We start from the raw sequence: 60,239 nt of genomic DNA, 5'->3' as shown, positions 1-60,239 counted from the left end.
TTATTCAAACTTGTGTATATGAGTAATATTTACTTGCTAAATTGAAGGCAATCGGTTTCCATGGTTTCACCAAGTAAGATTAACTTGCTGTTCAAGTAACTGTTACTACATATTCCAGATATGAGGAATTGGTTGATTAGTTACCTCAACTTCAGAACATGAGTTTTATGAATGAAAACTAAAGTACACTTCACTTGCAATACCTAGGTAGGTTAAAGAGGAATTTGCTGTAGTGTTAATACACTACACTAAGGAATTGCTTGTAAGCTCAGTTTTAGAATCCCAGTCCACTTTAGTCTGATTTTTCAAGGCAATCGGTTTCCATGGTTTTTTTAAGTAAGGTTTACTTATTGAATTTTACAGTGATTGATGTATGGGCAATAGGTATCAAATCTAGTGAATAAATTGTAAAATATGAAATATAGCTCATATAAATTACATGTATGAAAAATGGCCATTTTCCACGATAGAATTTGGCATGCAGGGTGTCATATGAAAGCTCAAAGACTGTATCGGGATGAGGTGTAATATTTCAGGGCAAATGATGTGTGGGCAATAGGTATTAAGTATGGTAAAATATGAAATATAGCTCATGTAAATTAAATCTATGAAATATGTCCATTTTCCACAACGAAATTGGCCATGCATGGTGTCATATAAAAGCTCAGAGACTGCAGTATCGGGATGTGGTGTAATATTTCACGGCAAATTATGTTTGGGCCATAGGTATCAAATCTAGTGCATAAATTGTGGAATATGAAATATAGCTCATGTAAATTAAATCTATGAAAAAGGGCCATTTTCCACGATGGAATTTGGCATGCAGGGTGTAGGAACGCTGTGAGACATTAGTATCGGGATAGGGTGTAATGTTTCACGGCAAATGATGTGTGGGCAATAGGCATCAAATCTAGTGCATCATTTGTCAAATATGAAATATAGCTCATGTAACTTAAATGTAAGGAAAATGGCAATTTTCCACGACGAAATTTGGCATGCAGGGTGTCATAGGAACGCTGTGAGATGGTAGTATCGGGATGTGGTGTAATATTTTACGGCAAATGATGTTTGGGCAATAGGCATCAAATCTAGTGCATACATTTGTGGAATATGAAAAACAGCTCATGTAATTTCAATTGTAATAAAAGGGTGAATTTCCACGACGAAATTGGCCACGCATGGTGTCAAATGAAAGCTCAGAGACTGTAGTTTCGGGATGTGGTGTAATATTTCACGGCAAATGATGTGTGGGCAATAGGTATCAAATTTAGTGCATAAATTGTAAAATATGAAATATAGCTCATTTAACTTTAAATGTAAGGAAAATGGCCATTTTCCACGATGGAATTTGGCATGCAAGGTGTCATATGAAAGCTCAGAGACTGTAGTTTCGGGATAGGGTGTAATATTTCACGGCAAATGATGTGTGGGCAATAGGCATCAAATCTAGTGCATAATTTGTCAAATATGAAATATAGCTCATGTAAATTAAATCTATGAAAAAGGGTCATTTTCCACGATGGAATTTGGCATGCAGGGTGTCATAGGAACGCTGTGAGACGGTAGTATCGGGATAGGGTGTAATATTTCACGGCAAATGATGTGTGGGCAATAGGCATCAAATCTAGTGCATAATTTGTCAAATATGAAATATAGCTCATGTAACTTAAATGTAAGGAAAATGGCCATTTTCCACGACGAAATTTGGCATGCAGGGTGTCATAGGAACGATGTGAGATGGTAGTATCGGGATGTGGTGTAATATTTTACGGCAAATGATGTTTGGGCAATAGGCATCAAATCTAGTGCATACATTTGTGGAATATGAAAAACAGCTCATGTAATTTCAATTGTAATAAAAGGGTGAATTTCCACGACGAAATTGGCCACGCATGGTGTCAAATGAAAGCTCAGAGACTGTAGTTTCGGGATGTGGTGTAATATTTCACGGCAAATGATGTGTGGGCAATAGGTATCAAATCTAGTGCATAAATTGTAAAATATGAAATATAGCTCATTTAACTTAAATGTAAGGAAAATGGCCATTTTCCACGATGGAATTTGGCATGCAAGGTGTCATATGAAAGCTCAGAGACTGTAGTTTCGGGATGTGGTGTAATATTTCACGGCAAATGATGTATGGGCCATAGGTATCAAATCTAGTGCATATACTGTGGAATATGAAATATAGTTCATGTAATTAAAATGTAAGAAAAATGGCCATTTTCCACGACGAAGTTTGGCATGCAGGGTGGCATATGAACGCTGTGAGACGGTAGTATCGGGATGTGGTGTAATATTTTACGGCAAATGTTGTGTGGGCAATAGGTATCAAGTCCAGTGCATACATTGTGGAATATGAAAAACAGCTCATGTAATTTCAATTGTAATAAAAGGGTGAATTTCCACGACGAAATTGGCCATGCATTGTGTCAAATGAAAGCTCAGAGACTGTAGTTTCGGGATGTGGTGTAATATTTCACGGCAAATGATGTGTGGGCAATAGGCATCAAATCAAGTGCACAAATGGTAATATATGAAATATAGCTCATGTAAAGTAAATCTATAAAATATGGCCATTTTCCACAACGAAATTTGGCATGCAGGGTGTCATATGAAAGCTCAGAGACTGCAGTATTGAGATGTGGTGTAATATTTCACGGCAAATGATGTATGGGCTATAGGTATCAAATCTAGTGCATAAATTGTGGAATATGAAATATAGCTCATGTAAATTAAATCTATGAAATATGGCCATTTTCCACGACGAAATTGGCCATGCATGGTGTCAAATGAAAGCACAGAGACTGTAGTTTCGGGATGTGGTGTAATATTTCACGGCAAATGATGTATGGGCTATAGGTATCAAATCTAGTGCATAAATTGTGGAATATGAAATATAGCTCATGTAAATTAAATCTATGAAATATGGCCATTTTCCACGACGAAATTGGCCATGCATGGTGTCAAATGAAAACACAGAGACTGTAGTTTCGGGATGTGGTGTAATATTTCACGGCAAATGATGTATGGACCATAGGTATCATATCTAGTGCATATACTGTGGAATATGAAATATAGTCATTTAAATGTAAAAAAATGGGCATTTTCCACGACGAAATTTGGCATGCTGGGTGTCATATGAACGCTGTGAGACGGTAGTATCGGGATGTGGTGTAATATCTCACGGCAAATCATGTGTGAGCAATGGGTATCAAATCTAGTGCATAAATTGTAAAATATGAAATATAGCTCATGTAAAGAAAGAACAGAAAAGCCCCCCCAAAACAAGTGCAATATGAACCGATTTATTTGACAGAAAGCATGTTGTATCATTTACTTAAAGATTGGTCGACAATGGAGTCACCAGAAAAAAGGCTTTTATTCGTCTGTGAGGAGTAGCCTATGTTCGTCTGCTACTAGGCAAATGCCAGTGTCATCGCGTATTTGCAGTCAGCGCTGCCCCCTGTCGGTAGAAAATTGCAATATTTAAGGTGGAATCGAAACTTAACTACACCGCATTCTGAATGTGCGGCCAACTTCAGCTTCGTCAGTATTAGTCCGTTTCGCAATTACAAGCTCGTGCATTGGGCAGCTAAACAATACAACAAAGTAGCCAACTTTATTTACGCCTAACAACAGCCTATATAATTTGGTCAACTTTATACAGCCCTAACAAGGCTAAAGTTCTGTAATCGATGCCCCCGTGTCATTCTCTGTCCTGCGCAAACATAATGTGTGCGTTCCAAGTAGCCTAGTGCGTAATTCTTCTTCATACAATTGAACAAATGCATTTGGTTATTTTAGAGAAAAATATAAACAGCCTGTCATGCAGTGTATGGGCTACAGTGCAGAGTTGGGAAGTTAGGCCAACTTGGAGTGAATATACAAACAGGGGGAATTCTTTCTCTACTCGTATACTGTAGCTATAGCCTGGTAGGCCGATACACACAGTGCGTGCGGCCGTACACTACAGGTGCCACTGAATCATGCTCTCGACAACCACGCTGTCATGTTAAATAGTCTCACTGTCGCCTTCAAGCAAGCAAAACGATGCTTTGAAAACATCTGATTCGCTGGAAGGGCAAGGGGTAGCAACAGGACAACAGTACAGAGACTGACAAGTCCGATGGTAGAGCTAATGTTATGAGATTGTTAAAATACGGGATATTTACGGGAAAATATTAAAACGAGAAGACAGCGGGAAAAAAGTGAAAATACGTGAAAAACCCGGAAAGAACGGGAGGGTTGACAGCTATGGCATGAATTAGTTTTTCTGCATCTTGTTGGGTTAAAAAGGGCCGCACTTTGGCAATGTTTCTCAGGTGGAAATAGGCTGTCTGAGTAACTTTACTGATATAGGGCTTAAAACGTAACTCTGCATCTAAGATGACACCGAGGCTTGTTACTTTTGGTTTGACCTGATGCGCCAAGTTCCCAAGATTACTAAGAACAATGTCTCGCTTTGGTTTTGGTCCAACCAAAAGTAGCTCTGTTTTGTCATAATTTAGTTTCAAAAATGTTTTGCTCATCCACTGATTAATGGAGGTTAGGCATGCAGTGAGGGAGCAAAGGCCATCTGGGTTAGTTGGCTCCACAGAAATATACAATTGGGTATCATCTGCGTAGCTGTGGAAGTTAACATTATGCTGACTTATGATGTTTCCCAACGGAAGCATATACAGTGATGGCCAAAAGTGTTGGCACCCATGCTAAAGTTGACTGAAAAGAGGAATTCTTCCTTAAAATACAGGGGTCATAAGTATTGACACCCCTATGTTAAATTCCCATAGAGACAGGCAGATTTTTATTTTTAAAGGCCAGTTATTTCATGGATCCAGAATACTGTGCATCCTGATAAAGTTACCTTGGCCTTTGGAATTAAAATAGCCCCACATCATCACATACCCTTCACCATACCTAGAGATTGGCATGGGTGTTATTTCAGTTAGCCTATTAGCTGGTTTGATGCTCACTGAGCTCAATGCAAATCAAACCAGCTAATAGGTAATAGATATTTCCTAATTTTTCACTTAAGGCATTAAGATCAATTTCCAAAAGATGATTTTATATTCCTCTTTTCAGTCAACTTTAGCATGGGTGCCAACACTTTTGGCCATCACTGTATAGGGAAAAGAGCAGGGGACCAAGGCAGCTCCCCTGGGCCACACCAAAAGGCAAGTCATGTTTTACAGACACATGATCTCCTAGACTGATATAAAAATCTCTGCCAGTAATGTAGGTTTGAAACCAGTTCAGAGCATTATCAGAGAGACCCACCCACTTCGCAAGGTGGTGAATTAGAATGCTATGATCAATGGTGTCAAATGCCGCACTCAAATCTAGAAGAATAAAAATTGAGACTTTGTTTGAGTCAGTAGCCAGTCTAAGATCATTGACTATTTTTGCTAGAGCCGTTTCTGTGCTGTGATTTGGAATTTTTCAAGGATACTGTTTTCGTTCAGGAAGGTATTTAACTGATTACAAACGACTTTTTCAAGTACCTTGCTCAGGAACGGTAGGTTTGATATAGGCCTGTAGTTGCTCAGATTAGGTCAAGATTCGACTTTTTAAGTAAAGGTTTCACAACAGCGGTTTTAAAAGCAGTTGGAAATATACCTGTTTCTAATGAGGTATTTATTACCTTGAGAATAAAGGGAGCTAAGCTATCATATACATTTTTGAGGAATCTAGTAGGGATTGGATCCAAAGCACATGTTGAAGAGCCGGTTTGAGCTATAATTTTACTAAGCTCAGTTTGAGTAATAGTGCTAAAGACCCTTAATTTTGGGGGGCTGTTTTTGGGTGTACTATCAAACATATTACCTGTTACCAATAGCCTCCCTTATAGAAATTACTTTGTTTTTGAAGAAGTCTGCAAATTCTTCGCATCTTAGAGAGGATGCCTGACTGAGTGTATCAAAAGGTGTTTGATGCAATAGCCTATCAATGGTGGATAGGCTCAAGGTATGTTTTCCACAAAAAATGTTGCAGAGTCTAGGGAATATTGCACTACGGTCCTTTATGTTGTTGCACATAGCGAAACAGGAAGTTAATGACTCTGTTTTAGATGTAAACCTACCAGCACTTTTAGCTGTTCATGACATGTTTGATTATTGTCATTTCACTGCTATCGTTCAGTAAAGCAAGTGAACAAGTCCATGGTAGAACTTCAGACATTACCACAAAGTAATGAAATACATGTGGCAGGGCATCTTTAAACTTTTGCAATTGATATTGTTTTCTGCCCAGGAATTCTGAGGAGCGGAGTGGACTGCAGATCAACAGAATCCGTGAAATAGCCACGGACGCTTAACTCAAAATCCGTGGTGGGCCCACGGAATCACTGAAATTTCCGTGAAACTCACACGGATTTCGATTCAATGCAAGTTAATGACACTCATATCCCGTGGCTATTTCACGGATCCCCGTTTAAACAACTGAGTGCAGATTTCGCTCAACGGACGTTGTTATCTTATTGGGAAACACACTTTTGATACATTCAGTTCGATTTTTATTGCCTTTTTTAGTGTCTGTGTAATGTTAGCCTGTCAGGCGTTGCATTCCATCCCTGTTTCAACAACTGAGTGCAGATTTCCTCTCAACGGAAGTTACATTTCCGTGAAACACACACGGATTTCGTTCCAATGCAAGTTAATGACAATATATTCCGTGGCTATTTCACGGATCCCCGTTTAACAACTGAGTGCAGATTTCGCTCAACGGATGTTGTTATCTTATTGGGAAACACACTTTTGATACAATCAGTTCGATTTTTATGTAATGTTAGCCTGTCAGGCGTTGCATTCCATCCCTGTTTCAACAACTGAGTGCAGATTTCGCTCAACGGAAGTTACATTTCCGTGAAACACACACAGATTTCGTTCCAATGCAAGTTAATGACAATAGTGTAGCGCCGAGGCTATTTGCCCCGTGTTGGACTTTCCCCTGTGTTCCCCTGTGTCTTCTGTTTTCCCGGCGTGTGCGCGTGTGTGTGTGTGTGTGCGTGCGAGAGTGTCTGTGTCTCCCTCTCCCTTCTGTGTCATAGAATGTGTCAATAAGTTCTGATGTGTTTTGATTGGGGGGAGGTGTCCGGGAGGGAATATTTAGGGGTTCGGATAGGTTAGCGATTGATAAGGGGAGGGAATAGAATAGGGGGTTCTAAGATGTCTAGTAAGTTTAGTCAGAGTAGAAGTAAATTACGTGCGAGTGGGTTGTGTTGCGTTGTGTTGTCTGCCGTTGAGAGTGAATCACGAGTGAATGAGAGCTATTTTATCAAGATCAGTTTGTTGTTTTGTAGTGGACACCTCCTGCTACCCGTACCTATAGTCTGTACATCCATTGAGAAATAAATAACCGGAGTTTGGAACGATATCCCAGCCTCCCCGTCTCCTAACTACTCTTCGGCATTACACTGGTGTCTGGAAGTGGGATCGTTACCTCTGCCGAAAATGGATGACATCGCTGGGCTGGTAAGGTCGTTCCCTTTACTTGGACAGACTAGGGACCCTGATAAGGATGTGCCCCGACATGGGCAGGACCACCGAGGTCCGGAGGGACAGAGAGCTATTGCTAGATGGTCTCACAATAACCCCTTTCTGCCATTACTACGAACCGAATGTTCATTAAGCCCTGACTCTAACGCTCGTGCCCCTGACAGTGACACTCACGTTCGTTTTCCTGTTGCTACTGGCAACGGCGAAGAGATCAACCGGAAAGTATTCAATAAAAACATCCGGTTCGCTAGTACGCCAATAGTGGCTAGCGGCGCTAGTGGTGGCTGCCCTGCGCTGGCGGAAGCTAACTGGCTAGCGGGAGAAGCTAGTCGCTACTCCGGTAGCAGCAATACTGTTTGCTTAATTGATTCACATCCCAATTGCCTTTTAAATAAAGTCGAGTCCTCTTCTACAGAAGCACTTTTTGCTCCTTCACTTCCCACACCACCCAGTTTTATGTGTCCAATACCAAACGCCTGCAACTCCCATCAGCTCCTTGATATTGAGCCCCTTAGCATGCATGCTAATTTCCCATCCGAACACACTAGCATTGCGGCAAACACTCTGCAAAAAGGCTCCGACGAGGCAACCCGTCTATTTTATACACATAGAGAGAACACCACACAGTTGCCAGACACTCGACCTTCACCCCATCAGTGTGCTCACTCCCCAGTGACTGGGCCTCACTGGGGGGTCAGTCATTCTACCGGCGGGCATGCTACAGCCACAGAGACTGGGCCGTCTGTCCCCCTGACCCCTCTGGTTGCACCTGAACCTGTGCGTAATAGAAGTTTCCTGAAGTTGGGCAGATACGATGGCCGTACCTCTTATGAAGCCTTTCGTGAAAAGTTTGAGCTAATGGCTAACTCTAATGGCTGGAGTGAAGAGGATAGAGTGGGGCAGTTGGCAGCTGCATTGGAGGGGGATGCGCTGCAGGTTTTTCTTGACGTCCGCGGCAGCCAGGTGACCCAGGCAGATGTTCTACACAGGGCATTGTCTCGTCGGTTCGGTGACACCACTCCCACTGTGTCACGCCGTCAGCAGTTCCAGGAACGTGTGCGGCAGGACAAGGAGACACTGGGTGTTTTCATGGCTGACCTACAGCACTTAGCTCAGTGCAGCTATCCATCTTTTAATGTGGAAGTGAGAGATGCCCTCACCTTGGATGCATTTATTCGTGGTCTGACACCCGAGAGGCTTAGGCAACAACTGCGGCTGCAGCAACCCACCACTCTAGAAGAGGCGCTTCAGCAGGCCCATGCCATTGAGGGGATTTTTGACGAACAGCCAGCAAGAACCGCGAACAGCTGGGGTAGCCGTCCTAGGGCCTTTGCCGTTTATCCAGGTGATGGTAGCCATCCTCCATCTGCTCGTAGGCCTACCTCTTTTGACCATGACTCTGCCGTCTGCTGGCGCTGTGGCAAGAGAGGCCACCTGCGCCGGGACTGCACCACACTGGACTCAGCTGTTGGCTCTTTACAGCAGGGAAACGGGAAGGGACCGGAGTAATGGGAGTGTCTCCTGGTCCTGTGTGCAGTGTAGAGTCTCCCGTCAGTGTTGTTTCATCTGATTGTGGCCTAGTCGAGTGCTGTCATGTATCTGCTGTTGTAAATAGTCATCCAGTTAAAGCTTTAATAGACACTGGTTCCACCGTCACTCTAGTCCACCCCAGCTTGTTAGTGAACCATGCACTACAACCCCCCAGTGTCCCTTTAACTACCGTCACCGGCGAGCATGTGCCTATGGTCGGCCAGTGTGAGGCGGAGATCCAGGTGGCTGGACAATGCTTTTTCATACGCGTCTGGGTTGCTGAACTTCCTGAGCACTGTATCCTTGGCATTGACTTCCTTCATGCTGCAGCGGCTGTCATTGACCTAGGGGCAGCATGCCTCAGACTTGGAGAGTCAAACACTGCGCCCATCTGTTTCAGCCCCTCACCCCTTCGACCACTGTTAAACTGTGTTGGCGTGCTCCATGCGGCTGAGAATTCTGACCCGCCAGCACCTGAGACCATACCCACTACCCCAGATCTTCCTGTGCCGTTTTCAGCAGCCTGCTCTGGGTCCGAGACTCCACTTCCCCTACGCCCCTTTCCTGCTGTAGTGGAACCTGAGCCTCCAGCACTGGTCACTGATCCACCAACACAGAGACACACCATCCATCAGTTGTGGGAGGACAACAGCGTAGGCCTTGATGAGTCACAAAAACAGATGCTATGGGCTGTGCTGGACCATCATCGTGCTGTTTTTGCTGCAACCCCCGGTGATGTTGGTAGGACCCCGTTGATTCAGCACAGCATTGACACTGGTGATGCAACCCCTATCCGTCAACGTGCACGTCGCTTGCCCCATTCTCGACAGCTGGCTGCAGAACAGTGTCTGGAGGAAATGAAGGCTGCTGGAGTCATCGAGCCCTCTGACAGCCCCTGGGCTTCTCCGGTTGTATTGGTCCCAAAAAAGGATGGCAGCTGGCGGTTTTGTATCGACTTTCGGCGGCTCAACGAGGTGACTGTTAAGGACTCATATCCACTACCCCGGATTGACGAGTCCCTGGATCAGGTGGGTGGGTCGAAGTGGTTCTCGTCGTTGGACCTCCGGTCTGGTTACTGGCAGGTGCCCCTCGCTGCTGATGCCAGACCAAAGACAGCGTTCACTACGGGGACAGGGTTGTGGCAGTTTAACACCATGCCATTTGGGCTTTGTAATGCGCCCGCAACATTCGAGCGGCTGATGGAGCGTGTGCTGCAGGGAATTCCCAAAGAAAGGTGTCTTGTGTATCTTGATGACCTGCTCGTACATGGCAAAGACTTTGAGTCTGCATTGCGTCATCTAGATGCAGTCATCACAAGAATAGCCCAAGCCGGCCTGAAGCTACACCCAGAGAAATGCAGTCTGATGCAACGCGCTGTCACCTTCCTTGGACACCACGTGACTGGAGAGGGGGTTGCTACGGAACACCGGAAGACCGAAGCTGTTCGTGACTGGCCAGCCCCCTGCAACCTACGACAGTTAAGGTCTTTCTTGGGTCTGGCTTCATACTACCGCCGCTTCGTTCCAAGCTTTGCCACTGTGGCTGCCCCACTCCACCAGTTGTCTCGGAGGGAACAGAAATTTCATTGGGGGCCTGAGCAACAACGTGCTTTTGACAATCTGAAGCTGGCTCTTTGTAGTGCACCAATCCTTGTGGCGCCAGACCCGAAGCTCCCTTTCATCCTGGACACGGATGCCAGCAATGTAGGCCTCGGGGCCGTCCTATCCCAGGTGACTGCAGATGGAGAGAGGGTCATCGAGTATTACAGTCGGTCCTTCAACAGAGCTGAACGCAACTACTGTGTGACCCGGAGAGAACTGTTAGCCGTTGTCGAAGCTGTTCGTCATTTCAAGCATTACCTGTGTGGCCTTCCTTTCGTGGTCCGGACTGACCATGCCTCCCTGCGTTGGCTCCTCTCTTTCCGTGAGCCAGAGGGTCAGGTTGCCCGTTGGATAGAACAGCTACAGGAGTTTCAGTTTGAGATTCAGCACCGGAAGGGAGAAAACCACCAGAATGCTGATGGGCTGTCCAGGAGGAGCTGTTCAGCTGCGTGTCCACAGTGCAGTCGTCTACCTGGTAGCGCTGAGGGTACGTTGCCTGACGTATTAGAGGATGAACTGCTAGCCATTCAGTGCCGAGCCATACTACCGGCCTCCAACATGTCCTGGGCTACCGAACAACGTAAAGATCCAGAGCTCCAGGTTGTGATCAGCTGGGTGGAGGCTGGACAGCGCCCATCCTGGGAAGATGTAGCTGCTCATGGACTCACAGTGAGGGGCCTGTGGTCCATGAGGGATGGGTTGGCCCTACATGACGGGGTGCTGAAGAGACGCTGGGTGGAGCCTGCAACAGGTTTACCTAAATGGCAGACTGTTGTCCCGATGTTTAGCTGCGGATTGGTCCTCGCAGCCATGCATGGGCAACCTGGAGTGGGTCACTTTGGGGTGAAAAAGACACTGAAGCGTGTGCGGCAACAGTTCTATTGGAGCACGTGCAGGAGGGATGTAGAGTCCTACTGCCGCCGGTGTGACGCATGCACTGCCCGTAAGGGACCCGTGGGCTGTTCCCATGCTCCACTTCAGCAGAGGAGGGTAGGCTATCCGATGGACCGTATAGCTGTGGATGTGATGGGGCCCTTACCGTTGACACCCCGGGGAAACCGTTACATCATCGTGGCTGTGGATTATTTCACCAAGTGGCCCGAGGCGTACGCTGTGTCCAATCAAGACGCATGTACTACAGCTGAGGTGCTCCTTGGAGGCATGTTTGCTCGGTTCGGAGTGCCTGCAGAACTCCATACGGATCAAGGGCGGAACTTTGAGTCCCGCACCTTTGCAGATTTTTGTCAGCGGATGGGCATTCGGAAGACTCGAACCACTGCTCTCCACCCTCAAAGTGACGGCCTAGTCGAGAGGTACAACCGCACCCTTGCCGAACAGCTAGCCTTGTGTGTGCAGCAGGATCAGAGAGATTGGGACCTGCAGATTCCTCTGGTCCTCATGGCAAGCCGCACTGCAGTCCAAGAGTCCACAGGTTGTACTCCAGCGCTGTTGATGCTTGGTAGAGAGCTGCGGACCCCACCCTCACTCCTCATGGGCCTACCCCCAGATGCTCCAGATGCCCCTGCAGGGCTTGAGTATGCACACCAACTGCAGGACCGACTCCAGCTAGCTCACGACTTTGCACGCCATCAAGCCATTCAAGCTGGAATTCGGCAGAAGAGAGCATATGACCACCATAGTGCAGGACGTGACTTTACTGTGGGTGAGTTGGTCTGGGTGTATGGGCCAAAACGGAAAAAAGGACGGTCGCCCAAGCTCGACTCAGCGTGGGACGGGCCTGCGTACGTGGTAGAGAGAGTTGGGGAGGTGACATATCGCATCCGTAAAAGACCTGGAGCGCGGTGTGTGGTCCTCCACCGTGATAGGCTGGCTCCGTACCGAGGGGATCGTAATCCCTTTGTCCGTGGAAGTCCGCGTCGTTCCCCTGGGGTGAACTGCCCTGAACCTGGAGGAGCTGGACACGCAGCGCCAGGGGATGGGTGGGGAACCTCAGAGGAGGGCGAGGTCTGTCATCCCGTTGCCCTGGTCCCTGGGAGTGTTCCAGGAACACCTGGAGGAGCTGAACACGCAGCGCCAGGTGGACCTGGAGGCAACCAGGTTCAACCAGGCTTGGGATTGTGCTGGCCAAACCCCGCTTCGCCTGCGCTTGACGACCACAGGGGGGAGAGGGCCCACAGGCGTCGGCCCCAGCGGAGACCAGCAGGTGAGGGCCGTCCAGCGGCAGCGTGCTCCTCCTCGCCTGTGCCTGACGACCACAGGGAGGAGAGGGCCCACGGGCGTCGGCCCCAGCGGAGACTAGCAGGTGAGGGCCGTCCATCGGCAGCATGCCCCTCCTCGCCTGTGCCTGACGACCACAGGGAGGAGAGGGCTCACGGGCGTCGGCCCCAGCGGAGACCAGCAGGTGAGGGCCTTCCAGCGGCAGCGTGCTCCTTCTCGCCTGCGCCTGACAACCACAGGGAGGAGAGGGCTCGTAGGCGCTCAGCTCACCGGCTCGCGGACGTGGGATCACGCGCCCACCGAAGACCGGCAGCACCGGACGACATTCCTGTGTCGCCCCTTGGTGCTGTGCTTCCGGGGACATCACCGCAGCGGCTCCAGCAACATCAGCCTGCGTATAGCCTGAGGCCCAGGAGAGGGCTTCGCCCGCCTCGACGCTTTGATGAGGCCATCTTTCCTCGAGGGCGAGGAACTTAAAGGGGGGGGCAGTGTAGCGCCGAGGCTATTTGCCCCGTGTTGGACTTTCCCCTGTGTTCCCCTGTGTCTTCTGTTTTCCCGGCGTGTGCGCGCGTGTGTGTGTGTGTGCGTGCGAGAGTGTCTGTGTCTCCCTCTCCCTTCTGTGTCATAGAATGTGTCAATAAGTTCTGATGTGTTTTGATTGGGGGGAGGTGTCCGGGAGGGAATATTTAGGGGTTCGGATAGGTTAGCGATTGATAAGGGGAGGGAATAGAATAGGGGGTTCTAAGATGTCTAGTAAGTTTAGTCAGAGTAGAAGTAAATTACGTGCGAGTGGGTTGTGTTGCGTTGTGTTGTCTGCCGTTGAGAGTGAATCACGAGTGAATGAGAGCTATTTTATCAAGATCAGTTTGTTGTTTTGTAGTGGACACCTCCTGCTACCCGTACCTATAGTCTGTACATCCATTGAGAAATAAATAACCGGAGTTTGGAACGATATCCCAGCCTCCCCGTCTCCTAACTACTCTTCGGCATTACAATATATTCCGTGGCCCACACACGGATCCCCCGTTTCAACAACTGAGTACAGATTTCGGTCAACTGACTTTTATAACTTTGGGATACATGGATATTGAATAATTACAGTCGTTTCAGGACTGCATATTTGCCGTTGGCTTAAATGATGCCCTTATTTAAGTGGGATATTTAATAAAAACGTTCTCACTTCTCATTTCAGCGAGGCATAGTAACCGTTGCTAGGTAAACAAAGCCCATGTCAGAAGCGTATCCCCAGAGAATGTCAACTTAAAAAGAATAGCTTACTGATAGCACTAGTTCTTTCGTCTCAATACTGATTATGAAGTTGTTATAAATGTAATACACTACTGCAGAAATGTTTATATTGCTTAAGGTGGAAATAAAGTTCTTTGGCAAAGAGATGCATTCTGGGAAGTGATGTGTTTAAATGTAATGGCTACATATACCCAAGTTTCTTTCATTCGGAGATTTATGCTCATTATTTTACAAATTTGAGCAAGGATATAAAATATTAAGACTGTACTTTTTCATTGCTATTGATATTTTGGCGCAATTTTGTGCATCGCGTCACTGTGTGCGACGATCCCAGGGCGACGCTCGAAAAAGGAAACAGCCCCAGTGTGATAGGCTGGTTGCTGTCATGTGACACACGCCACCACAAGAAAGCGGAAACGCATCGTAGAGCGAGAGCTGGCTGGCTATGTGGGGTAAGGTAAGTTAAACTACGTTAATTTAGTAAATAATAATAATAATGGTGTTGTTTTTTGTTGTTTCGAACAAAATATAGGTATACTTATCATGACCAAAAACCCTTCATGCTGTAAAACAACTAGAATCACGCGAAATTAGTGCAATTTCTTAGTGAATGTCTTATAATGGTAAAAGACGTGGACAAATGCGTGATAATTAGCCAAATAAATAATTGTTATGGTTATTTGGTTAAATTATCGAAATGAGTGCGATGGTGATTGAGATGGTGTTTGACATTAAATTATAAGCAGGTCAGTTTCACGTAATAAGCTATTTGTTTCTTTGGGTCTGGGTAATTCATGTGACAAAAAATTCTGTTATGCTACTACCGTTTTTCTGAAAAACAAAGCAACATTTCTATCTCCAAAATAATGCATTTCTGAGTGTACTACGTAGTGCATGCAGCTTTTAATGTCCAAAGTAGCCTATACTGATTTTCCTGCATAAGAACTACAAATACTCCTTCAAAACTACAGTGTTGACACTTGAAGTTGTGGAGTTATATTTTAGTAGCCTATTCTATAATAGAATAAATACCCACATCAGTTTTACCCTTGTCTCACCTGTATACAAGGGTACAAGGTGTATGAATTGCAGTAGTGATCAAATGAAAAAGGAAAGAAAGGTGTCCTGATGTGTTGTTTAAGGATGGTGCTGCAATGTTTTCTCGACATATCTTTATGTCTTTTTTTCTCCCCTCTACTTATGTTTTCACAGATCCTTGCTCCTGATATCCTGATGTATGGGTTGCATTTCATTAAATTACTCCAACAGAACACTCACAGAAAGGAGAGTGGTGTCAAACTACAAGACAGCCAGTATGTAAGCAAGGCCTTGTTTGTCCTTGTTTGGCTACTCATTTGTCAACTTCCTGAAGAGGCTGAAGCATGCTGGCCTTGACACCTCAGTCCTTGCTTCCATTAACAGCTGTGTTATGGAGTGCATCCTCACATCATGGTCTACTGCAGCGGTGGATACAGAGGACAATTGGCAGGTATTTTACATCACTTTTACATTACTTTTACTGTGATTTTGCTAGATATGGTTGTCGCTGTGCTAAATATAGGCCCATATTGTAGATTTAGATTGTTTCTACAGATTGTAGAAAGTAGATTGAACTGATACATTTAGGCCTACACTGTTAAGGGACAGCTGAATTGACCACCTAAACCATATATTTTCTGAAAGCCTATAGCCTCTAGATGTCAATTAATATACATTAAGACATGTCCCACCTTCCCACTGACTTTGGTGCATCATAAGGCGTACATAGGCCCATATTGTAGATCGAGAAACGCATTGTACAGCTGATATATTTAGGCCTACACTGTTAAGGGACAGCTGAATTGACCACCTAAACCATATATTTTCTGAAAGCCTATAGCCTCTAGATGTCAATTAATTAAGACATGTCCTACCTTCCTACTGACTTTGACATATCAAAACTCCACCTCTGAAATGGGAGTGGTCAACTTTTTTTATGTTTTTCCTTCACAGTTTTTTTTGTGGGTGTCTCAGAGATCCCACCTTTGGAACATTTGTCAGGGGCCTCAAGGCGGTGCCGTGCGTTTTGGTCCCATCCCTCTAGCACCTAGCTTTACCGCGCCAGCAGAGGGAAACCTTGTATGTTTCGAACCGTTTATCTCCTTCCGGGAATAATCCACCGACTCCAAACTGAGCCTGGCTTGTTTGTGATGTCCCGTTGTTCAACATATTCTGATTTCATACTGATCGGATCAACATAAGTGTGCTTTTTGGCTAAAAATTGAAAAATGGCTAAATGTTAAAGTAACACCAAAGAGTTTTTTGTACCTTAAAATAGTGTTTCCAAAATCGTTTCAGTGGTTCATCAACTCGTAACAGGGTGAACGGCACTTTCTGCATCCGCTTCGAGGCCCTCTATCGGCTATAACCGCACTATGTAAGTTTGCCGGATCGGGTAGCGGATATGTAGTTCGATGGAATGAGACATGAGAAACTACAAATTTGACTTGCATCTGATGTCGCAATACATCGTACTTTCATAAAATCATGCAACATATTCTACCTTGTCTGTGGACATTGTTATTTGCAAAGCTGGTGCTGGATAAACAAATAGTGCGTGCGACAGAGGAAAAGTTCTTTGGTGTTGCTTTAAATTGCCAAAAAAGTAGGCACAATGCTTTGCGTTACAGCTAGAGCGATGAAACTTTGCACGCTCTATGTGGGTCTTGTGCAGAAGGTCTGACTTGAATTTCAGCCTCGTAGCTCCATGCTACCACCCAAAACTCCACCTCTGAAGTGGGAGTGGTCAACTTTTTTAAAGTTTTTCCTTCACTGTTTTTTTTGTGGGTGTCTCAGATATCCCACCTTTGGAACAGTTGTCAGGGGCCTCAAGGCGGTGCCGTGCGTCTTGGTCCCATCCCTCTAGCACCTAGCGTTACCGCGGCAGAAGAGGGAAACCTTGTATGTTTCGAACCGTTTATCTCCTTCCGGGAATAATCCACCGACTCCAAACTGAGCCTGGCTTGTTTGTAATGTCCCGTTGTTCAACATATTCTGATTTCATACTGATCAGACCAACATAAGTGAGTTTTTTGGCTAAAAATGTAAAAATGGCTAAACGTTAGCAATTCCACTGCTTTGTTATTTTGCCACCATATGTACCCTAGCAACACCCAAGCAACCACCTTAATTACCCTAGCAACACCCAAGCAACCATCTTAATTACCCTAGCAACCACTTGTATAATGTCAAGCTAGCAACCACCATAGCAACCAACATGCTTACCCTAACAACCACCATAGCAACCATGTTATTTTGCATAGCAACCACCATATCTACCTTAGCAACACCATAGCAACCATTCAATTTACCCTAGCAACAACCACAATATGACCATAGTAACCACATGACATGTCCTAATGTATGTTAAATCACACCTACAACTGACCAGCTTTCAGAAAATATATGGTTTGCATGGCTGAAACTGCTTTGCCTTTGAGTTGGAGCTCAAAACTTATCATATGTGTACCTCGTTCGCCAAATATACAAAATAGTGCCATGTATAGAGTTATGAACACTGATCGTATGATATGCAAAAGTCTGCAGGAAAGTAGGTCAGGCTTTCAGAATACAGTGGGACATGTCTCAATTCATGCTAATATTGGGTGCAGTGAAGAAAGAAAGGGAGGGAGGCTGCTTTTAAAAGAGAGGGAAAGTATAATATTTTTAATATTGTTTTCAGATGAAGAATTGGTGCGGTGGTGAGGCTGGAGCACCCCTGGCTTTTGCCGTATGGGTTGACTTCAGCAGTGAGTCACCCACCGTTAATTTCACAGGTATATGCAGGGCCTGAAGTTAACTTTTTTGGCCACCAGCCACTGTGGCAGGTGAATTTTGAAATCCACCTGCCACAGTGGTTTTTTACCAGCCAAAATGATTTTGTGCCCAAAATAAAGGTGAACGACTCAGAAAATGCATAAGAATGGTTCTTGAACTTGTACAGAATACACATTACAGTACTCAAGTAAAAGTAAAAAAGTACTTTGTTAATAAATTACTCAAGTAGGCCTAACAAGTTACTTTTTTGTAGGCCTACATTTTTATATTTTTGATGGATCTTTAAAGGGATACAAAAGTATCCTTTATGCCTATTTGCTTTTCTCCTCCTCTGTAGGCTAATCATATAGTCAAACATATTTTAAAAGCCCAATTCAAATATATTTTATTTAATATACTTTGTCATAGCCAGAATAAGCATTACGTGGCTATGGATTGAAAAGCAGTCTTCCAATACATTGCAGCTGATTCTTCTGCTTTGCATTGCTAGAAGTCTGGTTATAACTTAACCATACAGACAATGTAACCTAAAAACAATGGCTATATTATGGGTAGACCTATATTTAGGCTATAATAGCCCAGGCATATCCACTCGGGCAGAGCGACAGAGCAGGCTATCTGTTTTCTCAGCCGACCGTCTCATGTCATGTCCTGCAACATTGAGGCTACATAAATGAATGCTAGGCTTTTTCTAACTTGTATGCTCGATTTCCAGTGCATTTGCTTTGCTTGTAAATTAAGTTTTAGGCCTACTTTCCTTGTCCAATGTGCTTGTTGAACGATGCTGGCCATAAATTAATATATGTGGAAGTTTCCGTGTCATGTCATACCTCTAGTCTCGTTGGCACTCTGGCAGCCTCACCAGAAGATGCAGCAACTGGCAGGACGTCATTGCGTTAACTGAGTTGTTAGCTATATAGAACATCTACTTCTGTGTAGTAGGCTACATAGGCCAGCCATTACTTTTATAATCGGGGGGAAACGTAGCAATGCTTTCTGAAGCCCTGTTTCTTTTCTCCCACGTCGCTGTGTACCGGGGAGAGGTGCTCTTTTCTCCCTTTCTCCAATAATAAACTTGTTTTCGTAACGAAAGGCAATTGAAAATGTAGCGGAGTAAAGAGTACATTTCCTACGGCAATCCCGACAGTGCATCTCCTTGCTCAGTGTTGTGTTGTCTTATTGGCTACCCGCCAACGTGGCAGGTAGATTGACAGTTTCACCCGCCAATCACAAAAGTTACCCGCATTTGGCGTGTGGGCGGGTGCCAATTTCATGCCCTGGGTATATGTAATATGTTTTTATTCAACAACATTTCAATGATGAGATCTATCGAAGATGACATTCAATGGAAGAACAATTATTTTAGTATGGTCACAATCTGGCCCTGAGTTTTGATAAAAATGATATTGACATGGCAACACAAACCGAATTGATAATGGATTTTAAGGGTTTTTTTCCCGGTTACGGTTCATTTAGGGCCAAAGTATCTTGAGGCCTTTTGGACCAATGACAGGAAGGCTGAGCTGCTAAACATGTACACTAATAGGGGTGTGTCAAGTGGTATGTATAAATGAAAGTGGTGTTAAGGTTTGTTTCTGTGTCAATCCTTTCTTGAAGTTCAGAAAAGGAACCTTAACATTTGTTTTTAATGACACTGAGCGTACTGTCTTACAGATGCTTTGGGGGGTGAGAGGCCATACGTTGACCCTGATATCAGTGGCACACATTGCCGGATGGCAATTGGCCGTCTGATAAAAGAACGTGGTATGACTGGCATTGTATGTTTTCAATTTCCTTATTTAAAGATCAAAATGATGCAGACTACTGAATCTGATTACACTTTAACACCCTTCTATCTCAGCACTGAGTCAGGGTTTGTCTCGGTCTGAATATCTGCCACAACACAGGCCGCCTTGGTGGCCTGAGGAATTGCCCTTTGCCTCAGTCAGTGACGGTATGTTAATATTGACCAACTATTACTGTTTCAACTGCATGCACACAGCTGTTGCAACATGATTTGACTTTTCATAAGAGTATATGATAAAACCAGTAATGATGCATTGTTTGCCATTTTTTATGGAAAAGGTGAAGGGCGTAAAGCTTTCACTGCTGAAAAGCTGAGGCAGGTGGTACGCTCATACAATGCGTATTACAATCTCCAGGTATATATACAAATGCATGAACCTGTCTAAAACCTTTTGCATACCAGTGTGTTTTACAGACTAAAACAGATTTGTACACACATATCTAACAATAATGTGCTTTTCCTTTAATCTGTTGAGCTGCAGCAGTCTGTTGAGGCACCACCATCACCCCCATCACCAGCACCAGCAGCAACACCAACAGCAGCACAAACACCACCAGCACCACAAACACCACCAGCAGCAGCGGCAGATCATAAAGAAGGATCACAATACTACATGTCATTTCCTTTAATGTGTCAACATCTTTTGGAAAAGTAAAGCATCTATCATCATAAAGCAATCTCACTTTTCTTTGTTGATAAGCTACGTGTTTTTCATCGTAATTGATTCAATATCCAAGTGTGACAGTTTTGGTGTACCATGAACAGAACAGGACAATTGGAAACAGTTAGCCACCTATGTTACAGAGTCTAAAAACAAGCAGATTAGCACTAGCAGATTTAGAAATAGCTTCTTTCCCAATGCAATAACAATAAAGGAATTCATTCATTTAGTCATTTCAGTTTGTATTACTACTTTCATTATTATTGTTGTAATCTCACATGTACTATGGCTATCATAATTAAAATGAGATAGATACATAGATAATGTGTCAGTGAAAATACATATATGAGCCAATGTTCCAGCAGATGGGGTATGGATATCGGGCATGCATATCCACTCCTAGGCCTATTCTCCTACACTCCCCCTGTAGTAGCCAGCATTACATTGAAATCTCTCACTTTGGCCTATAGGACACTGACTGGATCTGCTCCTTGTTATTTTAATTCAATGATCAAGATGTACTTCCCCAACCGCCCACTGCTGTCTTCTGATTACCATTTGTTCTGTCGACCACTCATGAACGCTAAATTCAATACTCTTCCTCAGTGGTTCCATGTGGGTGCAATAAGTTGCACAGTGCTCTTTGTTCCTGTGATAGTTTACAGTGTTTTAAAAGGGGTCTAAAGGCACATTTGTTCAACATGCACTTAGTCCATTAAACAGTAAGCAACTTGTTATTATATCATTGATTGAATGGGCATTTGTTTATTATTGCTTGTCCTTATTACAGTCTGATCAACATCTTAATTTATTCCCTGTTCAATTTAAGTGTTATATCGTTTTATATATTTATATGTTGCTTTGAACAGCAAAGATTAGGATAATGAGCCTCCTTATTCTTCAGCCAAGCAGGTAGGCCTACGGGGCGTTGCCTAGCAACAAGGGTCAGAAGTAGCCTACTGTACACGTTTTTCGATATTTTGTGGAATTATACTTCTTTTCATTGAATGCCAATGAGTCATGTACTAACTTGCTTTAACTATTTCTCTACATATTATACCCAGCAAAAGTCGTCTGTGCCAGTGTGCATCCTAACAATAATTTGTTTATGTTTTAATACAAAGCCGTTTTAATGAACTACAAATTCGGCGCCATTGTTATAAAGCAGCGTTGAAATGAACGCTACACATCATGGGGCATGTAGTCTAATTACAGAAATAGCTATAATTTCAAAATTACAAAAATATTTGTATATATAACATGAGAAACATGCTTGAATTATTAAGATGTATCACCTGCTTGACTATAAAGTCAAAAGCTTGCAACATTTGTAATATTTTTAAATACATGTTATTTTCCCATTTTTGCACATGAGGTAGCCTACATATATCATTGCATATATCAGATAAAAGCACAATATAGATGTTATGAGGTGCTTGGTTTGATCCATGAACTTGTGTGCATCCAAAATCTCTTATTGCAAAATCCTTAGAGAAGCTGATTAAAGCTGAGCTCCTAATCAAGGTGCAACCTCTCTTGGATCCTTCCCAGTTTGCCTATAGGGCCAAGAGGGGGGTGCAGGATGCTACCATCACTCTACTAAGTCTTCTCTATAAACACCTGGAGGAAAGTGGGAATCATGCAAGGTTGCTCTTTGTAGATTTCTCCTCGGCATTTAACACCATCCAACCCCACCTACTGATTGAGAAACTACTGAACAACTTTAGCCTTGACCCAAGCCTGATTGGTTGGCTACTTGATTTCCTCACGCAGAGTTCAGAGAGTGAGGGTAAATAAAGTGCTGTCCAGTGGCCTAACATCATCCACAGGCTCACCTCAGGGGTGTGTTCTCTCCCCCCTGTTGTACATACTGTACAACAATGACTGCCGCAGCCAGTATGACAACAGGCACATTCTAAAATTTGCAGATGACTCTGTAATTGTCAGTCTCCTGAATTCCCATGAGAATGAGCATGGCCCTGTTATCAATGAATTTGTGTCATGGTGTGAAGATGCTTTTTTGCATCTGAACATCAGTAAAACCAAGGACATGTCCATAGATTTCAGACGCCTTCCCCCTGTTCCAAAGCAGTGTCATCAACGATCAAGATGTTGAAATTGTATCATCTTACAAGTACCTAGGCACCTTGATTGATGACCGGCTTAAGTTCGACCTGAACACCACCTCGGTGTGCAAGAGAGGGCAACAAAGACTCTCTGCACTTAGGAAACTGGCTAAGTTTCAGGTGGACAAAACATTGATGGCATTGTTTTACAAAGCTTTTATTGAGTCAATCCTCACATTCTCCATTATCTGCTGGTATGGAAATGTCACCATCAGAGACAAAAATGCACTTTCCAAGATAGTAAATGTGGCCAGTAAGATAGTGGGAGTGAAGTTTGTTAGTCTCACCGAATATTTTAATAAGCAGGTGTTCAACAAAGCGATACAAATATATCAAGACACAAGCCATCCCCTGTATTCTGAGTACGTGCTGCTGCCACCTGGCTTGCGTTTGTTGGCATCCTATTGCTTTTAACCATAGGTACAAAAATTCCTTCATCCCCTTTTCTATTCAAGTACTGAATGTACACAACAGGAAAAGATAGATTTGTCCATTTAGTGACCCCCCCCCCCCCCCCATATTCATTCACTTCCTCCTCTTATATCTAACTTATTTAATTAAGTTTTATCTTGGTTTTACTGACTTTTTAGGCATTGTCAGACCTATTTATGTCGTGTGGTATGTGATCCTGTCTGCAATCAAATTGCCCATTTGGGACAAAGAAATAAATTGAACTTGAAAACTGTCAAAAAATGCAGCCGAATAGCTGTGTGGATGGTACTTTGCAGGGCTGTCGCGTAGGTCAAAACTGACCAGCAGAACTGACCATGTCATGCAAATTATGTTTATTTCATATCAAAACACTTGCATCAGGTAAAAGCACAATATAGATGTTATGAGGTGCTTGGTGTACTCAAGTAAATGTACTCCGTTACTGTCTGGCTCTGACTGCGCTGTAGTAGAATTTGCTATATGCACATGATGGGAATGCTCTATGTGTCTCTGCTGTCTTTGAAATGGCAGGTTATCTTTTGTGTGTATTCCTGTTTTGCTTTACTGATGCTAGGGGAAAGTTTGGCTCTCGTTGTTCTCAGATCAGTTTCATCCTTGGCTCTGAAGGCGTTCTCGGCAGCCTATGGACATCTCCTGTCATGTCTTCCAGTTAGCCGGGTCTTTGTGTGTGTCACATCATCGATGCACTTACTGATGTAAGAAGTAACAGGAGCTCCCATGCCACAAGGCACCTGGACCCTCTAGACCACAGTCAAAAACAACAGCAAGTATACTACAATAGCAACAATGACTTAAAACAAATATCAAAAGCAGTAATTACTCTGTGGCACTTTTAAATGTTTAGTGAATGAAAGTTCTTCTGCCAGTTTGTCCTAACAACTGCAATACAAGAAGTAGTGGGAGACAAGCTAACAACACACAACACGGTGATTCTTTGTTGAGAAAACAGGGTGGTAAAACATGTGTGATACTTCCTATTCAATATGGCAACTAGTAGTCTTTATTAACTTATATTATATAAAAAAATACAAAAGAACAACACTCAGCTAAAATATTTGTTGACTGTTGAGTGAGTGAGTGAGTGAGTGAGTGAGTGTGTGTGTGTGTGTGTGTAGATCTTTATCTTGCAGGCTCCCAGGTTGGCAGACAGGTTTTCCCGCTGAGAAAAAAGGGGGAAGATGGTTAGTGAAAAAGACTGTAACCTGTATTCCAGTTTGATTAGATATTCTAGTGGAGGGATGTTTAGATTAACCAATGTCATAATAGTGTTACAACTAATAAAATATCTGAATACTCCACAGTATGGAAATAAAAAAAACTGGGCCCTGACATTCTGAATTGACAAAAGTTACATTATCAACATCTCAGGTTAGTACATTTACAAGTTCAGAGTGCAAATGAATAAAAAATAGTTTATAGCTCACACTCACCCCAGACAACACTCTACTACCAATTGCCATAAAACCCTACTGTTCATACTTGAATTTCCCCTTGGGGATCAATAAAGTATCTTTCTATCCATCTAAAACATCAGGTACACAGGAGTGTTACAATATAAACTGATTTACGGTATATATGTTTACATGTAGCCTGCAGTACCGGTATATAACTAAATTATAGCATAGACTATAATAACTAAATCTGGTACATTTACATGTCCTACAGTATATGTATGGCTGCTGGAACAACGTAATTTCCCTTTGTGTAATTGTGAGTATCTGGTGTAAAAGATAACCAACTCACCACATTTTGGAAGGCACCCAATCTATTAGGATCTCCATCTTCCCCTGTGGCAGGCAAACAAAGACATAGAAAAATAGTGTCTTGCTTAAAAAGATAACATTGCACTCAACTTAACATTCAAATTTTAACACTTCACATCAGTGACTATCAGCGTTTTGTAGACACGTAACACTTTTTATGATGTTCAGTTAATATCTCCTCATGGTCCACTCACTTTACATTCCCTATACGAGCTGTAAAACATCCTGGTCAATTTACACAGTCCCATAAACTGGAACATAGAGTAACTGCAGACAAACATTCTGGGGTTGGTAGCATCTCTAACAATACTAAAACATGCCATGAATATTTTTCAGAGAATACTTTATATTATATTTATATATAATATAGGGGTGAGTTATCTCTGGCGTGTCTTGTTCGGGATTTTGAACATAAACACAAAGATGAACAAACGCAATATCTGGTACGATTACTGATACTGACAGTTACTGATCACTGATTTCAATTATTCCGCAGTGCCATTATACATTTTTAAAAGTGATCAAAAAGTACTGTTACATCATCCATTGTTTTATTTGCAATTTTGTGTATGGAAATAACCTTTGTCTTTCTCTTTTTTAGTACTCTTCTGTACTGCTGCTTGTACATAGGGCTGTTGTGGGGGCACTCTTGTTCTTCACTTCCTTTTCTAGAAACTGTTTGACATAAGCAAATAGTAGAATGTTAATCAAAATGTTAACATACATACAGAACACAAATAACAAGCATATCATATAATTCATCATACAGTGTACAGATTAGGGCCTGTATCTTACATTCTCCGCAACTGACTTTCTTCCCTAACGCAATTACCATTGCTAATCTACACTTGGTGGAAAGCCACATTTTCTGACATGAAGATGGCCTCCTCTCATTGACCCGGCAAATTGTTTGGATCGGTCAGCGCTTTCTTTCCTGAAAGAATACAAGCAACACAAACAATACACAATGTACAATAAGGTCAAATGTGAAATGTAGGAGTGATGTCATGATATTTTTCTGTACATTTTGTTATTTGATGTCATCTAATTTTCAGTGTCCCACATTTTTCAGAATTGGGGTTGTATAGAGACGTTATAATGTATAGAAAATGTGGAATCACCTTTAACCATTAAGGTGAAAATGTCCTTAATGTTATTGAGGCATTTACTTTCCCCCCCACTTAACCTCAGGCCCTGAGGGAGAAGCATTTGTGGGTTTCTCTTTGGGTATTCAAGAAGGAGGACGGGACTCCAGCCCACAGCATTGAGCTTCTCAATCTGAAAAAAAAAAAACCCTGTTACTTTAAAAAAACATTTATAAATTGTGCCAGTGATATATGTTTACGTTTATGTATTTAGCAGACGCTTTTATCCAAAGCAACATACATATAAATTACAACACGCTACGGGCTAGCAGATGCTACGGGAATGCACTAGTTGAGAATGTACTAGTTGAGAATGTACTTGTTGAGAGTGTATGTGGGAAAGGTGTGAAAATATGTGCGTGGGTTTGGTGTGCATGTCTATTTGCATGTGTGCATGATTCATGTATGAACGTGTCACTACAGGAGCATAGTAGAGGTATTACTCATTTTGACACTTCATTCTTAAAGGTTGTATCAGTGATCCTGGCGGATATTGCCTGTGTTTTTGTTATTGTTTATGTTCAAATTTCTTAGCAGACGTTTTTGTCCGATATATAACTCATTTTATATTTTGTCTGAGGACCAAACAAGACACACAAGAGATAACTCAACCTTACCACCAGTATTCATTTTTTAAAAATCCATGCAATGCTTGGTTATTGTTAGTGGTGTACTACCAACCACAATGTTAATGTCCGGTAGACTCCGCGGTTTGTGGTGCATGGGCTGCGTAAAAATACCAGAGTCTTTTTCAGCGCCTAGAATGACAGGAGAGCTAGCCGACCATGAGAAAATATTAGCTGAACATTATAAAAGTGTTTTGTCTTTACAAATCGCTCATCATCGCTGATACAACCTTTAACCTAACATTAGTACTATGGTAATGTAACCAGGGCCTGTGCTAGCCATTTGGGTGCCCAAAGCACAAATGCATGGTGCCACTCTGGTGCCCCCACTATTTTGGATACTTTATATTGTTGGTTGGTTTAATAGGCCTACTGTTGGCAATGAAAAGTCGTAAATCTACTATGGGTCTCCAACGTCGCTCTGTCAGTAGCCTGGCTGCCTGCCCCTTCTGAAGGCTAAAGCAGTAGGCTACCTTTAAACATAATTGTTGCTGAGAGGAATCCCAGCCTACGAATTCAATAACAAAATAAATCATGCATAATTAAAAATTACCTTGATTTAGGCTACTTGGGTATGGCATAAGGCTTGGCTACACACAGTAAGGTTAATGTGCAAAAAATGAATGAAGTGGCTATTGGCTCGCAAATAAACAGCGGATGGAAAACCTGACACAGTTTGAACTAAATTTAAACTGAACATTGAAGCATAAAATACCAATCATATTTGATATTGGCCATGAGTTCCAACATTGAGCAATATAATCAAACAATCCAAAAGTTAATTAGGCATAAATCCAAACTAGACCGAGAATCTTCTGCTTTTGATACCATGCCACTCCAAATGTGTCTCACCATAAAACGCAGGAAAAAATACCTTAGGCCTGTTGTCCATGAAGGCATGCCTGGCAAATTGATATTTTATGAAGATGTAACTGGTTGCTTTGCTTTCATTAATGGTTTAGCTAGTCAAGTTTGCAAGGAAGAGACATAACGTGTGAACAGGCCACAATATCCAGTAGGGACGCGCTCACACAGATGCGGTAGCGGGCAGGAGAACTGTTAGCACAGGCTTTACATAAAATTATTCAACAGAAGCCTTATAAGAAATAAATGCCTGCCTCGAATAAAGGCCTGTGGTTTGCACAACCTAAGTAGCCTAAATAAAAGACCCGCCACAATTTGAGGATTTGCGGCATGATGATTTTCTACGAGCTATATTTTTTTGGTGCCCCCCAGGCACTTGGTGCCCCACGCGCAGTGCATGTTCTGCTTGTGCGGAGCACCGACACTGAATGTAGCACAAATGACTTACCAGAATAATAGCATCATCCATCAGATGGGAGGTCAGTTGATTCTTTTTGGTATTGGCCTCCCAGGTTTCCTTTTTTTCATTGAAGCTTTCTAGTTGTTTTTTTTGCCTCAGCTTCTGTGGCTGTGGTGCCGTGCATACTGGGCATATTTTGCACCCATTAAAAATGGATGCAAGACATGCAGGGCATTTTTTTTTTTAACCCTCCCATGACAGGCTGCAAAAAATCAACAAGAAAAGCATACCGGTAATTAGAATTGCTATTGTTTAAAAATACAAATTCCTCAGTTGTTTAGAGAGATTGAACCATTAAACAACATGTTCAGTCTTTCAACTCAGTTGTAATAAAGGCAATCCTGTAATAAACAAGATTTCATCTATTTCAAGACTGATATTTGGGACCAACTCAGGGTATCTAGTATAACACTATGCGATTTGCTGTTCCTACATTAAACGTGGATTGATGATTCGGTGTTCCCCCAATGCCAATTGGATATTTAACAGAATCCGATGCTCTTCAGGTTAACAATAATAAAGTAACAATTTAGTGTCTTTCAAATTTGTGAAAATAAAAATCTTGGAATACTTACTATATGAGAATGAAAGGGTGAGTGTGTGTGTCTGTGTGTGTGTGTGTGAGAGAGAGAGAGAGAGAGAGAGAGACAAGCATGTATCTCGTAAATTATCTGTAACAAAGACAAAAAACATTATTAGAATGATATTTTATCTCTACATTATTAGCAAAAATGATAGATATGATATGATTACTAGTTACATGTTCTACAAGAATAGAATCTCCTTGACTCTAATCGCCTGACCATCAAATTGCTCAGTAACCATTCATGTTATATTCTACACAAGAATGATTGAAGCACATGCGTACATTGCACACACATAAGATATCATATCCACTTGGCGCCTACTACTACTACTTTTGCATACCCCCCCCCCCCCCAAAAAAAAAAAAAAACAACCCCTGCTGATCTGCACCATCTATCTATCATAATATATAAAGCAACAATCGTCTGTGTGTCTGTGGCTCGCTGGGAACTTGTATAAACTTAGCCTTGCCAGACTTATAAACGCTTTAACTTCAAGTAGTAGCATGAACTATACAGGATGAAACCATTTGGCTTAGCTAGCTGCTAATGTGGCATCCAAAAGCCCATGTCTGGTTGCCCAGTTGGCAAGTAGCTGCTACTTCAGAAAGTTAATGTTGAGCCCTGAACACAACATTTTGCTGGCGCAGAAATTAGGTGGAAGCGTGTTACACATATATGCAAATTGTGCCACATAGCTGGCGATGCCAAAAGTACACGTCCAAATCAATGTAAATAAACCAACAGCAGAGTTCCGAATTAGCTAATCTATCTAGCTAGCAGAGGCTCTGAAGTACGTTGCATTTTATTTTGATGCAACAAAGAATTGTATTATGTCAGTCTCTTTCAAATACAGCTCTTACAGTGGAGTTCGAAATAAACAAATAGGAGGACATAATTGTTTTGGCCAAAACTCAATTTTAGACATGTTAAATGCCTATGCATTTCTCTTGCTTATTAGACCCCATAGATATATACACTAGATGTCGCCTTGACTACTGCTGTTCATTGGAACGAATGCGTCAATCGAGACGCCATCTTGCTTCAGTGATCCACTCCTCTATAATGCATTAGAGTCAATCTGGGCAAAGATCTAGCGAAAATAAAATCACCATAAATCGTCAAAATCTCAAGCAATTATCTAGTTTTTTGGGTTGTTCCAACTGACAGGCATGTATTTATGGTTGAGTCTAAGCTTAAGACGATAATAAAGATACATTTTACCCGTCTAGCCCCATAGACTCCCATTCATTCTGCACTAGCTAGCGGCGGCCCCTAGAGGAACAATGAGTAAACTGCAACCAGGTTCTATACAATGAAAGTAAACAGGCTCTTCGTAGACAGGCTCTGGTTGAGGCCACATACCCCTCGTCTCGTTTACTCTTGTAAGTTGTAATCTCACCAGAAGTTGCTGTAGATCTGTAGAACATTTACCTCTGCTACTACATAGGCTACGCCAGTCGTTACTTTTATAATCATGGGTCAGTGCCATGGGCAAACGAGATGTAACTGAATTCATAAATGACAAAGCCATGAGAAAGGTGATTTTCTTACGTTTCAACAACAAAGAAGCCAATCTGCCATCATTGTGAGAAGTTCCCAAATTTGTCGCTAATCGCTAAAAAGGTTTTCTATCGCTGAGGATGGCCAAACGTCGCTAAATAGGTAACGCTGACAATACAGGAGAACTAGTTTAGCGCTTCAGATCCCTGTTCCAAGATGGCGGCGGTGTTGACGCATGCTGAGAAGCAGAAGGCGACATCTAGTGTATATATCTATGATTAGACCCTTGTACCAGAGCCCGTCTACGGAGAGCCTTGCCACTCCGTATTAAGTCCCATTGTACCGAATTTTGGTTGCAGTTCCACCAGATTTCCACTGGGGGCGATCGCCATGAGTGCAAAATAAATGGGAGTCAATGGAGCTAGACGGCTAAATTTGTCTCTTTCACCTGATTGTCGTTGACAAATCTCAGATTTGATTGTAGTTTGTATAACTTCAACATGGGTTATAAGTCAAAAGTTGAATGAACGAGTACTTATGTCCTTTTGATTTCTTACAGTTTGGGTCGTTGTTGCCCATAACACGCTAGCATTGTGCTAATGAGTGACGTCATTGACACGTTTGAAAGGCTTTTTACAACAATTAAGTGACTTTAAAAAATATAATACTCCACCAAGTGTATTTTCTTTGCCTCCCCTTTCGAATACAATATTCAAATTACTTGAAAAAAAATTATATCCCGAGAAAAGTGGATTTTGAGGGGTACAGCTCCATAGACCTCCATGCATTCTGCACTCGTGGACGAGCGCCCTCATGTGGAACCACAGAAGGAACTGCAACCAGTTCAGAAACCGGAAGTTTTCCGAGAGTGGCAGTTCTCCCCTTATTAGACATTCTCTGCTTGTACTTACCGCTCGGAATCTCGCCCAGGCAATGGTTTCTGGGATCGTCGCACACAGTGACGCGATGCACAAAATTGCGCCAAAATATCAATAGCAATGAAAAAGTACAGTCTTAATATTTTATATCCTTGCTCAAATTTGTAAAATAATGAGCATAAATCTCCGAATGAAAGAAACTTGGGTATATGTAGCCATTACATTTAAACACATCACTTCCCAGAATGCATCTCTTTGCCAAAGAACTTTATTTCCACCTTAAGCAATATAAACATTTCTGCAGTAGTGTATTACATTTATAACTTCATAATCAGTATTGAGACGAAAGAACTAGTGCTATCAGTAAGCTATTCTTTTTAAGTTGACATTCTCTGGGGATACGCTTCTGACATGGGCTTTGTTTACCTAGCAACGGTTACTATGCCTCGCTGAAATGAGAAGTGAGAACGTTTTTATTAAATATCCCACTTAAATGAGGGCATAATTTAAGCCAACGGCAAATATGCAGTCCTGAAACGACTGTAATTATTCAATATCCATGTATCCCAAAGTTATAAAAGTCAGTTGACCGAAATCTGTACTCCGTTGTTGAAACGGGGGATCCGTGTGTGGGCCACGGAATATATGGTCATTAACTTGCATTGGAACGAAATCCGTGTGTGTTTCACGGAAATGTCAACTTCCGTTGAGCGAAATCTGCACTCAGTTGTTGAAACAGGGATGGAATTAGCCTGACAGGCTAACATTACATAAAAATCGAACTGAATGTATCAAAAGTGTGTTTCCCAATAAGATAACAACATCCGTTGAGCGAAATCTGCACTCAGTTGTTAAACGGGGATCCGTGAAATAGCCACGGAATATATTGTCATTAACTTGCATTGGAACGAAATCCGTGTGTGTTTCACGGAAATGTAACTTCCGTTGAGCGAAATCTGCACTCAGTTGTTGAAACAGGGATGGAATGCAACGCCTGACAGGCTAACATTACACAGACACTAAAAAAGGCAATAAAAATCGAACTGAAAGTATCAAAAGTGTGTTTCCCAATAAGATAACAACGTCCGTTGAGCGAAATCTGCACTCAGTTGTTTAAACGGGGATCCGTGAAATAGCCACGGAATATGAGTGTCATTAACTTGCATTGAATCGAAATCCGTGTGAGTTTCACGGAAATTTCAGTGATTCCGTGGGCCCACCACGGATTTTGAGTTAAGCGTCCGTGGATATTTCACGGATTCCCGTGAGACCAGGTTTCTCTAATCATGTATAATGAGCACTGCATTAATGGTGTCTCCGTAGCACACATGGGAAAGGCAGCGCTGTGCTACATAGCACTTTAAGAATGGCATCGCCGGTTCGAATCCGGCACCGTCCGGCAGTTTCCGCGGTCTCACGTTCTTTTACGCGATGGTGCCCTCTGCTCAGCGTCTTCCCGATCGCCCGCGACATCGTATGAAGCAGAGTTTGTAACTGTTTGCGTCCTGTTTCTTGTGCTTTTTTACTGAGGGCAATCATATGAATCATTGATATCCATTGCAACACCCAGAGGAGTAAAAAATAATTTTACAAAATAGGGGAATGCCGCGATCAGCGGACTTTGACCTACGCACGCACGCAGTAGCCGGCAGTCACGAGACTCTAATCATGTATAATGAGCACTGCATTAATCAGCGTCTCCGTAGCACACATGGGAATGGCAGCGCTGTGCTACATAGCACTTTAAGAATGGCATCGCCGGTTCGAATCCGGCCTGAAGCACCGTCCGGCAGTTTCCGCGGACTCACGTTGTTTTACGCGACGGTGCCCTCTGCTCAGCGTCTTCCCGATCGCCCGCGACATCGTATGAAGCAGAGTTTGTAACTGTTTGCGTCCTGTTTCTTGTGCTTTTTTACTGAGGGCAATCATATGAATCATTGATATCCATTGCAACACCCAGGAGAGTAAAACATAATTTTACAAAATAGGGGAATGCTGCGATCGGCGGACTTTGACCTACGCACGCGCACGCACACAGTAGCCGGCAGTCACGAGACTCTAATGAGCTCTGCATTAATCAGCGTCTCCATAGCACACATGGGAAAGGCAGCGCTGTGCTACATAGCACTTTAACCATGTCATCGCAGGTTCGAATCCGGCCTGAAGCACCGTCCGGCAGTTTCCGCGGACGCACGTTGTTTTACGCGACGGTGCCCTCTGCTCAGCGTCTTCCCGATCGCCCGCGACATCTTATGAAGCAGAGTTTGTAACTGTTTGCGTCCTGTTTCTTGTGCTTTTTTACTGAGGGCAATCATATGAATCATTGATATCCATTGCAACACCCAGAGGAGTAAAAAATAATTTTACAAAATAGGGGAATGCTGCGATCGGCGGACTTTGACCTACACACGCACGCACGCACGCAGTAGCCGGCAGTCACGAGACTCTAATCATGTATAATTCGCACTGCATTAATCAGCGTCTCCGTAGCACACATGGGAAAGGCAGCGCTGTGCTACATAGCACTTTAAGAATGGCATCGCCGGTTCGAATCCGGCCTGAAGCACCGTCCGGCAGTTTCCGCGGACTCACGTTGTTTTACGCGACGGTGCCCTCTGCTCAGCGTCTTCCCGATCGCCGGCGACATCTTATGAAGCAGAGAACCTGAGTGTTTGTAACTGATTGCATTCCTGTTTCTTGTGTTTTTTTACTGAGGGCAATCATATGAATCATTGATATCCATTGCAACACCCAGGAGAGTAAAAAATAATTTTACAAAATAGGGGAATGCTGCGATCGGCGGACTTTGACCTACACACGCACGCACGCACGCAGTAGCCGGCAGTCACGAGACTCTAATCATGTATAATGAGCACTGCATTAATGGTGTCTCCGTAGCACACATGGGAAAGGCAGCGCTGTGCTACATAGCACTTTAAGAATGTCATCGCAGGTTCGAATCCAGCCTGAAGCACCGTCCGGCCATTTCCGCGGTCTCGCGTTGTTTTACGCGACGGTGCCCTCTGCTCAGCGTCTTCCCGATCGCCGGCGACATCTTATGAAGCAGAGAACCTGAGTGTTTGTAACTGATTGCATTCCTGTTTCTTGTGTTTTTTTACTGAGGGCAATCATATGAATCATTGATATCCATTGCAACACCCAGGAGAGTAAAAAATAATTTTACAAAATAGGGGAATGCTGCGATCGGCGGACTTTGACCTACACACGCACGCACGCACGCAGTAGCCGGCAGTCACGAGACTCTAATCATGTATAATGAGCACTGCATTAATGGTGTCTCCGTAGCACACATGGGAAAGGCAGCGCTGTGCTACATAGCACTTTAAGAATGTCATCGCAGGTTCGAATCCAGCCTGAAGCACCGTCCGGCCATTTCCGCGGTCTCGCGTTGTTTTACGCGACGGTGCCCTCTGCTCAGCGTCTTCCCGATCGCCGGCGACATCTTATGAAGCAGAGAACCTGAGTGTTTGTAACTGATTGCATTCCTGTTTCTTGTGTTTTTTTACTGAGGGCAATCATATGAATCATTGATATCCATTGCAACACCCAGGAGAGTAAAAAATAATTTTACAAAATAGGGGAATGCTGCGATCGGCGGACTTTGACCTACACACGCACGCACGCACGCAGTAGCCGGCAGTCACGAGACTCTAATCATGTATAATGAGCACTGCATTAATGGTGTCTCCGTAGCACACATGGGAAAGGCAGCGCTGTGCTACATAGCACTTTAAGAATATCATCGCAGGTTCGAATCCAGCCTGAAGCACCGTCCGGCCATTTCCGCGGTCTCGCGTTGTTTTACGCGACGGTGCCCTCTGCTCAGCGTCTTCCCGATCGCCGGCGACATCTTATGAAGCAGAGAACCTGAGTGTTTGTAACTGATTGCATTCCTGTTTCTTGTGTTTTTTTACTGAGGGCAATCATATGAATCATTGATATCCATTGCAACACCCAGGAGAGTAAAAAATAATTTTACAAAATAGGGGAATGCTGCGATCGGCGGACTTTGACCTACACACGCACGCACGCAGTAGCCGGCAGTCACGAGACTCTAATCATGTATAATGAGCACTGCATTAATGGTGTCTCCGTAGCACACATGGGAAAGGCAGCGCTGTGCTACATAGCACTTTAAGAATGTCATCGCAGGTTCGAATCCAGCCTGAAGCACAGTCCGGCTGTTTCCGCGGTCTCACGATGTTTTACGCGACGGTGCCCTCTGCTCAGCGTCTTCCCGATCGCCCGCGACATCTTATGAAGCAGAGTTTGTAACTGTTTGCGTCCTGTTTCTTGTGCTTTTTTACTGAGGGCAATCATATGAATCATTGATATCCATTGCAACACCCAGAGGAGTAAAAAATAATTTTACAAAATAGGGGAATGCCGCGATCAGCGGACTTTGACCTACGCACGCACGCAGTAGCCGGCAGTCACGAGACTCTAATCATGTATAATGAGCACTGCATTAATCAGCGTCTCCGTAGCACACATGGGAATGGCAGCGCTGTGCTACATAGCACTTTAAGAATGGCATCGCCGGTTCGAATCCGGCCTGAAGCACCGTCCGGCAGTTTCCGCGGACTCACGTTGTTTTACGCGACGGTGCCCTCTGCTCAGCGTCTTCCCGATCGTCCGCGACATCGTATGAAGCAGAGTTTGTAACTGTTTGCGTCCTGTTTCTTGTGCTTTTTTACTGAGGGCAATCATATGAATCATTGATATCCATTGCAACACCCAGGAGAGTAAAACATAATTTTACAAAATAGGGGAATGCTGCGATCGGCGGACTTTGACCTACGCACGCGCACGCACACAGTAGCCGGCAGTCACGAGACTCTAATGAGCTCTGCATTAATCAGCGTCTCCATAGCACACATGGGAAAGGCAGCGCTGTGCTACATAGCACTTTAACCATGTCATCGCAGGTTCGAATCCGGCCTGAAGCACCGTCCGGCAGTTTCCGCGGACGCACGTTGTTTTACGCGACGGTGCCCTCTGCTCAGCGTCTTCCCGATCGCCCGCGACATCGTATGAAGCAGAGTTTGTAACTGTTTGCGTCCTGTTTCTTGTGCTTTTTTACTGAGGGCAATCATATGAATCATTGATATCCATTGCAACACCCAGGAGAGTAAAACATAATTTTACAAAATAGGGGAATGCTGCGATCGGCGGACTTTGACCTACGCACGCGCACGCACACAGTAGCCGGCAGTCACGAGACTCTAATGAGCTCTGCATTAATCAGCGTCTCCATAGCACACATGGGAAAGGCAGCGCTGTGCTACATAGCACTTTAACCATGTCATCGCAGGTTCGAATCCGGCCTGAAGCACCGTCCGGCAGTTTCCGCGGACGCACGTTGTTTTACGCGACGGTGCCCTCTGCTCAGCGTCTTCCCGATCGCCGGCGACATCTTATGAAGCAGAGTTTGTAACTGTTTGCGTCCTGTTTCTTGTGCTTTTTTACTGAGGGCAATCATATGAATCATTGATATCCATTGCAACACCCAGAGGAGTAAAAAATAATTTTACAAAATAGGGGAATGCCGCGATCAGCGGACTTTGACCTACGCACGCACGCAGTAGCCGGCAGTCACGAGACTCTAATCATGTATAATGAGCACTGCATTAATCAGCGTCTCCGTAGCACACATGGGAATGGCAGCGCTGTGCTACATAGCACTTTAAGAATGGCATCGCCGGTTCGAATCCGGCCTGAAGCACCGTCCGGCAGTTTCCGCGGACTCACGTTGTTTTACGCGACGGTGCCCTCTGCTCAGCGTCTTCCCGATCGCCCGCGACATCGTATGAAGCAGAGTTTGTAACTGTTTGCGTCCTGTTTCTTGTGCTTTTTTACTGAGGGCAATCATATGAATCATTGATATCCATTGCAACACCCAGGAGAGTAAAACATAATTTTACAAAATAGGGGAATGCTGCGATCGGCGGACTTTGACGCGCATGCACACAGTAGCCGGCAGTCACGAGACTCTAATGAGCTCTGCATTAATCAGCGTCTCCATAGCACACATGGGAAAGGCAGCGCTGTGCTACATAGCACTTTAACCATGTCATCGCAGGTTCGAATCCGGCCTGAAGCACCGTCCGGCAGTTTCCGCGGACGCACGTTGTTTTACGCGACGGTGCCCTCTGCTCAGCGTCTTCCCGATCACCCGCGACATCGTATGAAGCAGAGTTTGTAACTGTTTGCGTCCTGTTTCTTGTGCTTTTTTACTGAGGGCAATCATATGAATCATTGATATCCATTGCAACACCCAGAGGAGTAAAAAATAATTTTACAAAATAGGGGAATGCCGCGATCAGCGGACTTTGACCTACGCACGCATGCACGCAGTAGCCGGCAGTCACGAGACTCTAATCATGTATAATGAGCACTGCATTAATGGTGTCTCCGTAGCACACATGGGAAAGGCAGCGCTGTGCTACATAGCACTTTAAGAATGTCATCGCAGGTTCGAATCCAGCCTGAAGCACAGTCCGGCTGTTTCCGCGGTCTCACGATGTTTTACGCGACGGTGCCCTCTGCTCAGCGTCTTCCCGATCGCCCGCGACATCGTATGAAGCAGAGTTTGTAACTGTTTGCGTCCTGTTTCTTGTGCTTTTTTACTGAGGGCAATCATATGAATCATTGATATCCATTGCAACACCCAGGAGAGTAAAAAATAATTTTACAAAATAGGGGAATGCTGCGATCACTCTAATCATGTATAATGAGCACTGCATTAATCAGCGTCTCCGTAGCACACATGGGAAAGGCAGCGCTGTGCTACATAGCACTTTAAGAATGGCATCGCCGGTTCGAATCCGGCCTGAAGCACCGTCCGGCAGTTTCCCCGGACTGACGTTGTTTTACGCGACGGTGCCCTCTGCTCAGCGTCTTCCCGATCGCCGGCGACATCTTATGAAGCAGAGAACCTGAGTGTTTGTAACTGATTGCATTCCTGTTTCTTGTCTTTTTTTACTGAGGGCAATCATATGAATCATTGATATCCATTGCAACACCCAGAGGAGTAAAAAATAATTTTACAAAATAGGGGAATGCCGCGATCAGCGGACTTTGACCTACGCACGCACGCACGCAGTAGCCGGCAGTCACGAGACTCTAATCATGTATAATTCGCACTGCATTAATCAGCGTCTCCGTAGCACACATGGGAAAGGCAGCGCTGTGCTACATAGCACTTTAAGAATGGCATCGCCGGTTCGAATCCGGCCTGAAGCACCGTCCGGCAGTTTCCGCGGACTCACGTTGTTTTACGCGACGGTGCCCTCTGCTCAGCGTCTTCCCGATCGCCGGCGACATCTTATGAAGTAGAGAACCTGAGTGTTTGTAACTGTTTGCGTCCTGTTTCTTGTGTTTTTTTACTGAGGGCAATCATATGAATCATTGATATCCATTGCAACACCCAGAGGAGTAAAAAATAATTTTACAAAATAGGGGAATGCCGCGATCAGTGGACTTTGACCTACGCACGCACGCAGTAGCCGGCAGTCACGAGACTCTAATCATGTATAATGAGCACTGCATTAATCAGCGTCTCCGTAGCACACATGGGAAAGGCAGCGCTGTGCTACATAGCACTCTAAGAATGGCATCGCCGGTTCGAATCCGGCCTGAAGCACCGTCCGGCCTTGTACACGGTCTCACGTTGTTTTACGCGACGGTGCCCTCTGCTCAGCGTCTTCCCGATCGCCCGCGACATCGTATGAAGCAGAGTTTGTAACTGTTTGCGTCCTGTTTCTTGTGCTTTTTTACTGAGGGCAATCATATGAATCATTGATATCCATTGCAACACCCAGAGGAGTAAAAAATAATTTTACAAAATAGGGGAATGCCGCGATCAGCGGACTTTGACCTACGCACGCACGCACGCAGTAGCCGGCAGTCACGAGACTCTAATCATGTATAATGAGCACTGCATTAATCAGCGTCTCCGTAGCACACATGGGAAAGGCAGCGCTGTGCTACATAGCACTTTAAGAATGGCATCGCCGGTTCGAATCCGGCCTGAAGCACCGTCCGGCAGTTTCCGCGGACTCACGTTGTTTTACGCGACGGTGCCCTCTGCTCAGCGTCTTCCCGATCGCCGGCGACATCTTATGAAGCAGAGAACCTGAGTGTTTGTAACTGATTGCATTCCTGTTTCTTGTGTTTTTTTACTGAGGGCAATCATATGAATCATTGATATCCATTGCAACACCCAGGAGAGTAAAAAATAATTTTACAAAATAGGGGAATGCTGCGATCGGCGGACTTTGACCTACACACGCACGCACGCACGCAGTAGCCGGCAGTCACGAGACTCTAATCATGTATAATGAGCACTGCATTAATGGTGTCTCCGTAGCACACATGGGAAAGGCAGCGCTGTGCTACATAGCACTTTAAGAATGTCATCGCAGGTTCGAATCCAGCCTGAAGCACCGTCCGGCCATTTCCGCGGTCTCGCGTTGTTTTACGCGACGGTGCCCTCTGCTCAGCGTCTTCCCGATCGCCGGCGACATCTTATGAAGCAGAGAACCTGAGTGTTTGTAACTGATTGCATTCCTGTTTCTTGTGTTTTTTTACTGAGGGCAATCATATGAATCATTGATATCCATTGCAACACCCAGGAGAGTAAAAAATAATTTTACAAAATAGGGGAATGCTGCGATCGGCGGACTTTGACCTACACACGCACGCACGCACGCAGTAGCCGGCAGTCACGAGACTCTAATCATGTATAATGAGCACTGCATTAATGGTGTCTCCGTAGCACACATGGGAAAGGCAGCGCTGTGCTACATAGCACTTTAAGAATGTCATCGCAGGTTCGAATCCAGCCTGAAGCACCGTCCGGCCATTTCCGCGGTCTCGCGTTGTTTTACGCGACGGTGCCCTCTGCTCAGCGTCTTCCCGATCGCCGGCGACATCTTATGAAGCAGAGAACCTGAGTGTTTGTAACTGATTGCATTCCTGTTTCTTGTGTTTTTTTACTGAGGGCAATCATATGAATCATTGATATCCATTGCAACACCCAGGAGAGTAAAAAATAATTTTACAAAATAGGGGAATGCTGCGATCGGCGGACTTTGACCTACACACGCACGCACGCACGCAGTAGCCGGCAGTCACGAGACTCTAATCATGTATAATGAGCACTGCATTAATGGTGTCTCCGTAGCACACATGGGAAAGGCAGCGCTGTGCTACATAGCACTTTAAGAATGTCATCGCAGGTTCGAATCCAGCCTGAAGCACCGTCCGGCCATTTCCGCGGTCTCGCGTTGTTTTACGCGACGGTGCCCTCTGCTCAGCGTCTTCCCGATCGCCGGCGACATCTTATGAAGCAGAGAACCTGAGTGTTTGTAACTGATTGCATTCCTGTTTCTTGTGTTTTTTTACTGAGGGCAATCATATGAATCATTGATATCCATTGCAACACCCAGGAGAGTAAAAAATAATTTTACAAAATAGGGGAATGCTGCGATCGGCGGACTTTGACCTACACACGCACGCACGCACGCAGTAGCCGGCAGTCACGAGACTCTAATCATGTATAATGAGCACTGCATTAATGGTGTCTCCGTAGCACACATGGGAAAGGCAGCGCTGTGCTACATAGCACTTTAAGAATGTCATCGCAGGTTCGAATCCAGCCTGAAGCACCGTCCGGCCATTTCCGCGGTCTCGCGTTGTTTTACGCGACGGTGCCCTCTGCTCAGCGTCTTCCCGATCGCCGGCGACATCTTATGAAGCAGAGAACCTGAGTGTTTGTAACTGATTGCGTTCCTGTTTCTTGTGTTTTTTTACTGAGGGCAATCATATGAATCATTGATATCCATTGCAACACCCAGGAGAGTAAAAAATAATTTTACAAAATAGGGGAATGCTGCGATCGGCGGACTTTGACCTACACACGCACGCACGCACGCAGTAGCCGGCAGTCACGAGACTCTAATCATGTATAATGAGCACTGCATTAATGGTGTCTCCGTAGCACACATGGGAAAGGCAGCGCTGTGCTACATAGCACTTTAAGAATGTCATCGCAGGTTCGAATCCAGCCTGAAGCACAGTCCGGCTGTTTCCGCGGTCTCACGATGTTTTACGCGACGGTGCCCTCTGCTCAGCGTCTTCCCGATCGCCCGCGACATCTTATGAAGCAGAGTTTGTAACTGTTTGCGTCCTGTTTCTTGTGCTTTTTTACTGAGGGCAATCATATGAATCATTGATATCCATTGCAACACCCAGAGGAGTAAAAAATAATTTTACAAAATAGGGGAATGCCGCGATCAGCGGACTTTGACCTACGCACGCACGCAGTAGCCGGCAGTCACGAGACTCTAATCATGTATAATGAGCACTGCATTAATCAGCGTCTCCGTAGCACACATGGGAATGGCAGCGCTGTGCTACATAGCACTTTAAGAATGGCATCGCCGGTTCGAATCCGGCCTGAAGCACCGTCCGGCAGTTTCCGCGGACTCACGTTGTTTTACGCGACGGTGCCCTCTGCTCAGCGTCTTCCCGATCGTCCGCGACATCGTATGAAGCAGAGTTTGTAACTGTTTGCGTCCTGTTTCTTGTGCTTTTTTACTGAGGGCAATCATATGAATCATTGATATCCATTGCAACACCCAGGAGAGTAAAACATAATTTTACAAAATAGGGGAATGCTGCGATCGGCGGACTTTGACCTACGCACGCGCACGCACACAGTAGCCGGCAGTCACGAGACTCTAATGAGCTCTGCATTAATCAGCGTCTCCATAGCACACATGGGAAAGGCAGCGCTGTGCTACATAGCACTTTAACCATGTCATCGCAGGTTCGAATCCGGCCTGAAGCACCGTCCGGCAGTTTCCGCGGACGCACGTTGTTTTACGCGACGGTGCCCTCTGCTCAGCGTCTTCCCGATCGCCCGCGACATCTTATGAAGCAGAGTTTGTAACTGTTTGCGTCCTGTTTCTTGTGCTTTTTTACTGAGGGCAATCATATGAATCATTGATATCCATTGCAACACCCAGAGGAGTAAAAAATAATTTTACAAAATAGGGGAATGCTGCGATCGGCGGACTTTGACCTACACACGCACGCACGCACGCAGTAGCCGGCAGTCACGAGACTCTAATCATGTATAATTCGCACTGCATTAATCAGCGTCTCCGTAGCACACATGGGAAAGGCAGCGCTGTGCTACATAGCACTTTAAGAATGGCATCGCCGGTTCGAATCCGGCCTGAAGCACCGTCCGGCAGTTTCCGCGGACTCACGTTGTTTTACGCGACGGTGCCCTCTGCTCAGCGTCTTCCCGATCGCCGGCGACATCTTATGAAGCAGAGAACCTGAGTGTTTGTAACTGATTGCATTCCTGTTTCTTGTGTTTTTTTACTGAGGGCAATCATATGAATCATTGATATCCATTGCAACACCCAGGAGAGTAAAAAATAATTTTACAAAATAGGGGAATGCTGCGATCGGCGGACTTTGACCTACACACGCACGCACGCACGCAGTAGCCGGCAGTCACGAGACTCTAATCATGTATAATGAGCACTGCATTAATGGTGTCTCCGTAGCACACATGGGAAAGGCAGCGCTGTGCTACATAGCACTTTAAGAATGTCATCGCAGGTTCGAATCCAGCCTGAAGCACCGTCCGGCCATTTCCGCGGTCTCGCGTTGTTTTACGCGACGGTGCCCTCTGCTCAGCGTCTTCCCGATCGCCGGCGACATCTTATGAAGCAGAGAACCTGAGTGTTTGTAACTGATTGCATTCCTGTTTCTTGTGTTTTTTTACTGAGGGCAATCATATGAATCATTGATATCCATTGCAACACCCAGGAGAGTAAAAAATAATTTTACAAAATAGGGGAATGCTGCGATCGGCGGACTTTGACCTACACACGCACGCACGCACGCAGTAGCCGGCAGTCACGAGACTCTAATCATGTATAATGAGCACTGCATTAATGGTGTCTCCGTAGCACACATGGGAAAGGCAGCGCTGTGCTACATAGCACTTTAAGAATGTCATCGCAGGTTCGAATCCAGCCTGAAGCACCGTCCGGCCATTTCCGCGGTCTCGCGTTGTTTTACGCGACGGTGCCCTCTGCTCAGCGTCTTCCCGATCGCCGGCGACATCTTATGAAGCAGAGAACCTGAGTGTTTGTAACTGATTGCATTCCTGTTTCTTGTGTTTTTTTACTGAGGGCAATCATATGAATCATTGATATCCATTGCAACACCCAGGAGAGTAAAAAATAATTTTACAAAATAGGGGAATGCTGCGATCGGCGGACTTTGACCTACACACGCACGCACGCACGCAGTAGCCGGCAGTCACGAGACTCTAATCATGTATAATGAGCACTGCATTAATGGTGTCTCCGTAGCACACATGGGAAAGGCAGCGCTGTGCTACATAGCACTTTAAGAATGTCATCGCAGGTTCGAATCCAGCCTGAAGCACCGTCCGGCCATTTCCGCGGTCTCGCGTTGTTTTACGCGACGGTGCCCTCTGCTCAGCGTCTTCCCGATCGCCGGCGACATCTTATGAAGCAGAGAACCTGAGTGTTTGTAACTGATTGCGTTCCTGTTTCTTGTGTTTTTTTACTGAGGGCAATCATATGAATCATTGATATCCATTGCAACACCCAGGAGAGTAAAAAATAATTTTACAAAATAGGGGAATGCTGCGATCGGCGGACTTTGACCTACACACGCACGCACGCACGCAGTAGCCGGCAGTCACGAGACTCTAATCATGTATAATGAGCACTGCATTAATGGTGTCTCCGTAGCACACATGGGAAAGGCAGCGCTGTGCTACATAGCACTTTAAGAATATCATCGCAGGTTCGAATCCAGCCTGAAGCACCGTCCGGCCATTTCCGCGGTCTCGCGTTGTTTTACGCGACGGTGCCCTCTGCTCAGCGTCTTCTCGATCGCCGGCGACATCTTATGAAGCAGAGAACCTGAGTGTTTGTAACTGATTGCATTCCTGTTTCTTGTGTTTTTTTACTGAGGGCAATCATATGAATCATTGATATCCATTGCAACACCCAGAGGAGTAAAAAATAATTTTACAAAATAGGGGAATGCCGCGATCAGCGGACTTTGACCTACGCACGCACGCAGTAGCCGGCAGTCACGAGACTCTAATCATGTATAATGAGCACTGCATTAATCAGCGTCTCCGTAGCACACATGGGAATGGCAGCGCTGTGCTACATAGCACTTTAAGAATGGCATCGCCGGTTCGAATCCGGCCTGAAGCACCGTCCGGCAGTTTCCGCGGACTCACGTTGTTTTACGCGACGGTGCCCTCTGCTCAGCGTCTTCCCGATCGTCCGCGACATCGTATGAAGCAGAGTTTGTAACTGTTTGCGTCCTGTTTCTTGTGCTTTTTTACTGAGGGCAATCATATGAATCATTGATATCCATTGCAACACCCAGGAGAGTAAAACATAATTTTACAAAATAGGGGAATGCTGCGATCGGCGGACTTTGACCTACGCACGCGCACGCACACAGTAGCCGGCAGTCACGAGACTCTAATGAGCTCTGCATTAATCAGCGTCTCCATAGCACACATGGGAAAGGCAGCGCTGTGCTACATAGCACTTTAACCATGTCATCGCAGGTTCGAATCCGGCCTGAAGCACCGTCCGGCAGTTTCCGCGGACGCACGTTGTTTTACGCGACGGTGCCCTCTGCTCACCGTCTTCCCGATCGCCCGCGACATCTTATGAAGCAGAGTTTGTAACTGTTTGCGTCCTGTTTCTTGTGCTTTTTTACTGAGGGCAATCATATGAATCATTGATATCCATTGCAACACCCAGAGGAGTAAAAAATAATTTTACAAAATAGGGGAATGCTGCGATCGGCGGACTTTGACCTACACACGCACGCACGCACGCACGCAGTAGCCGGCAGTCACGAGACTCTAATCATGTATAATTCGCACTGCATTAATCAGCGTCTCCGTAGCACACATGGGAAAGGCAGCGCTGTGCTACATAGCACTTTAAGAATGGCATCGCCGGTTCGAATCCGGCCTGAAGCACCGTCCGGCAGTTTCCGCGGACTCACGTTGTTTTACGCGACGGTGCCCTCTGCTCAGCGTCTTCCCGATCGCCGGCGACATCTTATGAAGCAGAGAACCTGAGTGTTTGTAACTGATTGCATTCCTGTTTCTTGTGTTTTTTTACTGAGGGCAATCATATGAATCATTGATATCCATTGCAACACCCAGGAGAGTAAAAAATAATTTTACAAAATAGGGGAATGCTGCGATCGGCGGACTTTGACCTACACACGCACGCACGCACGCAGTAGCCGGCAGTCACGAGACTCTAATCATGTATAATGAGCACTGCATTAATGGTGTCTCCGTAGCACACATGGGAAAGGCAGCGCTGTGCTACATAGCACTTTAAGAATGTCATCGCAGGTTCGAATCCAGCCTGAAGCACCGTCCGGCCATTTCCGCGGTCTCGCGTTGTTTTACGCGACGGTGCCCTCTGCTCAGCGTCTTCCCGATCGCCGGCGACATCTTATGAAGCAGAGAACCTGAGTGTTTGTAACTGATTGCATTCCTGTTTCTTGTGTTTTTTTACTGAGGGCAATCATATGAATCATTGATATCCATTGCAACACCCAGGAGAGTAAAAAATAATTTTACAAAATAGGGGAATGCTGCGATCGGCGGACTTTGACCTACACACGCACGCACGCACGCAGTAGCCGGCAGTCACGAGACTCTAATCATGTATAATGAGCACTGCATTAATGGTGTCTCCGTAGCACACATGGGAAAGGCAGCGCTGTGCTACATAGCACTTTAAGAATGTCATCGCAGGTTCGAATCCAGCCTGAAGCACCGTCCGGCCATTTCCGCGGTCTCGCGTTGTTTTACGCGACGGTGCCCTCTGCTCAGCGTCTTCCCGATCGCCGGCGACATCTTATGAAGCAGAGAACCTGAGTGTTTGTAACTGATTGCATTCCTGTTTCTTGTGTTTTTTTACTGAGGGCAATCATATGAATCATTGATATCCATTGCAACACCCAGGAGAGTAAAAAATAATTTTACAAAATAGGGGAATGCTGCGATCGGCGGACTTTGACCTACACACGCACGCACGCACGCAGTAGCCGGCAGTCACGAGACTCTAATCATGTATAATGAGCACTGCATTAATGGTGTCTCCGTAGCACACATGGGAAAGGCAGCGCTGTGCTACATAGCACTTTAAGAATGTCATCGCAGGTTCGAATCCAGCCTGAAGCACCGTCCGGCCATTTCCGCGGTCTCGCGTTGTTTTACGCGACGGTGCCCTCTGCTCAGCGTCTTCCCGATCGCCGGCGACATCTTATGAAGCAGAGAACCTGAGTGTTTGTAACTGATTGCGTTCCTGTTTCTTGTGTTTTTTTACTGAGGGCAATCATATGAATCATTGATATCCATTGCAACACCCAGGAGAGTAAAAAATAATTTTACAAAATAGGGGAATGCTGCGATCCGCGGACTTTGACCTACACACGCACGCAATCAGTTACGCAGTAGCCGGCAGTCACGAGACTCTAATCATGTATAATGAGCACTGCATTAATGGTGTCTCCGTAGCACACATGGGAAAGGCAGCGCTGTGCTACATAGCACTTTAAGAATATCATCGCAGGTTCGAATCCAGCCTGAAGCACCGTCCGGCCATTTCCGCGGTCTCGCGTTGTTTTACGCGACGGTGCCCTCTGCTCAGCGTCTTCTCGATCGCCGGCGACATCTTATGAAGCAGAGAACCTGAGTGTTTGTAACTGATTGCATTCCTGTTTCTTGTGTTTTTTTACTGAGGGCAATCATATGAATCATTGATATCCATTGCAACACCCAGAGGAGTAAAAAATAATTTTACAAAATAGGGGAATGCCGCGATCAGCGGACTTTGACCTACGCACGCACGCAGTAGCCGGCAGTCACGAGACTCTAATCATGTATAATGAGCACTGCATTAATCAGCGTCTCCGTAGCACACATGGGAATGGCAGCGCTGTGCTACATAGCACTTTAAGAATGGCATCGCCGGTTCGAATCCGGCCTGAAGCACCGTCCGGCAGTTTCCGCGGACTCACGTTGTTTTACGCGACGGTGCCCTCTGCTCAGCGTCTTCCCGATCGTCCGCGACATCGTATGAAGCAGAGTTTGTAACTGTTTGCGTCCTGTTTCTTGTGCTTTTTTACTGAGGGCAATCATATGAATCATTGATATCCATTGCAACACCCAGGAGAGTAAAACATAATTTTACAAAATAGGGGAATGCTGCGATCGGCGGACTTTGACCTACGCACGCGCACGCACACAGTAGCCGGCAGTCACGAGACTCTAATGAGCTCTGCATTAATCAGCGTCTCCATAGCACACATGGGAAAGGCAGCGCTGTGCTACATAGCACTTTAACCATGTCATCGCAGGTTCGAATCCGGCCTGAAGCACCGTCCGGCAGTTTCCGCGGACGCACGTTGTTTTACGCGACGGTGCCCTCTGCTCAGCGTCTTCCCGATCGCCCGCGACATCTTATGAAGCAGAGTTTGTAACTGTTTGCGTCCTGTTTCTTGTGCTTTTTTACTGAGGGCAATCATATGAATCATTGATATCCATTGCAACACCCAGAGGAGTAAAAAATAATTTTACAAAATAGGGGAATGCTGCGATCGGCGGACTTTGACCTACACACGCACGCACGCACGCAGTAGCCGGCAGTCACGAGACTCTAATCATGTATAATTCGCACTGCATTAATCAGCGTCTCCGTAGCACACATGGGAAAGGCAGCGCTGTGCTACATAGCACTTTAAGAATGGCATCGCCGGTTCGAATCCGGCCTGAAGCACCGTCCGGCAGTTTCCGCGGACTCACGTTGTTTTACGCGACGGTGCCCTCTGCTCAGCGTCTTCCCGATCGCCGGCGACATCTTATGAAGCAGAGAACCTGAGTGTTTGTAACTGATTGCATTCCTGTTTCTTGTGTTTTTTTACTGAGGGCAATCATATGAATCATTGATATCCATTGCAACACCCAGGAGAGTAAAAAATAATTTTACAAAATAGGGGAATGCTGCGATCGGCGGACTTTGACCTACACACGCACGCACGCAGTAGCCGGCAGTCACGAGACTCTAATCATGTATAATGAGCACTGCATTAATGGTGTCTCCGTAGCACACATGGGAAAGGCAGCGCTGTGCTACATAGCACTTTAAGAATGTCATCGCAGGTTCGAATCCAGCCTGAAGCACAGTCCGGCTGTTTCCGCGGTCTCACGATGTTTTACGCGACGGTGCCCTCTGCTCAGCGTCTTCCCGATCGCCCGCGACATCTTATGAAGCAGACTTTGTAACTGTTTGCGTCCTGTTTCTTGTGCTTTTTTACTGAGGGCAATCATATGAATCATTGATATCCATTGCAACACCCAGAGGAGTAAAAAATAATTTTACAAAATAGGGGAATGCTGCGATCGGCGGACTTTGACCTACGCACGCACCCACGCAGTAGCCGGCAGTCACGAGACTCTAATCATGTATAATGAGCACTGCACTAATCAGCATCTCCGTAGCACATATGGGAAAGGCAGCGCTGTGCTACATAGCACTTTAAGAATGGCATTGCAGGTTCGAATAAGGCCTGAAGCACCGTCCGGCCATTTCCGCGGTCTCGCGTTGTTTTACGCGACGTGCCCTCTGCTCAGCGTCTTCCCGATCGCCGGCGACATCTTATGAAGCAGAGAACCTGAGTTTTTGTAACTGATTGCATTCCTGTTTCTTGTGTTTTTTTACTGAGGGCAATCATATGAATCATTGATATCCATTGCAACACCCAGGAGAGTAAAAAATAATTTTACAAAATAGGGGAATGCTGCGATCGGCGGACTTTGACCTACACACACGCACGCACGCACGCAGTAGCCGGCAGTCACGAGACTCTAATCATGTATAATGAGCACTGCATTAATGGTGTCTCCGTAGCACACATGGGAACGGCAGCGCTGTGCTACATAGCACTTTAAGAATGTCATCGCATGTTCGAATCCAGCCTGAAGCACCGTCCGGCCATTTCCGCGGACTCGCGTTGTTTTACGCGACGGTGCCCTCTGCTCAGCGTCTTCCCGATCGCCGGCGACATCTTATGAAGCAGAGAACCTGAGTGTTTGTAACTGATTGCATTCCTGTTTCTTGTGTTTTTTTACTGAGGGCAATCATATGAATCATTGATATCCATTGCAACACCCAGGAGAGTAAAAAATAATTTTACAAAATAGGGGAATGCTGCGATCGGCGGACTTTGACCTACACACGCACGCACGCAGTAGCCGGCAGTCACGAGACTCTAATCATGTATAATGAGCACTGCATTAATGGTGTCTCCGTAGCACACATGGGAAAGGCAGCGCTGTGCTACATAGCACTTTAAGAATGTCATCGCAGGTTCGAATCCAGCCTGAAGCACAGTCCGGCTGTTTCCGCGGTCTCACGATGTTTTACGCGACGGTGCCCTCTGCTCAGCGTCTTCCCGATCGCCCGCGACATCTTATGAAGCAGAGTTTGTAACTGTTTGCGTCCTGTTTCTTGTGCTTTTTTACTGAGGGCAATCATATGAATCATTGATATCCATTGCAACACCCAGAGGAGTAAAAAATAATTTTACAAAATAGGGGAATGCCGCGATCAGCGGACTTTGACCTACGCACGCACGCAGTAGCCGGCAGTCACGAGACTCTAATCATGTATAATGAGCACTGCATTAATCAGCGTCTCCGTAGCACACATGGGAATGGCAGCGCTGTGCTACATAGCACTTTAAGAATGGCATCGCCGGTTCGAATCCGGCCTGAAGCACCGTCCGGCAGTTTCCGCGGACTCACGTTGTTTTACGCGACGGTGCCCTCTGCTCAGCGTCTTCCCGATCGTCCGCGACATCGTATGAAGCAGAGTTTGTAACTGTTTGCGTCCTGTTTCTTGTGCTTTTTTACTGAGGGCAATCATATGAATCATTGATATCCATTGCAACACCCAGGAGAGTAAAACATAATTTTACAAAATAGGGGAATGCTGCGATCGGCGGACTTTGACCTACGCACGCGCACGCACACAGTAGCCGGCAGTCACGAGACTCTAATGAGCTCTGCATTAATCAGCGTCTCCATAGCACACATGGGAAAGGCAGCGCTGTGCTACATAGCACTTTAACCATGTCATCGCAGGTTCGAATCCGGCCTGAAGCACCGTCCGGCAGTTTCCGCGGACGCACGTTGTTTTACGCGACGGTGCCCTCTGCTCAGCGTCTTCCCGATCGCCCGCGACATCTTATGAAGCAGAGTTTGTAACTGTTTGCGTCCTGTTTCTTGTGCTTTTTTACTGAGGGCAATCATATGAATCATTGATATCCATTGCAACACCCAGAGGAGTAAAAAATAATTTTACAAAATAGGGGAATGCTGCGATCGGCGGACTTTGACCTACACACGCACGCACGCACGCAGTAGCCGGCAGTCACGAGACTCTAATCATGTATAATTCGCACTGCATTAATCAGCGTCTCCGTAGCACACATGGGAAAGGCAGCGCTGTGCTACATAGCACTTTAAGAATGGCATCGCCGGTTCGAATCCGGCCTGAAGCACCGTCCGGCAGTTTCCGCGGACTCACGTTGTTTTACGCGACGGTGCCCTCTGCTCAGCGTCTTCCCGATCGCCGGCGACATCTTATGAAGCAGAGAACCTGAGTGTTTGTAACTGATTGCATTCCTGTTTCTTGTGTTTTTTTACTGAGGGCAATCATATGAATCATTGATATCCATTGCAACACCCAGGAGAGTAAAAAATAATTTTACAAAATAGGGGAATGCTGCGATCGGCGGACTTTGACCTACACACGCACGCACGCACGCAGTAGCCGGCAGTCACGAGACTCTAATCATGTATAATGAGCACTGCATTAATGGTGTCTCCGTAGCACACATGGGAAAGGCAGCGCTGTGCTACATAGCACTTTAAGAATGTCATCGCAGGTTCGAATCCAGCCTGAAGCACCGTCCGGCCATTTCCGCGGTCTCGCGTTGTTTTACGCGACGGTGCCCTCTGCTCAGCGTCTTCCCGATCGCCGGCGACATCTTATGAAGCAGAGAACCTGAGTGTTTGTAACTGATTGCATTCCTGTTTCTTGTGTTTTTTTACTGAGGGCAATCATATGAATCATTGATATCCATTGCAACACCCAGGAGAGTAAAAAATAATTTTACAAAATAGGGGAATGCTGCGATCGGCGGACTTTGACCTACACACGCACGCACGCACGCAGTAGCCGGCAGTCACGAGACTCTAATCATGTATAATGAGCACTGCATTAATGGTGTCTCCGTAGCACACATGGGAAAGGCAGCGCTGTGCTACATAGCACTTTAAGAATGTCATCGCAGGTTCGAATCCAGCCTGAAGCACCGTCCGGCCATTTCCGCGGTCTCGCGTTGTTTTACGCGACGGTGCCCTCTGCTCAGCGTCTTCCCGATCGCCGGCGACATCTTATGAAGCAGAGAACCTGAGTGTTTGTAACTGATTGCATTCCTGTTTCTTGTGTTTTTTTACTGAGGGCAATCATATGAATCATTGATATCCATTGCAACACCCAGGAGAGTAAAAAATAATTTTACAAAATAGGGGAATGCTGCGATCGGCGGACTTTGACCTACACACGCACGCACGCACGCAGTAGCCGGCAGTCACGAGACTCTAATCATGTATAATGAGCACTGCATTAATGGTGTCTCCGTAGCACACATGGGAAAGGCAGCGCTGTGCTACATAGCACTTTAAGAATGTCATCGCAGGTTCGAATCCAGCCTGAAGCACCGTCCGGCCATTTCCGCGGTCTCGCGTTGTTTTACGCGACGGTGCCCTCTGCTCAGCGTCTTCCCGATCGCCGGCGACATCTTATGAAGCAGAGAACCTGAGTGTTTGTAACTGATTGCATTCCTGTTTCTTGTGTTTTTTTACTGAGGGCAATCATATGAATCATTGATATCCATTGCAACACCCAGGAGAGTAAAAAATAATTTTACAAAATAGGGGAATGCTGCGATCGGCGGACTTTGACCTACACACGCACGCACGCACGCAGTAGCCGGCAGTCACGAGACTCTAATCATGTATAATGAGCACTGCATTAATGGTGTCTCCGTAGCACACATGGGAAAGGCAGCGCTGTGCTACATAGCACTTTAAGAATGTCATCGCAGGTTCGAATCCAGCCTGAAGCACCGTCCGGCCATTTCCGCGGTCTCGCGTTGTTTTACGCGACGGTGCCCTCTGCTCAGCGTCTTCCCGATCGCCGGCGACATCTTATGAAGCAGAGAACCTGAGTGTTTGTAACTGATTGCGTTCCTGTTTCTTGTGTTTTTTTACTGAGGGCAATCATATGAATCATTGATATCCATTGCAACACCCAGGAGAGTAAAAAATAATTTTACAAAATAGGGGAATGCTGCGATCGGCGGACTTTGACCTACACACGCACGCACGCACGCAGTAGCCGGCAGTCACGAGACTCTAATCATGTATAATGAGCACTGCATTAATGGTGTCTCCGTAGCACACATGGGAAAGGCAGCGCTGTGCTACATAGCACTTTAAGAATGTCATCGCAGGTTCGAATCCAGCCTGAAGCACAGTCCGGCTGTTTCCGCGGTCTCACGATGTTTTACGCGACGGTGCCCTCTGCTCAGCGTCTTCCCGATCGCCCGCGACATCTTATGAAGCAGAGTTTGTAACTGTTTGCGTCCTGTTTCTTGTGCTTTTTTACTGAGGGCAATCATATGAATCATTGATATCCATTGCAACACCCAGAGGAGTAAAAAATAATTTTACAAAATAGGGGAATGCCGCGATCAGCGGACTTTGACCTACGCACGCACGCAGTAGCCGGCAGTCACGAGACTCTAATCATGTATAATGAGCACTGCATTAATCAGCGTCTCCGTAGCACACATGGGAATGGCAGCGCTGTGCTACATAGCACTTTAAGAATGGCATCGCCGGTTCGAATCCGGCCTGAAGTACCGTCCGGCAGTTTCCGCGGACTCACGTTGTTTTACGCGACGGTGCCCTCTGCTCAGCGTCTTCCCGATCGTCCGCGACATCGTATGAAGCAGAGTTTGTAACTGTTTGCGTCCTGTTTCTTGTGCTTTTTTACTGAGGGCAATCATATGAATCATTGATATCCATTGCAACACCCAGGAGAGTAAAACATAATTTTACAAAATAGGGGAATGCTGCGATCGGCGGACTTTGACCTACGCACGTGCACGCACACAGTAGCCGGCAGTCACGAGACTCTAATGAGCTCTGCATTAATCAGCGTCTCCATAGCACACATGGGAAAGGCAGCGCTGTGCTACATAGCACTTTAACCATGTCATCGCAGGTTCGAATCCGGCCTGAAGCACCGTCCGGCAGTTTCCGCGGACGCACGTTGTTTTACGCGACGGTGCCCTCTGCTCAGCGTCTTCCCGATCGCCCGCGACATCTTATGAAGCAGAGTTTGTAACTGTTTGCGTCCTGTTTCTTGTGCTTTTTTACTGAGGGCAATCATATGAATCATTGATATCCATTGCAACACCCAGAGGAGTAAAAAATAATTTTACAAAATAGGGGAATGCTGCGATCGGCGGACTTTGACCTACACACGCACGCACGCACGCAGTAGCCGGCAGTCACGAGACTCTAATCATGTATAATTCGCACTGCATTAATCAGCGTCTCCGTAGCACACATGGGAAAGGCAGCGCTGTGCTACATAGCACTTTAAGAATGGCATCGCCGGTTCGAATCCGGCCTGAAGCACCGTCCGGCAGTTTCCGCGGACTCACGTTGTTTTACGCGACGGTGCCCTCTGCTCAGCGTCTTCCCGATCGCCGGCGACATCTTATGAAGCAGAGAACCTGAGTGTTTGTAACTGATTGCATTCCTGTTTCTTGTGTTTTTTTACTGAGGGCAATCATATGAATCATTGATATCCATTGCAACACCCAGGAGAGTAAAAAATAATTTTACAAAATAGGGGAATGCTGCGATCGGCGGACTTTGACCTACACACGCACGCACGCACGCAGTAGCCGGCAGTCACGAGACTCTAATCATGTATAATGAGCACTGCATTAATGGTGTCTCCGTAGCACACATGGGAAAGGCAGCGCTGTGCTACATAGCACTTTAAGAATGTCATCGCAGGTTCGAATCCAGCCTGAAGCACCGTCCGGCCATTTCCGCGGTCTCGCGTTGTTTTACGCGACGGTGCCCTCTGCTCAGCGTCTTCCCGATCGCCGGCGACATCTTATGAAGCAGAGAACCTGAGTGTTTGTAACTGATTGCATTCCTGTTTCTTGTGTTTTTTTACTGAGGGCAATCATATGAATCATTGATATCCATTGCAACACCCAGGAGAGTAAAAAATAATTTTACAAAATAGGGGAATGCTGCGATCGGCGGACTTTGACCTACACACGCACGCACGCACGCAGTAGCCGGCAGTCACGAGACTCTAATCATGTATAATGAGCACTGCATTAATGGTGTCTCCGTAGCACACATGGGAAAGGCAGCGCTGTGCTACATAGCACTTTAAGAATGTCATCGCAGGTTCGAATCCAGCCTGAAGCACCGTCCGGCCATTTCCGCGGTCTCGCGTTGTTTTACGCGACGGTGCCCTCTGCTCAGCGTCTTCCCGATCGCCGGCGACATCTTATGAAGCAGAGAACCTGAGTGTTTGTAACTGATTGCATTCCTGTTTCTTGTGTTTTTTTACTGAGGGCAATCATATGAATCATTGATATCCATTGCAACACCCAGGAGAGTAAAAAATAATTTTACAAAATAGGGGAATGCTGCGATCGGCGGACTTTGACCTACACACGCACGCACGCACGCAGTAGCCGGCAGTCACGAGACTCTAATCATGTATAATGAGCACTGCATTAATGGTGTCTCCGTAGCACACATGGGAAAGGCAGCGCTGTGCTACATAGCACTTTAAGAATGTCATCGCAGGTTCGAATCCAGCCTGAAGCACCGTCCGGCCATTTCCGCGGTCTCGCGTTGTTTTACGCGACGGTGCCCTCTGCTCAGCGTCTTCCCGATCGCCGGCGACATCTTATGAAGCAGAGAACCTGAGTGTTTGTAACTGATTGCATTCCTGTTTCTTGTGTTTTTTTACTGAGGGCAATCATATGAATCATTGATATCCATTGCAACACCCAGGAGAGTAAAAAATAATTTTACAAAATAGGGGAATGCTGCGATCGGCGGACTTTGACCTACACACGCACGCACGCACGCAGTAGCCGGCAGTCACGAGACTCTAATCATGTATAATGAGCACTGCATTAATGGTGTCTCCGTAGCACACATGGGAAAGGCAGCGCTGTGCTACATAGCACTTTAAGAATGTCATCGCAGGTTCGAATCCAGCCTGAAGCACCGTCCGGCCATTTCCGCGGTCTCGCGTTGTTTTACGCGACGGTGCCCTCTGCTCAGCGTCTTCCCGATCGCCGGCGACATCTTATGAAGCAGAGAACCTGAGTGTTTGTAACTGATTGCGTTCCTGTTTCTTGTGTTTTTTTACTGAGGGCAATCATATGAATCATTGATATCCATTGCAACACCCAGGAGAGTAAAAAATAATTTTACAAAATAGGGGAATGCTGCGATCGGCGGACTTTGACCTACACACGCACGCACGCACGCAGTAGCCGGCAGTCACGAGACTCTAATCATGTATAATGAGCACTGCATTAATGGTGTCTCCGTAGCACACATGGGAAAGGCAGCGCTGTGCTACATAGCACTTTAAGAATATCATCGCAGGTTCGAATCCAGCCTGAAGCACCGTCCGGCCATTTCCGCGGTCTCGCGTTGTTTTACGCGACGGTGCCCTCTGCTCAGCGTCTTCTCGATCGCCGGCGACATCTTATGAAGCAGAGAACCTGAGTGTTTGTAACTGATTGCATTCCTGTTTCTTGTGTTTTTTTACTGAGGGCAATCATATGAATCATTGATATCCATTGCAACACCCAGAGGAGTAAAAAATAATTTTACAAAATAGGGGAATGCCGCGATCAGCGGACTTTGACCTACGCACGCACGCAGTAGCCGGCAGTCACGAGACTCTAATCATGTATAATGAGCACTGCATTAATCAGCGTCTCCGTAGCACACATGGGAATGGCAGCGCTGTGCTACATAGCACTTTAAGAATGGCATCGCCGGTTCGAATCCGGCCTGAAGCACCGTCCGGCAGTTTCCGCGGACTCACGTTGTTTTACGCGACGGTGCCCTCTGCTCAGCGTCTTCCCGATCGTCCGCGACATCGTATGAAGCAGAGTTTGTAACTGTTTGCGTCCTGTTTCTTGTGCTTTTTTACTGAGGGCAATCATATGAATCATTGATATCCATTGCAACACCCAGGAGAGTAAAACATAATTTTACAAAATAGGGGAATGCTGCGATCGGCGGACTTTGACCTACGCACGCGCACGCACACAGTAGCCGGCAGTCACGAGACTCTAATGAGCTCTGCATTAATCAGCGTCTCCATAGCACACATGGGAAAGGCAGCGCTGTGCTACATAGCACTTTAACCATGTCATCGCAGGTTCGAATCCGGCCTGAAGCACCGTCCGGCAGTTTCCGCGGACGCACGTTGTTTTACGCGACGGTGCCCTCTGCTCACCGTCTTCCCGATCGCCCGCGACATCTTATGAAGCAGAGTTTGTAACTGTTTGCGTCCTGTTTCTTGTGCTTTTTTACTGAGGGCAATCATATGAATCATTGATATCCATTGCAACACCCAGAGGAGTAAAAAATAATTTTACAAAATAGGGGAATGCTGCGATCGGCGGACTTTGACCTACACACGCACGCACGCACGCACGCAGTAGCCGGCAGTCACGAGACTCTAATCATGTATAATTCGCACTGCATTAATCAGCGTCTCCGTAGCACACATGGGAAAGGCAGCGCTGTGCTACATAGCACTTTAAGAATGGCATCGCCGGTTCGAATCCGGCCTGAAGCACCGTCCGGCAGTTTCCGCGGACTCACGTTGTTTTACGCGACGGTGCCCTCTGCTCAGCGTCTTCCCGATCGCCGGCGACATCTTATGAAGCAGAGAACCTGAGTGTTTGTAACTGATTGCATTCCTGTTTCTTGTGTTTTTTTACTGAGGGCAATCATATGAATCATTGATATCCATTGCAACACCCAGGAGAGTAAAAAATAATTTTACAAAATAGGGGAATGCTGCGATCGGCGGACTTTGACCTACACACGCACGCACGCACGCAGTAGCCGGCAGTCACGAGACTCTAATCATGTATAATGAGCACTGCATTAATGGTGTCTCCGTAGCACACATGGGAAAGGCAGCGCTGTGCTACATAGCACTTTAAGAATGTCATCGCAGGTTCGAATCCAGCCTGAAGCACCGTCCGGCCATTTCCGCGGTCTCGCGTTGTTTTACGCGACGGTGCCCTCTGCTCAGCGTCTTCCCGATCGCCGGCGACATCTTATGAAGCAGAGAACCTGAGTGTTTGTAACTGATTGCATTCCTGTTTCTTGTGTTTTTTTACTGAGGGCAATCATATGAATCATTGATATCCATTGCAACACCCAGGAGAGTAAAAAATAATTTTACAAAATAGGGGAATGCTGCGATCGGCGGACTTTGACCTACACACGCACGCACGCACGCAGTAGCCGGCAGTCACGAGACTCTAATCATGTATAATGAGCACTGCATTAATGGTGTCTCCGTAGCACACATGGGAAAGGCAGCGCTGTGCTACATAGCACTTTAAGAATGTCATCGCAGGTTCGAATCCAGCCTGAAGCACCGTCCGGCCATTTCCGCGGTCTCGCGTTGTTTTACGCGACGGTGCCCTCTGCTCAGCGTCTTCCCGATCGCCGGCGACATCTTATGAAGCAGAGAACCTGAGTGTTTGTAACTGATTGCATTCCTGTTTCTTGTGTTTTTTTACTGAGGGCAATCATATGAATCATTGATATCCATTGCAACACCCAGGAGAGTAAAAAATAATTTTACAAAATAGGGGAATGCTGCGATCGGCGGACTTTGACCTACACACGCACGCACGCACGCAGTAGCCGGTAGTCACGAGACTCTAATCATGTATAATGAGCACTGCATTAATGGTGTCTCCGTAGCACACATGGGAAAGGCAGCGCTGTGCTACATAGCACTTTAAGAATGTCATCGCAGGTTCGAATCCAGCCTGAAGCACCGTCCGGCCATTTCCGCGGTCTCGCGTTGTTTTACGCGACGGTGCCCTCTGCTCAGCGTCTTCCCGATCGCCGGCGACATCTTATGAAGCAGAGAACCTGAGTGTTTGTAACTGATTGCGTTCCTGTTTCTTGTGTTTTTTTACTGAGGGCAATCATATGAATCATTGATATCCATTGCAACACCCAGGAGAGTAAAAAATAATTTTACAAAATAGGGGAATGCTGCGATCCGCGGACTTTGACCTACACACGCACGCACGCACGCAGTAGCCGGCAGTCACGAGACTCTAATCATGTATAATGAGCACTGCATTAATGGTGTCTCCGTAGCACACATGGGAAAGGCAGCGCTGTGCTACATAGCACTTTAAGAATATCATCGCAGGTTCGAATCCAGCCTGAAGCACCGTCCGGCCATTTCCGCGGTCTCGCGTTGTTTTACGCGACGGTGCCCTCTGCTCAGCGTCTTCTCGATCGCCGGCGACATCTTATGAAGCAGAGAACCTGAGTGTTTGTAACTGATTGCATTCCTGTTTCTTGTGTTTTTTTACTGAGGGCAATCATATGAATCATTGATATCCATTGCAACACCCAGAGGAGTAAAAAATAATTTTACAAAATAGGGGAATGCCGCGATCAGCGGACTTTGACCTACGCACGCACGCAGTAGCCGGCAGTCACGAGACTCTAATCATGTATAATGAGCACTGCATTAATCAGCGTCTCCGTAGCACACATGGGAATGGCAGCGCTGTGCTACATAGCACTTTAAGAATGGCATCGCCGGTTCGAATCCGGCCTGAAGCACCGTCCGGCAGTTTCCGCGGACTCACGTTGTTTTACGCGACGGTGCCCTCTGCTCAGCGTCTTCCCGATCGTCCGCGACATCGTATGAAGCAGAGTTTGTAACTGTTTGCGTCCTGTTTCTTGTGCTTTTTTACTGAGGGCAATCATATGAATCATTGATATCCATTGCAACACCCAGGAGAGTAAAACATAATTTTACAAAATAGGGGAATGCTGCGATCGGCGGACTTTGACCTACGCACGCGCACGCACACAGTAGCCGGCAGTCACGAGACTCTAATGAGCTCTGCATTAATCAGCGTCTCCATAGCACACATGGGAAAGGCAGCGCTGTGCTACATAGCACTTTAACCATGTCATCGCAGGTTCGAATCCGGCCTGAAGCACCGTCCGGCAGTTTCCGCGGACGCACGTTGTTTTACGCGACGGTGCCCTCTGCTCAGCGTCTTCCCGATCGCCCGCGACATCTTATGAAGCAGAGTTTGTAACTGTTTGCGTCCTGTTTCTTGTGCTTTTTTACTGAGGGCAATCATATGAATCATTGATATCCATTGCAACACCCAGAGGAGTAAAAAATAATTTTACAAAATAGGGGAATGCTGCGATCGGCGGACTTTGACCTACACACGCACGCACGCACGCAGTAGCCGGCAGTCACGAGACTCTAATCATGTATAATTCGCACTGCATTAATCAGCGTCTCCGTAGCACACATGGGAAAGGCAGCGCTGTGCTACATAGCACTTTAAGAATGTCATCGCATGTTCGAATCCAGCCTGAAGCACCGTCCGGCCATTTCCGCGGTCTCGCGTTGTTTTACGCGACGGTGCCCTCTGCTCAGCGTCTTCCCGATCGCCGGCGACATCTTATGAAGCAGAGAACCTGAGTGTTTGTAACTGATTGCATTCCTGTTTCTTGTGTTTTTTTACTGAGGGCAATCATATGAATCATTGATATCCATTGCAACACCCAGGAGAGTAAAAAATAATTTTACAAAATAGGGGAATGCTGCGATCGGCGGACTTTGACCTACACACGCACGCACGCAGTAGCCGGCAGTCAAGAGACTCTAATCATGTATAATGAGCACTGCATTAATGGTGTCTCCGTAGCACACATGGGAAAGGCAGCGCTGTGCTACATAGCACTTTAAGAATGTCATCGCAGGTTCGAATCCAGCCTGAAGCACAGTCCGGCTGTTTCCGCGGTCTCACGATGTTTTACGCGACGGTGCCCTCTGCTCAGCGTCTTCCCGATCGCCCGCGACATCTTATGAAGCAGACTTTGTAACTGTTTGCGTCCTGTTTCTTGTGCTTTTTTACT

At 45.8% G+C, this 60,239-nt stretch overlaps 2 long non-coding RNA genes across 6 annotated transcripts; one reads left to right on the top strand and one right to left on the bottom strand.

The window, feature by feature from the left end:
- Positions 1 to 14,293: 14,293 nt before the first annotated feature.
- Positions 14,294 to 20,575, top strand: LOC143099471 (uncharacterized). 3 transcript variants are annotated; one of them, XR_012981614.1, is made up of 7 exons: positions 14,294 to 14,505; positions 15,266 to 15,542; positions 17,775 to 19,429; positions 19,544 to 19,633; positions 19,731 to 19,823; positions 19,955 to 20,031; positions 20,158 to 20,575. It is a non-coding gene; the product is annotated as an uncharacterized LOC143099471 (long non-coding RNA). The 3 variants fall into 3 exon arrangements; XR_012981613.1 differs by having other exon boundaries at positions 14,294 to 14,510; XR_012981615.1 differs by having other exon boundaries at positions 14,294 to 14,510; positions 20,152 to 20,575.
- A 3,318-nt stretch (positions 20,576 to 23,893) lies between these two features.
- LOC143099458 (uncharacterized) lies at positions 23,894 to 28,669 on the bottom strand. 3 transcript variants are annotated; one of them, XR_012981594.1, is made up of 7 exons: positions 28,350 to 28,669; positions 27,763 to 27,976; positions 25,801 to 25,957; positions 25,475 to 25,613; positions 25,260 to 25,354; positions 24,660 to 24,703; positions 23,894 to 24,075 (listed from the first exon to the last, which is right to left on the bottom strand). It is a non-coding gene; the product is annotated as an uncharacterized LOC143099458 (long non-coding RNA). The 3 variants fall into 3 exon arrangements; XR_012981593.1 differs by lacking the exon at positions 28,350 to 28,669 and having other exon boundaries at positions 27,763 to 28,343; XR_012981595.1 differs by lacking the exon at positions 28,350 to 28,669 and having other exon boundaries at positions 25,512 to 25,613; positions 27,763 to 28,343.
- Between the last annotated feature and the right edge of the window lie 31,570 nt (positions 28,670 to 60,239).

The sequence above is a fragment of the Alosa pseudoharengus genome, unplaced genomic scaffold (assembly GCF_046254945.1).
Source record: "Alosa pseudoharengus isolate Yale_2024_CS ecotype anadromous, Long Island Sound unplaced genomic scaffold, YU_APseudo_1.1 YU_APseudo_1.1_scf_29, whole genome shotgun sequence".
Taxonomy (NCBI): domain Eukaryota; kingdom Metazoa; phylum Chordata; class Actinopteri; order Clupeiformes; family Clupeidae; genus Alosa; species Alosa pseudoharengus.
This window is presented reverse-complemented; position numbering and strand designations above follow the sequence as displayed.